We start from the raw sequence: 71,606 nt of genomic DNA on the forward strand, positions 1-71,606 counted from the left end.
TTCATTGCAGCCTTTCAATATATAAAGAGGGCTTAAACAGAAAGAGGGAGATTTAGATTAGATAGAAGGAAGAAATTTCTAATGGTGAGGGTGGTGAGACCCTGGAACAGGTTGCCCAGAGAAGCTGTGGCTCTCCCATCCCTGGAAGTGTTCAAGGTTATGTTGGACAGGGCTTTGAGCAACCTGATCTAGCGAAAGATGTCCCTGCCCATGGCAGGGGGATTGGACTAGATGATCTTTACAGGTCCCTTCCAAACCAAACCATTCTGTGGTTCTATGATTCTACGCAAAACTACTATGTGATACAGTTTTTAAAAGGAGAGGAACAGAAATTTGAGGTGAGACATCCTTTAAGGCAGAAATCGGGTCTCAGGACTTAATCAGTGCATTTTTAACATTCTTACTAAAAAACCAAGCTGCTACTAGATCAAAAAATTAACTTATAGAAACAAGTATTAAAAGAAATACCTGATTTTTTTTTAAAAGTTCACATATTATTACTCATGTCAGTAACTCATATGCTTTTGCCTAAATACCAGGTACAATTACTCACACATGCAAACACTTCTGATTTTGGACTCTAAAGTAAGTCTGATGTTTAAGGTAGAATTGCACTTTATATATTTTTATATAGCCTATAGTAAAAGCCTGGAAGAGTCAAGAAACTTACCATTATGCCACCAACTACACGACACCAGGTGTCAGAATTAGAGTTTTAGCTTACAGTCACATTAAAGGTATATGACATGCAATCAGATTCTAGTTTACCCTCCTCTTTCCAAATAAAACCTAAACGTTCAGCTGCAGTTCTGATTTCTCCCTGCTTTATACTGTATTTTTGCAAATGTTCTTTCGTGCTGAAGGGCCCAACCCCTGGTGCTCAGGGGTTAATTGGAAAGCATTTGACCCCTCAGAGGCATTCAGGCAGATTTCTTGAAAGGAGAATGGCAATCACACGCTGTCAGCTTTGATTTCATTAAATGCAAAACTGACTATGTAAGGATTTACGTTACACAAAAGGTAGATTTCTACCCCCGAAGAGTAATTTTGGTTGCTAGTCAAACTTCTTCCCTGCTTCCCCCTGGGAAGAAAGTCTGTGGAGAAAAGCATTGCACAGATCACAAGAAAGGCAGGAGAGTTCCTGGAAGAACATTTCCCACTAGTGTGGGACGTGTCTGAACCGTTTGTTTAAAAAAAGCATGACCCAGAGGCTTGTAAGCAACATGTGGACAGAATGTAATTAATCAGGAGTGAAAACTAAGGTAGAATTCTTCTGCTCTCTCTCGTCTTCCACCTCAGAACAGCAATGGGAAGAGATCACTGCACTAGATGTCGTCGTGGTACTCCCCGTACTTTGCTGTGACAGGTTCCTCAAGATGAACTGCTGCACCACCCATTAAGGCAAATGCTGGGTACATTATGCCAGAGCAGTCCACCTCGCACTCATAAAGGCATTTCATACGGCCTGCGTCGTAGAACCCCACCTTGCCTTTGTCACAGTCGAGGCAGATGCCCAAGCACGATGGCAGGGGAAGGATTCTGCTCGCTGGATCCTTGGGGGCAGCAGGTGTTGTGGGGATAAAGAACTTCTTCATGCCTAAAGTGACCAGTGTGAAAGGCTGTGGTGAGTCAAAGAAGGCATCTTCACTCCCACTGTCATGACCACTGTCTTGCTCGTACCTAGAACAGAAAAACAACCATTTGCTTTTGTCAAATTCTGAAGGGGGATCAGTGATGTGAACTGGAGAAAACATTTTTGTAAGACAAGAAACACCACATGGTCACCTGCAAAACCTTGTGGGGTAAAAATATACCTAAGCCAGGAGGGAAGACGCATTTAGTAGGTGGAGAACACTCACTTGGGCCACTTCAGACAATAAATAACAGCTAAACACTAACGAGGACAAGACCACAGAAGGCTTTACTAAGGAGCGGATGTATCTAAATGTACTCATGCTAGGTAATCATTAATGAACCTACAGGTAGAGCAAATTAGTTAACTTGAAAAGTAATTTAGCGACTATGACTAATGATTACAGACAAGGTATGTTTAACTTCATTTACATAATGTTAAATGACACGAGTAAATACATTTAACATGACTGTTGTCCTATGAGTTTTCCTCACCACTGCTGTATTACATTGTCTTTAAAATTCACAACACAAAAAGTAGTGGTTTAAGTTTTTGGTTTGGTGGTTTGGTTTTTTTTAAAGTGCTCTGCCTGGAGGTTTCCATGAACCCCTGTTTCCCAGCTGGTTACTGGGGAAAGTTTGTGGCCAGATTTGTTCAGTCTACATGCTTTTGCCCCCTACTTCTGTCACCAGATGAAGACACACTGGAGAAGCACACATTCTTCTGTGCCGACAATCCCTAGCTAGGTTTGCATTTTTGGGATGTCTGGGGGGAGATTGGATTTGTGTCAGCCAAAGTTTTCCAGGTATTTGTGTGGATAAGGAAAAAGAAATCAGGAAATCAGGATCTAATTTCTCACTTTGCAAAAAGCCTCCGTCTGGCTTTAAGCAGCTCAAGACACAGGCGTTCTTACACTTTCAGTATGTTACACAGGAGGAAGCTGATACATTTTTTACATTCCTGAAAAAGTTAAGAGTCCTCAGGAGATAGCTTCCCAGCCTGCAGTTCCTAGACACATCCAGGCTTACTACAACCATACTTCAGAGCTGAAATCTTTTTATTGGTTTGTCCACTGTACTTTGGCTTGGGATCAGTAGCACTCCAGTACCATATGCAAGTGTATAGCCTGGGATAAGCCAGTGACTTGGAATCCACCGTGACGCAAGCTACAGCAAAGATACACAGATACACACAGTGAACATTGTACCTCTGAATGGCTGCCAAACCTAGTATGCTAAGGAAATTAAGGCAGAGTCTTACTATTGACAATTAAACATTGCTTCAATCTTGCAAGTGATGCTTTTTTTTTACCTTCTTGCTTTAACTGGCACATCTTGACATCTATAGGAACCTCCTTTCTTTCCCAAAAAGAATGAAAATAGGACTCTGGATAATTACAACACCTTTCTGCTAATAGCAGGGGATGAACAGGACAACCTGCTTACAGCATATCCTTCAAGCTACTTTCCACTAGTTAGGTTCACCTTGTGTACTAATTGCGACCAGACTCACTCTTAACTTATTTTTTAAAAAGCCATCTCCTTATATAAAACATGTATTGAGCAAGAGTCTGCAATTTACCTTGGGCTGGTCACATCATGGGTATTATGGAACAATTTCTGTATCTGGTTGCTAGAAACAACTCCCACTTTCACCAGGTATGAATAGGCTTCCACACGAAAAGCCCAGACGTGCTTCCCTTTGGCAATCCCGGTGTCGCCAATGATGTAATCCAGGGTTGTGTAGCATCCGACCTGCATGCGCTCAGATCCCAGCAGTAGAGGAAATCCAGCCCTGCTTTCCACAGAGGTTCTTCCTGGGTTCAGCAGGAGATGTTCACTGTTGTACCCACATTTGTCATCAAAAAGAAAACTGAAAACTGAAAAACAGTATCCAAAAAAATTTCCTCTTAGTTAAGTATTTGGCCTTCTGTGCTTATAAACTACATTTTAAGTCATGCTGGCATCAGAATTTCTCACTTTTAAAGGCTAAGGGAACGTCATGCAAGCTAAAACGGTCTCAGCATGCCACCTACTTAACCTGTTTGTTAACAGTGCTTCTAAACATTTACGCAACCGGTAACAGTAGAGTAGAAGTCTGGGAACTACTGGAAACCACCTACAGCTCTTAACACCGACAGACACAGATTCAACACCTTGTGGACAGAAGAAAACCCAATACCTGGAGCTGGAGGCGTACGCAAAATAACTTCTCGGCTCCAAGGGCTACAGATGGACCCTTTATATCCTCGAACTCTAAAGGCATAGGAGCTGTCATCATCAAGATCAGATATTACTTTGCTCTTGCTGCAAACTTTGATCTCCTGCCACGTCGCACTCTCCTCTTCTCCATTAAGCTTACGATACTCAAGAACATAGATATCAGCTGAGTCTGTCTTCCCAGGGCATTCCCAGCTGATCAGAGCTTTGTTGTACATTCTGCTCTGCTCTTCATTGATTTCTGGTATTTCTAGACCTGGAATGCCAGAGATTCAGGAGAAAAAAACCCTCAAATTTAGATATCTGTTGTTTTAGAATTAACCATACAAGCCCTTTGTTGAGTGGCTATAGCACTTGCGGGGGGTGGGGGTGGGGGCAGAAATCTGACTCAATCAGTTAAAGAGTACAGATGAGGATGGTTCCATTCATGCACTTACATAAATCCCTTACTTTCTGTTTTTACTTTGAAAGTTGTATTATTTATTTTTGCTGGCAGCTAAAAAAGCATCTAAAAGCCTATTCTTTTCTGTCATGTTAACAAAAAGCTTCTAGGAAGACCTAGTATTACTTAACTACAATGTTTTGGAAGCCAATGTAAACTGGTACTGAATGCAACGGCATCTTAGCTTCTTTTTCAAAGCTGAAGCTAGCATTGCTGCCAGGTAATGCCTTGTGGATCACAGAGACAGAAGGGACAATGCAAGTCACAAGACTGAGTTCTGCAGCTGCAGCCCTGCATAAGTTTTGCCTCTTTCCAGAGAAGCCCTTCAAGTCGTAACTTGAGAAAGACCTGATGCTCTCGCAATTTACCATTGGAATGGAAGGACAAGTCACCAAGGATCTCTTCTTGCTTAGCTATGTCCACCACAAAGTCTTCAAAAGTAGTTTCAGCTGCTGGCCTGAAGCTCTTCAGAGATTCAGTAGCTTTTTGGATTCTGAAAGCACAGAAGCAAAGGGATGGCAGAACAGAGAAAAGGGAATTCACATGTGTGCATTCCTTAAACTAAAAATGCTAGGTTTTGCTTTATAAAAAGTTCTGTTTTCATGTACTTACTGATGTCTCCCAGAAATTTCTGTCTCTCTAGACAGAATTCAAATGCAAAATTTAAGGTCTTTTGTACATCAGTGTAAAGGTATCAGTGTAAAGATAATGAAGAGGTAATCGTTCAGCTGGTAGAGCATTTTAACAATTGGGGCATTATGTTCAAAGAACAAAATAGATGTGAAGCGCTAATGGAGAACAGCTATTAAGATCAAAGACTTTAAAGCCAGAAGAGACCTGTTAGATTAACTTGCAAATACCCGATACAATCTCTGAGCCAAGGAATGTGTCAGTGAGCTGAATGGGCTACCCTTCCAGTGCAGTCCTACTGAACAAGGCCACGTGTTGTCACAGGACAGAGCCCCTCCTGACTGCTGTTTCTTAACGCACACTGTAATGTAGCAATTTCTACTGAACGGTACTGGGACCATCTCTGAGCCTTTGCAATACAAGGTACTGCATTCAGTACTTTGCTAGCAGGTGTCAAAAGAATATGACTGACCAGACATCCTGGAACAGTATCTGTACTTCAAACAGAAGATAATTAAGATACCTGTCATGAAGCTGTTTTGCTGTTTGAACAAAACAAGATGGATCAGTTTCTTTAAGCACCTCTTGAGCATATCCTACAAGGCCATTATTTTCCAGGAGCCCTTGATATTCCTCTGCTTGCGTTTGCAATTTTTCCAGCCTTAAATTCTTAGAAGTTTCAATTGCCCTAAGAGCTGCGGACTTCTTCTCTTCTAGGACATGAGATAATTTCTCAAAGCTCTGAGATGCTTCTTCTTTAGCTCGTTCACTGTTGCACTAGGAGGGAACAAAAGACATTTTAGACAGATTCCACAGCACTGTGGCTGTCTACAGAAACATACCTCAAGTTGTTCAAGGTATCACAGCAATCTAGTCATCCATTTGACAGACAAGACTAATGAGCTTTGTTATGCCCATCAGCACTGAAAATGTGATCAGCACTGCACCCAAGCTAGTGAGCGTTTACTGGATCAACACAGAGAACGAAGAGCAGGAAAGTATTCCTCTGATTATGTCTTGAGTTACGCATAGCACGTGTCTAAACAGCTCATGGAAAAGCACTGTAAAAACAGGTCAGTTTCTGAAGTCTTCATGCCCAAGAGCTAGGTGCTCCTCCACCTTCCCCAACCACACTGAGATGGGGGTCCAGCCCAGCTTCTCACATATGCCCTCAGAACTGTAGGGTCACCTCTAACTAGTGCCCTGGATAAAAGGAACTACAAAGCACAGAGACAATCTTTATCAAGATACAGGCAGGGCCAGGAGCTCCTGCAATTTCTGCCATTGTGTTTTTCAGCTTGTACGTGAGCTCCCAGCTCTGACTCTTCTGCAGGGAGATTTGACTCTTCATTCTGACTTTATTGCAACATCCTCAAGGCGGCAAACAGCCAGTGTAAATTGTGAAGCACCGTTAATACACAAGAGCTGTAAGTCTAACCCACCTCTCTTTGATTAAGGTATCAAACAAGCTTTCTTTCAATTAAATTTACAGCAGCACCCAAAACTTAACTTCCCTCTGTATGTTGCCCATATTTCCAACACTGTCAGGATTAGGTCTTACCATTTGTGATTCAGGACTAACACAAACTGTTCAGAAATTGTTTTACTGGCTAACTGAAAAAAGCCAAAGGATTTGAAACACTTCAGTGAAAACAGTTTGAGTCTCTGCTGTGTCCCTGCAAGGGCTATCCCCAGACAACACGGAAGACACTCTTACCTCTGTTTCTTTCAGCAGCAGATCCAGCTGTGTGATGTGAGCTTTCACCTGGCTCTCCTTACTGATGAGGTACTCAATATCTTTTGAAAGCTTCTCCTGTGAAAACAAAACAGCGAGCTAGCAGAAGAAGGGTATCCCACCCAAACCGACAACCAGCACAGGCAGGTCATCCAGCTAGCACTCGCTTTATCTAGTTACAAGGACAACAGCCTGCCACCAGTTATGAGCAGCAACCCTGCGGAGAATTGCTCAGTGACCCGCAATGACTGCACAGGGACATCAGGCCACTGATGTGGGCAGGACTGGGGGCACAGCCTCTAAGGACAAGAGGTAACAGCCTCTAAGGACAAGAGGTAACAGCCTCAGCTGGCTCAGTCTTCCCCAGCCACAAGTGCCACCTTCTCTTAGGCTAGGAACATGAGGCTTCAGGACGTTACTAAAACTTACAGAAAAGCCACGTTAGTTATTAACTCATTTGTAGTAAGATTTGCTAGAAGAATGAGTGGTTCAAAGCATGAACTTAGGAGTGTCTCTGCATTTCCTGACTTGCAAGAGTTAACAGCTGTACAGGAAAAGCCTTGCAAACAGGCAAGGAGGCCAAAGAGCACAAGGCAGGCTGGTCTGGTCTTCCCCCCCACCCCCGCCCCCCCTTTTTTTTTTTCTTGTGAGCAAGAGAGGAAGAGAAGGAAGAAGAGGAGGTAGAAGCAATCATTCTTTAACAACAAAGCAATGTTTGCAAGTCTTCCCTGTTGTACTGCGAATTAACAGCTATGCAACTTCAGAAACATACAAGGTCCCAACAGATACTTCCAATGCAAATTTTTCAGGAGTGCTTCTGAAGTATCAGCTAATCCAAGCCACAAGGACACTTACCTGAAAAAAGCTAGATTGTAAAGTATAAACTGCTTAAACCTTTTGCATTGGTCAGTACTGCTATACTTTAGTTGGCTAAAACAAGGTGGAAGGACTTTTAAGAGGTTATGTTTCACGCCTCATAGAAAATACAGTTTCTCAGAAGTGCGCTATGTCACACTAATATCTATATTAACAGATGTTGCACAACAGCATGCCTCATGACTGGTTCAGTGTCCTCTAAACACACATCCTGGCTTCCTGCCACAGGGAGTTTGCCCTTACACCAGAAGCTCAGTACTTTTCCCCTTCTTAAGGCCAGGTCCAACAATATTTACTTTTACCTTAAGGGTTTTGTAGGCAGTTCTCATGGTTGTTACTCTATGGTTTGCATGACATCCACCCAGTTTACAAAGATGACAAACAGGCCTTCTGCAGATTTCACAGTACATGTTTACCCTCTCCATTTCATGTTCTGGACACATCAAAATCTGAAAAAAAAAGAGAGCAGAGAGAATGCAGGTGTACTTCCAAAAACTGAGGTGGCCAACAAACCATCAAAACACTAAATCACCCCACAGCAGCATCTGATTTCATCAGTGGATTCTTTATATTCAGTTTATCTTCCACCTTTTATATTTGTCTATGCCAGTGAAAGCCAGCAGATGAACACACACAGTTTCACGAGGTTCACAGTGAGTAAACCTGTAGCGATGTCTGTGTACACATCATGTAGCCTCCATACTGCAATCAACCATTTTGCTAATCCCTGAAGTTGTTTGTGTGCCTCAAGCTCCCTACACTCCTGTTCAGAGCTGTAAATGCAATATATAACACAGCCACGCTGTCAAATTCAACTGTGTCCATGCCAGCATCTCTTGAAACAACTACGAACTGTCTTAAAGCAGGAGTTGACATAATACTGTAATGATTTAAATTTAAGCTAGACTCTGATCAGCCACATAGCCATTGCTCTTGGAGCAACAGATGAAATGCAGCCACACCCCCAGTCACAGTCGTTTTAAAGATAAAAGGCTCCAGTGTTTCATTTTTTCTGTCTGACTCCAATTACAAGTTGTTCATGCTGAGCGTTAATTCCAGTACCAGCTTAAACAGCATTGCGAAAAAGCTGGTGTTTGCTAAAAGTAATCTTTCAAAAATTGAACACGTTGAAGTAACTGCTCGAAGAGGCAAAAAAAGTGCTGCTCAACTCCAAGCTCAAGCAACAGATAAAACCGTCTAAAAGGGGGTGGGTGGGGGTGGGTGGGTGTGCTTGTGCACATGTGTGCGTGTGTGTTTTAAAAAAAAAGAAATGCTTTGCCTCGTTCCAGAGCACTGAAAGACATTTGGGTCCATCTACTCCATGTTACCAAAGAGAAGCTCTTGAGAAAGCTTTTCAGTGTCATGTCAAGGAGGAGAACACGACATCAGTGCCAACAGTCAAGCTTTAAAAGCATCATCTTTTAACACACGCACACACATACAAGAAAGGACAGGAAAGGGCTCAAAAATAGAAGTGAGTAGCATAAATATGGACACACTAAGCTAAAATTGCAAACCATCTCTGAAACCAACTCTCAAGCCCCAAATGTTATCTTAGTCTATGGTGAAAAGCCCAAAGACACCAGTCTCGCTAGCACCTTGGTACATAAGACTGTCATTCAGCAGAATATGCAATAAGCTATCCCATTGTCATTGACTGCTGGATTCGGGGGGAGGTGCGAGGAGGGAAGGAAACTTTCAGGAAAATCATCTGTGCAGGCAGACATGTTCAAAACTGCAGTCATGCTGTCAGCAAGAACAAAAGCTTATGGTTCACTCAATGAATAACAGCAATAGTCAAAAAAGGAACAACGGTCCCAAAAAGCAACTACCATTGCACAGATATGTCTGAAGCTATATGCAAATGCTGCAACCCAAATTCTGTAAGATACGGGATACTTACCTTGGGTCTGAAGTTGGTGGTTGGTCCTACATGTTTATGTTGGGCTTTCACAGTTCCCCAAGGATGGTGTATTTTGAAACATTCGTTGCAATAGCTTGCCCTGCAGTCCATGCAGCTCTTTGTGGCCTCTTGAGGTGGAGGTTTGCAGAAATCGCACATAATAGCAACGGCTGCCCTGGCTGCCTGTCTGTATCTTTCCACAATGGTTTCCAAAGTAAAGTTGCGAAATAAGCCATTGATGCCACGTTCTCCGAGATCAGTATCCCGCTGGCAACCCGGACAAGGAAACAGACTCGATCTAGGAGTCAGTGAATTACGTTTTCTGCCTGTGTAGACACCAAATCCTGATTTAGGAGGAGTGTAAACAGAAGAGGTTTAGATTTTAAAGGGAGAAGCACAGGAATTTATGAACCAATTTCAAACTATCGTAGCACATCATCCAAACCAGTACAATACCAATTCATATGCACTCTGCCAAGCCAAAGAGAATACATTTGCCATGACAAGGTAGTGTAATGTCTGAGTTCAGGGGGCATTACAAACTACTGCTCTAAAACTTAATTCTATGGTAAGGTTAATTTAGCTATTCCAATCCTATCTTCTTCGTCTAGTTTTGCATGCACTCAAGCCGCAGCCTTTCAAAAGACTAAACACAAAACCTTCCGGAAACCAGTTGGTTTTAGGCTAACTGGCTGCCCACATAGAGAGCAACAGCTTCGTAACACGCTGAAGTGTAAGATGTCTATTCCCAGAGTGAGACTGGTTATTCCCAGACAAATATAGCCAACTTGGAGCTCCCTGAAGTTTGCTTTGGCCGAGTCAAACTTATCTGGCTTACCCCAAGAGGCATCATAAAAATATAAAGAGGAAAACAAGAGAACTAGATATCACCAGTACGAAATCTCAGCCAAATCATTCAGTCCAAATACGTAGAGGCTGACTTGGCCCTTGCTGAACGGCCTTGATAAAGGAGGGCTGCTAAGTAAGCCCCGCACACCAAAGGGGATGCTGAGACGGTTATGTCTGAGAGATTCCTCTACCTTGAACTGGGGAACCACAGATCTGCATGGTTACACAAGGGTACAGCTTATCTCTTTTCATTTCAAAAGGGGACAGTAGAGAAGCTGCCCTCCTACGAAACAGCTATGCACAAATTTCCCCTCTTCTCCAAAATAAAGTGATCCAAGGCTCAAGTCAAGTCGCAAGCCTAGGGATTCTTTGGAGCCTGTTCCAGGGGATGGCTCACACAGACCCAAAAACTATTTACAGGGTAACATTCTTGAGGCTATCAAACAGAGAGTGCATCCCCATGTCTCACTCATGAACCCACAGGGCACAACTATCAAAATTAGTCCTTTATGTATTACTGAAGCAGGTTAAGCCAGTGTTTAGGCTTAACATGTATCCTCTCAGCCTCCCCTTACAAAGAAATAAAAAACCATTCTCTCGAGCTGGAGCATGGTTTTAAGATCCCCTTGAGATGACTGCATGTTGGTATAACTAATTTGTAAATAGAGAGAGGTATGACTTCAAGCTGAATTCTTAGTGTTGAAATTGGTTCTTCTTCAGAAAGTGAAATTTGGTCCCATCTGTATTTAGTGAGGATCTTCCCATCAGAAATGTTGATGCTTCATTTCTTTTTGAAGTGTCCTTTGATGCTATCCAAAAGACACTTGCCTTGTGTCACTCTTCTGTGGGTGCTTCACCCAACAATCCAAAACCTCCCTACCTCTCACGCCCTTTCCAGTCTCTTTAAAAAAACAAACCAACACTCCTGTAAGAAACTAGTTCCTTTAAAAATCTTCAAAATGTACCCCATGGTAGTTATGCATCACTATCAGCTAAGAAGCCACAACCAGAGCATGAATAAATGTCAGTCTCAAACTCGGCTGGTCTCATGCTTTTCTGTAGGTTCTGAGCAGAACAGCTAGACTGCATTAACAGAACAGTATGGGTGACATCTAGTAGCATCTAAATGTCAGGTTCCCAAGGGAGCTCTGCCTCCTCTGTGCACAGCGTGGATGGTGCCACAGCACTGCCTGCGCACCCCATCATGCTAGATCACTGTTTCTACTGCCCGACAGAGAGCAAGCTGGAGGGCAGCTTTCCACGGAAGATTAAGGATTACCTCCTTACTTACACTGCTGAAAGCAGCATGGGGGGCCTGGTCCCCACGCACAGCCTGTCTGATACTCCCACGCTTGGCAAGCCACAGTTCTCACAAGGAGGCCAGGTCACCCACGGTGCGCCCACCACTCCTTAGGCACCCAACCTGGTGCCCTGATGTCCACGTTGTAAAACCACGTAGTGGACAGCTGCAGCGGAAACCGGTGACCGCTTCAGTCCATGCATACAATGCCGTGACAGAACATCATGCTTACTGAGGAAAAAAGGGACTAGACTTGGATTTGGGAGATGGCAGTCACCAGTGGGCTCTCTTCGTTCAAACTTCACATAACGCTGCAGGTAGAGAGAGCTGAGAAAGCAGCTGAAATGTATGCAGAGCTAAACAGTGATTGTGGGGCTGTGCACCCCATATCCAGAAAACAGGACTGTAATGAAGACAACTAGCTATTTCGTTTGGGGATTCCCTCAAATGATGCAAGCCTCAACCTGCCAAGCTACAGCAAACACAGCATTTGCTTATCAAACTGATCCTGAAAGAGTACCAGTACTAACAACTCAAGAGTTGTTTAAAAGAAGTGGGTGAAATAAAATATTTGAGCTTTGAAAACTGGGAAGGGGATGATGAACGTTAGTAACATACGAAATACAAGACACAGCTTTAGGGTTTGTCTTGTGGGCGACTCTTCCAGATCACTGCGGACTGCGGTTTTAAAGTGGACAGTTACGTCAGAAGGAAGCCTAAAAGCCAAGATGAGGTTTCTTTCAAGAAGTACTTTCGATGTATCTGTGTAAAAGAACAACTCATCTGTGGATTACACAACAGCTGTAAGAATCTTTCTAGTGTGACATCACAAAGAGCATGAGGAGTGCTCCTTAAAGCTTCCAGAGCAGACCACACTGGAAGAGGCGGTTAGCGCAGTCTTCTTACAGTCATCTGTCTCCCAATTCTGCAACCGTGCAATAACCATCGTCTATGGAAAATGATTTATTGTAAGCGTAATGAATTGGGTAGGACAAAACCATCATTTGCAAAGTCTGCAGAGGCTCAGAAGGAAGTCGAACTACTCAATTTAGGCTGGCCGAAACCTGAGAGAACCACCTCAACAGTACCACTGACAGGCAATAAAACTGCTGAAATCTACACCTCAACATCGACGCTATTGAACATGATGCTACTGCGTCTCAATGTAACTGAAATACAGGAATAAACAAATACAATGGTTACAAAGATTTACAGGACGCCACAAAGACTGATCTATTATATATGAAATAGAGTGCACTGTCCTTAAAAATATTCCCATTGTTCTTGCCACAGAATGAACAAGACTCGCACTATCCCTAAGTCATCTCTTTAACTGCATCAGGAGTACCGGGAAGACATTTTACCAATGCAGACGCAATTCGGCTCAAGTCAGTCGAACACATAAAATAAGGAAAACACGCAAAAATTCCGATACGTACCTGATCTACTAATCCTGTCCATGCTGGAAGAAGAGCTTTTAATTCGAGGGCTACTCTGATTAGAGGATTCAGAGCCTCCATCAGCAAAAGAGTCTTCAAATGCAGAGAGTATTTCTTTCACACATTTGTGACAGACATTGTGCTGGCAAGGAAGGATCAGTGGATGGGTAAATAATTCCTTGCATGCTGGGCAGATGAGCTCTCTTTCGATACCCTTAATGGTAACCTTCATGACAGAAAGAGGGAAAAACAAGTGTAAGTGCAGAAAACGTGAGCCAGCAAGACTTACTGCACAGCTGTATGTCTGTATGTCACAAAAGCCCAGCTCTCTAGAATAATCGTTCTATTCTAGAATCGCACATTCTAGCTGGTTTGAGGCATTCCGCTGGTTAACGCTGCAAACAAATCTCAATTAACATTTATGAAAGCACTGACAACATTCCTTTCAACTGAAATGAACACCGCCACTAGGCAAACTCGGTTCATCTTTAGGTCATGTCTGCCTTGCAGGGGAGGAAAGGAGAGGAGGGGAGTAGTCTTAATTCCACTCAAGGACCTAGTGAAACGAAAGCAACCATACTTCTTAACAATAGGAATCCATATGTTTAACTCAGCTCGCTCGCTCGCTTTTCAAGAAGGGGGGGTGGGGGAGGGAGAAAAAAGAAATTAAGTGTCAGACTGGTTAAACAACAGGCTTTCCCGCCGTGTAATCCACATTTAAGCACTGGAACTGCCTTGACTTCGTTAGGCTAATAGTTCCAGTCCGGAACATTATCTGTTTGTTTATTTATTTCCTGCACAAAGAGGCGCCCGTGGATCTGTGCAGCTCTTCAGTAATTTAATGACCCCACAGCCATCTGGCACTGCGCTCCGAGGCCGGAGTATCTGCCGGGAGAGCCAACGGCAACCGAAACCCAGCGAAGCATCAAGTGGTGGGCGCGGACACCGGCTGCCCAGCGCCCGCTCGTCCCCTCTCGGGTGGGTTTTCACCGTCCAGCCCGCCGCCAGACCAGACCGACTTTATTTATGCGGTTCCCCCGCCAGCACCGAGCCCCGTCTGAAGATCTAGGGGCCAGCCCTGCCCGCCGCCCCAGCACCTCGGGCTGCCGCCGGTGCCGCTCCCAGCCGGGCAGGGACGAGGCTGCCGGCGCACACCGCGGGGGGCAAACATCCCCCAATCCACCGCCCCCCCCGCCCCCCCGCAGCACAGGGCGCAACAGCGGAGGGGACGACAAACCCCGACCCGGCGGCCGCGTCCCCAGGCTCCCCCCGGGCACCAGGGGCGTGGCGCCGGGGCGGCCACGCCCGCAGCGGCAGCGGCCACGCCCGTGATGTTTCTGCACGCCTGGTGTTACAAAGAACTAGAGAACACATGTAAAGATGTTATTTCACATCTACTTTAGAAACCACCTTCATAAAAATACAAAACACTGTGCTTGAAATGATTCTGATAATGCCAGTAATGCACAGTCTGTATATTCAAACTGAAACATGTTACTTAACCGAGGCGGGGGGAGAACGGACTGGTAAGGACGTGAGTTGTCAGCCTTCCAACTATGTTTTGAGTAATAATTTGCAAGCTTGTGAATAACTCTATTACCCCTTAACCACCTCCGCCATCCCCAAACTTCCCGATGTTACAGGCAGGCTTTAAAGGATGGAGCTCTTCCTAAGCCCTTGTCTACATTGGCACACTACCCATCGCTGACATCGGATGTGGTTTATTTGGGACCAAAATAAACTAGCAGCCGCAGACCAGAACAAAGCCCCTTTGGCTCTGCTGCCACCTTTGAAACAGTGTGAAGAAATTGGTCTTTGGTGGCACAGCAAGGCAAACCATTCTGCACTTCATGCCAGAGGTGTAGATGCCAGCAGAGGTGGGTGTTGCTAGCGTGGACAAACCTAGAGCACACATTTTCCTCCTGTTGTCCCACAGCCTAAATAGCTGTTTTGGAAACTGCCTGTTAGTTACTAGAATGTGATTGAGGAGAACTTCATGGATACATTACGTAACTTTTTACACACACACGCGCACACATGCACGCATGTGTCTATATCCACATCTGTAAGTGTATATGCTGTGAGGTTACAGGTTGAGAGCTTTAGGAAAAAGAGTAGTAAACTGCTGCGTACAGAAGAATGTTTGATTTGGGGCGAGAATTTTATCTAAAAATGTCTTTTACCCTTTAGGATGGTGCCAGAAGTTGCTGCAGTAGGAAGAAAAGGTGGCTATAACCACCTCTGTGATCTGTGGGCATCTGGAATAACTGCTATAGAGCTTGCTGAGCTTCAGTCTCCATCCAATGTTTGACCTACATCCAGTGAGGTTAGCAAGGGGTTAAAGCGCGGTGTGTAAGTACAGCTCCCCAAATCATCCACCTGGAGTAGTGGCTACATGGGTGCTTGTGGTGTTTGGGGGTACTGCAAGGGTAGTGGGTTGTAAGTGTTCTGGATGTACGTGATAGAAATTGTGACAACTCCTTTTGCTGCATAAATGCATCATGTTGTCCTGGTAGCATCTCTTAAATGGATGGACTTCTTCCTGCCAACTAAACAATGTCTTCAAAATTCATGTCAGATATGTACTGCCATGTAACCCACAGAAATACTGTTGGATTTTTTAGAGCGCTTCTGCTAATGATGGAAAGCAACTTCCAGCCTCCTGAATTAAAGGACAAAATGAAATGGCAAGTACTTTTCTGTTTCAGTAGATAATGATCATGTAGTTCACTGGGCAATTGATTCTCACGACTACCACTTCCTTTTACAGGTCCAATAGTTTCCATCATTCTGTGAAAATGGTACTTAGGAAAAAATCCTAAAAAAGGACCGACAGCTGAAAAGTTACTACAGGTATAAATTTATGTATGGGATTTTTTTTAAGTTCTAAAATTAAAATATGCTTAATATGAGTGGTTGGAATTTTAATCTGTGTTTTTCCTTCTGTCTTTCAGCATCCTTTTTGTTACCCAGCCATTAAATCCAAGTCTTGCTATTGAACTTTTGGATAAAATGAATAATTCTGAGCATTCCACTTACCGTGATTTTGATGACGATGATCCTGAGGTGGGAATACATTTTAATCACAGACTCAGATTAAGTTTTCGTTTGCCGACAAAACTAAATGCTTATGATTTCTTGAGCCACAGAATGTTTTGTGATCTGGGAACAGGCTCAAGGGTTGCTTTTACTTTTGGTTGTGCTGCTCTGTCACACGTACAGGCCCTTAGCAAAACTCATTATATTTGGGGGAGAGACACTCAAAGAGAAAGAGATGAAAACACTTTAAAATTTTGTTTGCGGTTGTCCTTCAACAATTTTGCAGCAGTTTGTGTGGACTGCTTCTCCAGTCCCGAGTTCTGGCGTGCATTGTGCTTTCTGTTTCTTTGTGGAATTATGTTTCCATTCATCTGCAAAGCAAGCATTCATAAAAATCGTGTTCTACCTCTGCAGAACTTGTTCTTTTGTTCCTCATTTGCTTTCTTATGAGAAGGAGAGAACGATCCTGTAGTTGTTTTTGTCAAGCAGTTTGGTATGTGTTTCTTGCAGATTCTATTTTCTCTCTTGGAATACTCTGAAACTCCATTTCACCTACGGTTTTGTCAAAGACAAAGTTTCTGACTTTCTGCTTTAACAGCTGGGAAGAAACAGCACGCTTATGGAAGGTGATAAGCGGTGCAGGACTGAAGTGTTTCATAAACAAGAGAAAACAGATATTCTGTTACTGCATCCTGTCTTCATACTTAACTGTATGTTAGTGAAGACTTTCCAACTATCAATACCGTTAAACTGAGAGGCCAAAAAGGAAATGTTATCTGAGCAAAGACAAATGCCGGCCAGCATTGTCTTTACTTGCTCAAATCCAGTGTTTTAAAAACCCTTGTCTTGAAGTTAAAGACACTCTACAGATAAAATGTCTCCAAATAATTCTAACTTTCATGTACTAAAAAGTACATGCAATCTTTATTTTTAGCTTCCGCTTGATTTCTGTCTGTCTTTGTTGCTATTATGCTAAAGAAACCTGCTAAAAACCAGGTACACAATACTGGCTTTAAAGTGAATATATTTTGGAATTGAAGTATTTTATTGTTCACTTCTAGCCTCTGGTAGTGCCTCATAGGATTCATTTGACAATTAGAAATGGGAGAGGAGAAAAGACACGCTCTGAAATAAACTGTAGGCATGTGTACTATGACAACATTAACTATTCTTAAAATAATCATTGATATTAACTTATTTCAACTCGTATTCTGCATAGCTGACGTATATAGAAACAGTTTTAGTGATATTCAGGAAAAGAAAAACTTACGCTGTTTCACTTACGGATATAGTTTCTAGATGACTATGCAAAAGAAACATTAGTGTAAAACATTTGAATGCCCCTTTTTGTCAGCACTTCAGCAAATCTCACTATTGCTTCATCTTAACTGAACAGGACGCAACCTGAGCTCTTCTGAGAGCTGTTTGGTATCGCTTCATACGCCACTGCAGCAGGGATATTCGGAGTGATGCCAGATTGTGCTAGGTAGCAGAATGGCAGAGGAAGATTTTTCTGCCTTAAATTAGTCTCTTGTTGTGGTTTTTGCTTTTGAACTGAAACAGTCCTTTAGAAACCAGGAAAGGAGGTGGTTGATCGCTGGCCATTAAAAGCAGACTCCATCCCCCAAACTGTGGTCATTCTTTTGCTTGAATTAAATCAGAGCAATCCTTGGAGCTTTAGTTGTCTTTTCTGAAGCTAAAATTGTGGGAAGGAGTGTTAAAGAGCGTCTGCCAAAGAGCTTTCCTAGAAGATGCGATAAGCTCTCTCCAAACTTCATTCACGGCTCTTTAGTGCTATTGAATCGCCCCAAAGAACGTGTTTTCTCTAAATTACATCTGTATTGGTGCTCTAAAGAGGGCACTTGACGGCCTTGTTTGCTGAATGGTTTTCCTCATCCTTCCTAATGAGCGGGTGGGGCAAGTGGCGATCGTGCTGCCTTTGTGACAGAAGAGTACTTTCTGTGCCCCTTAGTTTCCAGCAGGCACAAGTTGGGGGTGTGCCTGTGTCAGAAGTTTCCATCAGTGGGGCTGTGATGCACTCATTAAACTGGATTTGCCTTTTTGGTTAGCCTTTGGAGCTGAATTGGGTCTAATTACAGTCCAACTTCGATTCTTGTTTTCCTTTTCTCCTCTGTAGTTGGTCAAGTAAAATTTGGTCCACCCTTGAGGGAAGAGACGGAGCCACATCGTGAGTTCGTGAGTTGCAAGCAGCGTGGGCTATGCTCTGCACATTATTCCCTGCAAATGTCTGTGGAGGAGGAGAAATCCAAGATGTGTAGCATACCTCCTTAGTGCTACTGAAGTTGGTAGTGATTTTTCTGACAAGTAACATATTGGTCCTGGATCTTTTGGTGCCATTGCACTATATGCAGCAAGACCCCTTATTTGTGGGCTCTGCCAGGTGTGATGTATGTGCTAAGCAACAGCCCTTGGTCTTGTGGGTTTCCCCTATGCTTTTTACCTCATTGCCAAGTATATCATTCCCTTTAATTATAGAGTTATTTTTTTAATTGTAGAATGCATGTGCATATTCAAATGTTTCTCTCCCTTGTGCTTGTATTGACACTTGAGCCACGCCGAGTCTGGCAGTTGATGTATTCTGTGAAGGTGTGTTGCCAATGTTTTCATCCTACGGACCTGTCAGTACAAGGGGTGTGAGAACTCAAGCAGTGAGGGAAAAGGTGTCTGTGCTGCCTCACGCACACGATTGCAGCAGCTTCCTCTCTTCTGTGGAGACTGTTGCTTTCCACACTTGTGCACTTGGGCAGTTTCTTCACATTCCTGGATAAAAAAGACACTCCTTTGCTTCCTTACTGCAGACTTCTGTGTTCTCTTTGTTTTTCTAAGGCAGGTGTTGAGGTGAAAAAGTTGGCTTAGTGCATAGGTGGGAGGGACATTGGCTTTGCTCTGAGTTGGTTTTGGGAAGGGTGTGTAGCTGGGAATGTAATTCCTCTTCTGAAGGCTACAAACTACATGTGAGTGGGATTTCTGGTGTAGGTTTCCTTGTACTGCTCTGTCGTTGTACTAAAATCTCCTTCCCGGTGCCTTGTCCTTTGGTAGTGGGTCAGCTGGCTCTGGGTGTATGAGTTTGTATGTGATCTTGCTCTTCCTCAGCAATGGCTGGACAGGTAGTCTGCAGGTTCTAGTGCCCGTTGGAGACAGAGGAGAATAGCTTACCACATCTCACGTAGGACTTATGCAATTGTTTCAGATACGTTATTTAGACCTTGACATGACTGCATACCAACATCATTTCGGAGCCCTGGTTATACAAGTGTTTCTTAAACATGGTAATGAAGTCAGTGTTTCACCATAAACTCATCAGTTAACTCCAAAAGATTTTTGAACTGATTCCAAGTTATCCTGGCTTTGCTCCCCTGTTGCATTGTCTGGATTATAAAGAAAATACAATTAGTAGCATCGTGTAGTTCAAATTATAATGCTTGGCTCCTTAAGAATGTCATTTATTTCTACAGACACAGAATCATAATTGCAAAGAGATGTTAAGGAAGAAGCTGAAGTTTTAAAAATACTTTTTCTGTTTCTTTCTTGCTTTATCAGTTACTGACCAAACCAAACCAGTTAGCGGACAGCTTCATGGGGCAGAGACGTGTTTTCCTTGCACCTTAGGAACCTGAGTTGCTAAACCGGGGAGAGGGATTTTCTGCAGGGACTAAAGCACCACTTTGGAGAGCACTTCTTTGTCCGGTGTTGTTGGGAGGGAGGAGCAGAGCCTTTTCCTACCTTGTGGGTTAGCAATCAGGGCCTTTGCACTTTGGAATGGCAGAAGCCCTTGCTGCTCCAAGAAGGGACTTGAAGGATCCAGATTAATTCTGCTGATAAGGAAATCTCTTAGTATGGTCTGCTCCTGTTGGAGTTTGGGTATTTGAAACCTGTCCAAAGAACTTGCCTCATCTCCCTGCCTGTAGGGAAGATCCCTGATTGCTTGTTTGGATCTTTCTGAAGAGGGCAATTAACTGGTCCACTGCTCCTATCAGAATGAAGCATGCAGTCCTGATCTGTCCTTTCCAGATAAAACAGAGCAATGATTTTGAAAATGATGATGTTGGGTCTAGAGACCAAAGAAAAACTGTATTTTGTCATTAGATATAGAACCGATGGACAATTTAAAGTGGCATGTCAAATGCGAACTAGAGCTCTGTTCACAGAATGGCTGCTCCAGCAAAGAGCCTTAGCACAAAGCAGGCTGAGGGAGAAGTTTGTAACAACCTACACGCTCTTTTAAATGCAAGCGGGAGCAAGAGGTGCCTGTCTGTTCCTCCAGCACTAACAGTGTGGATCCCTTTTCCTTACAGCAGTTCTTCTGACCCTTTTGCTTCTGTCTCCCTAAAGCATGCTTAAATTTGATGTTTATAAGCCAAAGGAGTGGACCGCTGCAGCATGAGGAGTTACTGGTGGTGGTGCCTGGAGATGTGGAACTGGCACATACTTGCCTCTAACTGAGGCAGTTTGTCGCTCATTGCCACAGCTCAGGTGGTGAACAATAATCCATTCTTTTGGTGTGACTCGGTAGTGTCTGGTAATGTGACCGTACCCTTCGCTGTGTTTTACCTCCATCCCCAGAACTGGCTTAACATGGTTTGAGTTTCAACTAACAACTTTTGTTTTAGCAAGAAACTTTCCCTTTGTGTCTACGTGGCTTTCAGTCACAATGTAAATAACTTGAGTGTCTTGATCTCTGTCTAACAAACAGCCTGGCAGGAGTGATTTTTGGACAATTCAGAAGAAAAATACTACACTGCAAGATCTAACCTGGTATTTTTCATCTTATACCTTTCTTTGTCAGTGTTAGTTTTGTCTTTGTTTTCCTTTTTCAAAGCTCATGTTGTGCCCTGTTGTTGTACTGGTGTTTTCATCTGTGTAAAAGCCATTCAGTATAAGGATGAGTCTAGATGTGTGTTTCTGTAATGTAGGAAGGAATTCTTAGTATGTGCAGTACTGAAAGCATTTCACCCGTACTCATGTTTAGTTGAATCATTTGTATAGAAGGGGCTCAGTATTAGGCACTCATTCTAATTTCTTTATTTAACTGCCTTGCAAAGCATAACTTGTTAATTTTTTTGAAAGTGATTAAAAATAGAAGAGACAGTCTCTTTGTATTTTTGTCTGGTGGTTCCTTTAAATAGTCGCATGAAAGACTATGAAATTATATAAATGTAAGTCTCTGAATTCTCCAGATGGTAATTATGTGACAGAATGAATATACACTGAATAGCAATAACAGAAAGTGGTGTCCTAAGTGTTTTCAGTGGCATTTGGCAACGTTTACAGTCTGATACATTCTCGACATTTACTGCACTGCTAAAAAAATTGGTTCCTAGCTTTGCAGCGTAGAAATTACTCTAGAAAGAGAGTTTTCTTATTTCTGTGCTCTTTAGGCACTGTGTAGTTCAAAATGTAATGCTTTTAAGTCTTGGACATCTTCATATACTGTTAAAAAAGTTAAAGAAATATTCTGTACTAGATGAAGAGCATTATTCTGCTAACTTTCTTTGATTTGTGAGATGTTTCATAGAAGTGCAGTGAGGGGAACATGGAAGACTGGGGTGCTTGGGAATGTCTTGGTTTGTTTTCCATGTGGTGTTTTTTGTTTTGGATTTGTTTGTTTGTTTTGGCATGAGTTGGCTTGGTGGGACGTGAATCTGCCAATACCATAGTTACTGAGAGCTTAGACTGTCTTCCCCGTTCGTGGAAGGAATTTCCTGTATTGCTTGATTATGAGAATGTTTCATAAATTGTGTTGAGATGAGTAGCTTAGATTTCTCTGTATGCGGTGGGAGCACCTCCATCGTGTGCAATTGCTCTGGTTTGGGGAGTGTGGTTTTGGTTTTTCGGTTTGGTTTTCTTTTGGTTTCATCTTTTCAGTTTAACGCTTTTTAAAACCTGCCTTTTTCAGGATACTTTCAGTGTTTGTCGCATGTCTTGCTAGCCTCGTATCTATCTGGGGGTCTGAGAGACAGCTGAGAACATGTCTCCTAACTGGACTGTCCTTTCCCATCCTTCTTTTGCCCCATGCTGTTCAGTACCCTCTTCAAAAATTATTACTATGACCAAGCTTATAAAGTACTATTATTGTCCCATTCGTGGGAGGGTTTTTAAAGTCAATCGACAGCACTTTCTGTGTTTCACTGCTTTCTTCACAACCTCCTGTGCTCATTGTGAATCAAAGAGGAGAATTCTGGTTTGGTGGCAATGCTTCACCCATTTGTGAGGTTTTTCCAGTAAGACCTAATCCTTCTTGAAACTAGGAGAACTATTGAGTAGTTGGTTCCTTCTTCTGTTGTGGACCAGCACACACTGATCAGACTTTCTGTCTCTGTCCTTCCCCCACTCCCCGCTCCTGCTCTGACAGTATTGGCTTCGGCTACGTTCAGTGAGAAAAGTGATATGTGGATTTTTCAAACATCATCAAGAGGAAAAAACTACTTTTTCAGAAGCATAATATATCACCTACTACTGTTGGGGTCTTTCCCATGCTATTCTACTGGGTTTATAAAATACCTTATGAGCAGCAACTCTTTTGCTCAGCAACGTGTCTCTAAGATCCTGCCCCCAAAAAATCATCAGAAATTGAGACATATTTGGGGCATCATGAGTCATAAAAGGTATACAGTCAAGGTTGGTCAAGGTTGGCAGCAAATCTGGGGAGTGCGTGAGAGTTTTTTTACCTATTACCTCGCATTTGGCACAGCTGGATGGATCATATGGCAGTTTATGCAGTCACCATGCACATTACCTTTTAAAAACTTGACAGCTACGATGTGGTTACCCTTAAAAAGCATTCCTCTCCTTTTCCTCTTCCCCCTCCCTCTGCCGCTGTGCTCCTGAAACAGCTACCTGGATCTGCCAGAAGGACGGAGAAATTCAGTCAAGGTCTTGTTTGCAGGGAAAATTCCGTGTCCAAACCCCAGTATCCCTTCATGCAAATGGCAAACAGACAAGAACAAGATAGTACTCCTCTTTGATCTTCTACAAATATACCCCTTTGATTCATATCTCTACATATCTCTTTCTCAGGATAGATCTTTTTTAGTTTTTCTGCACCTAGACAACAAGTTTCTGAGGAACTTACTAACTTGGGCACCTTCCGCCGTTTGAGATTGTCTTGCACATTCTGCTTCCTGTCATTTTGAGTTCCTCCTGTTCCTATTCCGGTCATTGCACTGTGTTTTGGCAGCTGTTTTCTGACAATCTCCTTTGCCTCAGGAGCAGCAGAGGTATGCCGGTCTTTAAAAAAAAAAAACAAAAACAGTCTTACCTTCCTTGCACATTAGACTTCACGTAGGGTAGACCTCAAACAAATGCTTCTCCCATATTTTTCCCTATCTTTCTGTGTACTTTAAAAGCATTTGTTTGGATACAGACTCAAATAAGTGGGAGCGCTGAGCATTGCATTTGCAGTGAGCTCAGTAAATGGTTTAGATCAAAGTAATCTTCTCAAAAAATATGTGCACCTTTGCTCTGGAACAATTTTTGAGTTTTATGCTGTTGATCCTGGGAGAAGCACCTGAAAATCCAATGGCTAACGACATGTATGAGTGTTCATCTTGTATTGCGGCAGCCATCACGATGACAGTCTCGGGAACCTACCTGAGCTGGTGTGGTAGGACCCAATTTCTGTCAGTTGAAAGGTTTTTGCTGTAATTAAGCCTATGTTCAGAAGCAGTCTCAAGTACGTGACATGCTGAGGAAGAACGTGCAGCTTCTTTCAGGTTCTTGTTTCCACCAGGTCGGTTCCCCGTTCGGGTTCCCTGTGTGGCGTTGCAATGGCTGTGTCAGTGTGGTGGAGGGAGGTGCGTGGGGTAGAGAGAAGGCGGGAGTAAGGGCTCTTAAACCCAGCTTCTGCAGAGCTGTTGCTGTATGTGTAAGTGCATCCACCTCCCAGAGGTGACGTGTTGTACTCAGCAGTGGTGGGGTCAGCCCAGGGGAATCTGTACGAGAATTTGGCTTCTAGCCCCAGAAGCCCTATTTCTGAGCAACAGAGCTTATTGTTGTTCTGATTCAAAACAAAAGGTCATGTTGAGCAAATAAAAATATTTTCATTCAGGTTATCCTTATCTGCAAGGAAGTATTGTGGCAAAAAATCTTTCCTCCCTTTCATAGTGAGCTGAAAAATAATACCAGTTTGTTACAAATCTGCAATATAAAAACTCATGTATACACTGCATGTAGGTGAGCAGGCACTTCTTTATTGCAGCGCTGGACGCACAGGGGATCACTCCACCACGTGTGCGTGCCTAGTTTCTCTGCTACAAAAGTTATACACAATCAAAGTATACATATTCATCATATTTCCAGGAAACAATTAACATATTCATACGATTTCCGAGAACTCGTTAATATATGTAAAAGCTCGTGAGGCATGGGCCTTCAGGTACACAGGTGGTCGTCTAAGGTCCTCTGGTGGTCGTCCATAGTCTTCCTCATGGTGTCCTTTAGTTGAACGCCATCTTTGCTCAGGTTGGTTGCAAAATTCCATTCTTGGAATCTTCTTAAGTTTTCCTCGGTTTCCTGACCAGGTCTACAACTTATCATTCTCTTGACAAGCAAATCCTGCCTATTCACAGTGCTACATTGTTCAGCAGTTAGTTTATGATGAAATCACAGATAAGTCATACCTCGTTACCTTCATACAGAATATATAAAATTTAATTTTTATTAATCGCTCTCTGGATTATACTATTCTATCAATATCCATCCTTAAAATAATCAATGGTTACTTCTATTAATATCTGTTGATTGGCATTCTTGATATTTGAATCAAGATGGGAAAGGTAAGGAATTTTCCAAGCAGCATCATTGGTGCATATCAGGTCACATTGTCACGGGACTCAAACCAGACTTTTCTATTCAGTTCTTCATCGTTCCATCTCATTACTGTTAGTTCCTTAGTATGGAACAGCGACTCCCTGGTGAGGTTCCTATGGTTATTGTTTCTAACGGAACAATCCTAACATATGCATTTGTATTTTATTATTTTATTGATTAATCAAATTTAACCTTTCTATATGATTAATTCTTGATTATTTTTTTTAAAAATCAGAGTATTTACAAAAGTTCCCCCCTGTGAAAGTTTTGAAAATTATTTCAATACGTTCATTTTAATCAGTTAAGCAGATTATGTGCATCAAGTATAGATGCCAAACGAGTTAATCGAGTCATCATCCTCCAATTTATGATATGTAGTATTACTGAGAAAACAAGACTGATCAAAATCAGTATCAGGAGAATAACGATGGGGTGGCATAACTCATTTAGGATGCCTGTAGCAGTAGGTGACCATCCGAAAAGAGTGTCCCACCATTTATGTTCTGCACCTTTTCCACCCTCTCTAAAACACAGTGTATTTCTTCCACATTGTGATGAACAGTTATTAAAGTTCTGTGTCTGTTTCCCTTGACCTTTTTCAAAATTTTGATTAAATCCTGGTTGTTGTAGCAATTGTTTCACTAAAGTGAGATTCATTCCAATGGGTGCAGGCAACAGTTCCTGAGTTCATGTATAATTCGATTGCAAGAGCTGGTGAGATGTGACTGGAGCCAAGTAAGAAAAATCACATCCCGTGATTTCAGTGAAATTGCAAACACAAAAATTGGAGTGATTCCTAGTATGTATAACTACATCATCTACGGATATAAAATCACAAGCTGTTCTCAAACATACACAGCCGTTACCCATACATCTATATAAGCAGTGTTTCAGGGTTTTCGTCAGGGCGAGTTTCAAAATGACTCAAAATGATTTTGTTCAGTATCTAAACAGATATCCTGACCTCTGATTGCATTACCTTCACAGATGAACCCTTGTTGTTCTCGTACAATACAAGAATCCAAATCCACAGTTTGCCATTTCTGTCCCACTTCTTGGGCCCATACTCTATGCTCAAATGGATAGAGTATGGTTCCATTGTGATTCAATCCTAATGCAATAACAGGGTAGATGGAATATATTGAAGCATTATGTCTAGTTAATACAAAAGTTGTGGCTGTACTTGTGATGGGATCGTGGGTAAAGTTTACCAAATTCCACCAGGACTGGAGTTTTTTCTCTAAATCAGTGGCACTATCTCAAATTATTTTCCGAATCTCGGTGGGGAGATTGCCTTCTTCACCCTCTCTTATGATTGAAGCGGCCACTGATTGCGCCCACAGTTGAGCCTGGATACAACTGAGAACCAAAGACAGGTTATCTTGGGCCACACCGAGTGCATCTACAACGAAATTCATGGTCTTCCACATTGACCTTTTCCCATTTTGGTAATATGTTTGACAACAGCCACTGGTTAGTTTCTAAAGCCAATAGGGAAGATTGCAAAGGCCGTTGTAATTTAGCCAATTCACTAGATGGAGTAGCCAATTTGTCTCCTGACATATTTTCCTAATTTGCCTTTTTAATGTCAGAATGTGTTTAAACAAGGCCTTTTTGTTCAAGCTTTAGACATCTAAAAAGTGTCTACATGATTCACACCTGCATGAAGCTTTGCAAATCACACAGTAGTCACCAAACAGCTATATTGCACAAAGATCCACACAATACCACACCATTCTTAGCTTAGTCTACATTGTAAAGTGCTGTTTCGTAGGAAGAAACTTGTTCTGGAAAAATAAGTATCTGGACAGGCAAGTACTGTTGAACTGTATTTCTGAAAGGTGACACTTCCATCGTAGCGGAAAAAATCTGACAGTGTGTTGTCAGTGCCTCTGACAGTGTGTGTTTTTATTTAATAAGCTGGACTAAGCACCATAGAGTACTGTAATGAATGCATCCTAAGTATTCAGGTGACACCAAAAGCCAAATCAATTTTTAAACTCAGAATGAGATAGATACAAACAGACATATCAAAAGGTAGGTAAATGTTTAAAGTGGCGTCAGTCTCTGTCCAGGAGAATAAGTAATTGCATAGCAGAGCACATCTTAAAGTAATGTAAGATAAAGCTATAGCAGAAAAAAAACCCTCAATCTTTAATTTTTTACTTCTATATTGTCAAACCAGTAAAATTTAATCTTTTTAAAATAAATGAGTCTGAGAGACTGTCGTCATAGCTAAGATAGTGTTCAGTTTATGAGTATTTCCATGAAAGAATGAAAGGCCAAAGCCTGGTGGTATTGGTCCAGATGCTTATAAAGAATCCAAATGTGGAACTGTGGCATGCTAACCATGACATAAACCCTTAATTTAGACCGGTTTCTGAAGCTGAGGAATCAAAAATTATATATTTGTCTGTGGAAAGAGATTTGGTCTGGGAACAACAAATGAGAAAGTTCAACCCTATCATCTATAGCTTTAAGCCAATACTAAGTTTGGTAGATGAACAGACAAATGGTGATTATACAATGGGAGAAGTCACAGCTACTGCAGAGAGAATCCTGCCTCCTGGGTCTATGTGACTACTGGGCTCACACACACAAGAACATGACTCATCTACTCAACAGAGTGTACTAACATGTAGAAGTTCTCAGTGCTTGACTTGCTAGTCATGGTTTAATAAATGACTGAGGGGAAAAAAAGTGGAAGAAACGATAAATTTTAACAGCAGAAAGAGATTTGCTGCATCTGACTACAACTGAAGTTGCTCCAAGATCTGGAAAAGCAAGCCAACAAAAGAATGATCACGTTTGTGTTACCTATGAAGCTACTCAGGAACATTCAAGTCTAGAAGTGACTGAAGAGCTGCAGGAGGCCCTCAGGACTAAGTGACCAGGTAAACGAGCAGATGAAACTCAGTATTAACAAATGCAAAATAACACACCAGGTGGGGAAACCCTGTATGTGCACAGCTTGTTTACAACTCACCATCAGGATTGTGTGGAAAACACTGCAGAAGAAACTTGGTAAATGTCAGCTTAATACTCGGTATTGACCAAAAAGGCAAATACGGTTTCAGGACTATGGAAAGAAGGAAAACCCAGCATTTTGTCATCCTTCACAACAACAGAGTGTCTGTATGGAGGGCTCCTTCAGTCAGTCTCAGAAGGCAAGAGGAGAGAGAGGGGCAGCAGGATGCTCGCCAGTACAGAATGGCTTCCATCCAGCAAGAGGAAACATGAAGGGGAGGGCATAATAGGAAAGAAAGGCTATGACAACCATCTATTACAAAAAGAAATTACCTAAATGGTAACTAGCGAGGGACAATTTGCCATTTCTCCTGCAACAGGAAGTTCCAGAAGATATCCACTGCTTCACAGCTGCTGCCTGGGTCATCAAAGTGTTTCTTGTGGGAAAACAAGATGCAAGCCCCTGGGGTAGTTCTGTGCAGCTGATGGATCAGAGCTTGTTCTGAGAGAGACAAAGACGGGCTTGCTCAGCGTAACAGGGAGTGGAAAATTACAAACGAAGCAATAAATAAGGGCTACGTGACAAGGACTGGGCGTCCTTGAGAAGTGAGGATGTAGATAACAAGAAGTTATGATCAAAGTAGAAGGGAGTTATACAGCTGCTCAAACTGCAAGTAGAAGAACATAAACACAAGTAACTTTTAGGCTCAGCCAATTAGGATCTGACAAGTAGGCGCGTATTAGGTCTAACTGTATAAATATGTGTTGCTTGAATAATAAAGACGAACTATGCTTTATCACTCATATTGAGTCGGACGCATCTGTTCCTTCAGCCGCGAGCCGCCGGTTAACTCTTGGCTTCGGGAAACTCCCGACAGTTTCTCACACAAGTGCATAATGAAGCTGTGGAATGTACTTCCACGCAGCCTTACTAAGGCAGAAACATTTGCGGGTGAGACCCAGACAAGAAGTTGCTCTTGCCGGGCCTTTCTAGCCCCAAAAGGGCTGTCAGGCGCACTCTGTCGCAGATGGAACTTCTGCCAATTACCATTTCTGCCAATTTCTTCTGACAGTGGCCACTGGACAGGGGCTTAAGAGAGAGGACACTGGAGGGGTGTACTCCAGGTCAGATCAGTACAACAGTTCAGACAGCAAAGCACACAAAGGTTTTGCATTATGACCTACATTCATTTAAGTGTATTGTGATTTTCAGGGCCCATTTCATAGCTCTACAGCTGTATACACGTACTTAGTAAGCATACTTCACACACATTCCTCAAGATGCAACACTATCCCCAAATTAGAAAGCATATCCCCAAATTAGAAAGCACCTAGTATGTATAAGAAACATCCTTCACTTTATAGCCTTATTTTTCCACAACACAAGTGAACAGTGCAAGTACCCAAATGTTTTTTTACGTAGATTTCTATAAACAGATGCAGTCCACCTCCATGCCCAGTAAGATCACCTAACAGATGCTCCTGGAAGATACGTCAAGACATATGGAAGACAGGCAGGTGATTAGAAACAGCCAACATGGGTTCACCAAGGGCAAATCATGCCTGACTCATCTAGTGACCTTCTGTGATGGAGTGACTGCACGAGTGGACAAGGGAAGAGCTACAGATGTCATATACCTGGACTTGTGTAAGGCCTTTGATACGATCCTCCACAACATTCTTATCTCTAAATTTGAGAGAGATGGGCTTGATGTATGGACTGTTCAATGGATAAGGAATTGGCTGGATGGCCACGTCCAAAGAGTTATAGTCAATAGCTCAATGTCCAAGTGGAAACCAGTAACGAGTGGGGTCCCTCAAGGGTCTGTGCTGGCACCAATATTATTTAGTATCTTCATTAACAACACAGACAGTGGGATTGAGTGCACCCTCAGCAAGTTTGCAGATGACACCAAGCTGAGCAGTTCATTCGCTAGAGGGAAGGGATGCCATTCAGAGGGACCTTGACAGGCCTGAGGAGCAGGCCCATGTGAACCTCATGAGTGGGCACGGTGGTGTTGGTTGATGGTTGGACTTGATGATCTTACAGGTCTTTTCCAACCTTAGTGATTCTGTGATTCTGTGAGATTCGCCAAGACCAAGTGCAAGGTCCTGCACTCGGGTCCAGGCAATCCCCAGTATCAGTACAGACTGGGGGATGTAAAATGGGCCACAAAAATGGTCAGAGTGCTGGAACACCTTCCCTGTGAAGAAAGGCTGAGAGAGTTGGGGTTGCTCAGCCTGGAGAAGGCTCCAGGGAAGACTTCATTGCAGCCTTTCAATATATAAAGAGGGCTTAAACAGAAAGAGGGAGATTTAGATTAGATAGAAGGAAGAAATTTCTAATGGTGAGGGTGGTGAGACCCTGGAACAGGTTGCCCAGAGAAGCTGTGGCTGTCCCATCCCTGGAAGTGTTCAAGGTTATGTTGGACAGGGCTTTGAGCAACCTGATCTAGCGAAAGATGTCCCTGCCCACGGCAGGGGGATTGGACTAGATGATCTTTACAGGTCCCTTCCAAACCAAACCATTCTGTGGTTCTATGATTCTACGCAAAACTACTATGTGATACAGTTTTTAAAAGGAGAGGAACAGAAATTTGAGGTGAGACATCCTTTAAGGCAGAAATCGGGTCTCAAAACTTAATCAGTGCATTTTTAACATTCTTACTAAAAAACCAAGCTGCTACTAGATCCAAAAATTAACTTATAGAAACAAGTATTAAAAGAAATACCTGATTTTTTTTTAAAAGTTCACATATTATTACTCATGTCAGTAACTCTCATGCTTTTGCCTAAATACCAGGTACAATTACTCACACATGCAAACACTTCTGATTTTGGACTCTAAAGTGAGTCTGATGTTTAAGGTAGAATTGCACTTTATATATTTTTATATAGCCTATAGTAAAAGCCTGGAAGAGTCAAGAAACTTACCATTATGCCACCAACTACACGACACCAGGTGTCAGAGTTTTAGCTTACAGTCACATTAAAGGTATATGACATGCAATCAGATTCTAGTTCACCCTCCTCTTTCCAAATAAAACCTAAACGTTCAGCTGCAGTTCTGATTTCTCCCTGCTTTATACTGTATTTTTGCAAATGTTATTTCGTGCTGAAGGGCCCAACCCCTGGTGCTCAGGGGTTAATTGGAAAGCATTTGACCCCTCAGAGGCATTCAGGCAGATTTCTTGAAAGGAGAATGGCAATCACACGCTGTCAGCTTTGATTTCATTAAATGCAAAACTGACTATGTAAGGATTTACGTTACACAAAAGGTAGATTTCTACCCCCGAAGAGTAATTTTGGTTGCTAGTCAAACTTCTTCCCTGCTTCCCCCTGGGAAGAAAGTCTGTGGAGAAAAGCATTGCACAGATCACAAGAAAGGCAGGAGAGTTCCTGGAAGAACATTTCCCACTAGTGTGGGACGTGTCTGAACCGTTTGTTTAAAAAAAGCATGACCCAGAGGCTTGTAAGCAACATGTGGACAGAATGTAATTAATCAGGAGTGAAAACTAAGGTAGAATTCTTCTGCTCTCTCTCGTCTTCCACCTCAGAACAGCAATGGGAAGAGATCACTGCACTAGATGTCGTCGTGGTACTCCCCGTACTTTGCTGTGACAGGTTCCTCAAGATGAACTGCTGCACCACCCATTAAGGCAAATGCTGGGTACATTATGCCAGAGCAGTCCACCTCGCACTCATAAAGGCATTTCATACGGCCTGCGTCGTAGAACCCCACCTTGCCTTTGTCACAGTCGAGGCAGATGCCCAAGCACGATGGCAGGGGAAGGATTCTGCTCGCTGGATCCTTGGGGGCAGCAGGTGTTGTGGGGATAAAGAACTTCTTCATGCCTAAAGTGACCAGTGTGAAAGGCTGTGGTGAGTCAAAGAAGGCATCTTCACTCCCACTGTCACGACCACTGTCTTGCTCGTATCTAGAACAGAAAAACAACCATTTGCTTTTGTCAAATTCTGAAGGGGGATCAGTGATGTGAACTGGAGAAAACATTTTTGTAAGACAAGAAACACCACATGGTCACCTGCAAAACCTTGTGGGGTAAAAATATACCTAAGCCAGGAGGGAAGACGCATTTAGTAGGTGGAGAACACTCACTTGGGCCACTTCAGACAATAAATAACAGCTAAACACTAACGAGGACAAGACCACAGAAGGCTTTACTAAGGAGCGGATGTATCTAAATGTACTCATGCTAGGTAATCATTAATGAACCTACAGGTATAGCAAATTAGTTAACTTGAAAAGTAATTTAGCGACTATGACTAATGATTACAGACAAGGTATGTTTAACTTCATTTACATAATGTTAAATGACACGAGTAAATACATTTAACATTACTGTTGTCCTATGAGTTTTCCTCACCACTGCTGTATTACATTGTCTTTAAAATTCACAACACAAAAAGTAGTGGTTTAAGTTTTTGGTTTGGTGGTTTGGTTTTTTTTTAAAGTGCTCTGCCTGGAGGTTTCCATGAACCCCTGTTTCCCAGCTGGTTACTGGGGAAAGTTTGTGGCCAGATTTGTTCAGTCTACATGCTTTTGCCCCCTACTTCTGTCACCAGATGAAGACACACTGGAGAAGCACACATTCTTCTGTGCCGACAATCCCTAGCTAGGTTTGCATTTTTGGGATGTCTGGGGGGAGATTGGATTTGTGTCAGCCAAAGTTTTCCAGGTATTTGTGTGGATAAGGAAAAAGAAATCAGGAAATCAGGATCTAATTTCTCACTTTGCAAAAAGCCTCCGTCTGGCTTTAAGCAGCTCAAGACACAGGCGTTCTTACACTTTCAGTATGTTACACAGGAGGAAGCTGATACATTTTTTACATTCCTGAAAAAGTTAAGAGTCCTCAGGAGATAGCTTCCCAGCCTGCAGTTCCTAGACACATCCAGGCTTACTACAACCATACTTCAGAGCTGAAATCTTTTTATTGGTTTGTCCACTGTACTTTGGCTTGTGATCAGTAGCACTCCAGTACCATATGCAAGTGTATAGCCTGGGATAAGCCAGTGACTTGGAATCCACCGTGACGCAAGCTACAGCAAAGATACACAGATACACACAGTGAACATTGTACCTCTGAATGGCTGCCAAACCTAGTATGCTAAGGAAATTAAGGCAGAGTCTTACTATTGACAATTAAACATTGCTTCAATCTTGCAAGTGATGCTTTTTTTTTACCTTCTTGCTTTAACTGGCACATCTTGACATCTATAGGAACCTCATTTCTTTCCCAAAAAGAATGAAAATAGGACTCTGGATAATTACAACACCTTTCTGCTAATAGCAGGGGATGAACAGGACAACCTGCTTACAGCATATCCTTCAAGCTACTTTCCACTAGTTAGGTTCACCTTGTGTACTAATTGCGACCAGACTCACTCTTAACTTATTTTTTAAAAAGCCATCTCCTTATATAAAACATGTATTGAGCAAGAGTCTGCAATTTACCTCGGGCTGGTCACATCATGGGTATTATGGAACAATTTCTGTATCTGGTTGCTAGAAACAACTCCCACTTTCACCAGGTATGAATAGGCTTCCACACGAAAAGCCCAGACGTGCTTCCCTTTGGCAATCCCGGTGTCGCCAATGATGTAATCCAGGGTTGTGTAGCATCCGACCTGCATGCGCTCAGATCCCAGCAGTAGAGGAAATCCAGCCCTGCTTTCCACAGAGGTTCTTCCTGGGTTCAGCAGGAGATGTTCACTGTTGTACCCACATTTGTCATCAAAAAGAAAACTGAAAACTGAAAAACAGTATCCAAAAAAATTTCCTCTTAGTTAAGTATTTGGCCTTCTGTGCTTATAAACTACATATTCAGTCATGCTGGCATCAGAATTTCTCACTTTTAAAGGCTACCGGGAACGTCATGCAAGCTAAAACGGTCTCAGCATGCCACCTACTTAACCTGTTTGTTAACAGTGCTTCTAAACATTTACGCAACCGGTAACAGTAGAGTAGAAGTCTGGGAACTACTGGAAACCACCTACAGCTCTTAACACCGACAGACACAGATTCAACACCTTGTGGACATAAGAAAACCCAATACCTGGAGCTGGAGGCGTACGCAAAATAACTTCTCGGCTCCAAGGGCTACAGATGGACCCTTTATATCCTCGAACTCTAAAGGCATAGGAGCTGTCATCATCAAGATCAGATATTACTTTGCTCTTGCTGCAAACTTTGATCTCCTGCCACGTCGCACTCTCCTCTTCTCCATTAAGCTTACGATACTCAAGAACATAGATATCAGCTGAGTCTGTCTTCCCAGGGCATTCCCAGCTGATCAGAGCTTTGTTGTACATTCTGCTCTGCTCTTCATTGATTTCTGGTATTTCTAGACCTGGAATGCCAGAGATTCAGGAGAAAAAAACCCTCAAATTTAGATATCTGTTGTTTTAGAATTAACCATACAAGCCCTTTGTTGAGTGGCTATAGCACTTGCGGGGGGTGGGGGTGGGGGCAGAAATCTGACTCAATCCGTTAAAGAGTACAGATGAGGATGGTTCCATTCATGTACTTACATAAATCCCTTACTTTCTGTTTTTACTTCGAAAGTTGTATTATTTATTTTTGCTGGCAGCTAAAAAAGCATCTAAAAGCCTATTCTTTTCTGTCATGTTAACAAAAAGCTTCTAAGAAGACCTAGTATTACTTAACTACAATGTTTTGGAAGCCAATGTAAACTGGTACTGAATGCAACGGCATCTTAGCTTCTTTTTCAAAGCTGAAGCTAGCATTGCTGCCAGGTAATGCCTTGTGGATCACAGAGACAGAAGGGACAATGCAAGTCACAAGACTGAGTTCTGCAGCTGCAGCCCTGCATAAGTTTTGCCTCTTTCCAGAGAAGCCCTTCAAGTCGTAACTTGAGAAAGACCTGATGCTCTCGCAATTTACCATTGGAATGGAAGGACAAGTCACCAAGGATCTCTTCTTGCTTAGCTATGTCCACCACAAAGTCTTCAAAAGTAGTTTCAGCTGCTGGCCTGAAGCTCTTCAGAGATTCAGTAGCTTTTTGGATTCTGAAAGCACAGAAGCAAAGGGATGGCAGAACAGAGAAAAGGGAATTCACATGTGTGCATTCCTTAAACTAAAAATGCTAGGTTTTGCTTTATAAAAAGTGCTGTTTTCATGTACTTACTGATGTCTCCCAGAAACTTCTGTCTCTCTAGACAGAATTCAAATGCAAAATTTAAGGTCTTTTGTACATCAGTGTAAAGGTATCAGTGTAAAGATAATGAAGAGGTAATCGTTCAGCTGGTAGAGCATTTTAACAATTTGGGGCATTATGTTCAAAGAACAAAACAGATGTGAAGCGCTAATGGAGAACAGCTATTAAGATCAAAGACTTTAAAGCCAGAAGAGACCTGTTAGATTAACTTGCAAATACCCGATACAATCTCTGAGCAAAGGAATGTGTCAGTGAGCTGAATGGGCTACCCTTCCAGTGCAGTCCTACTGAACAAGGCCACGTGTTGTCACAGGACAGAGCCCCTCCTGACTGCTGTTTCTTAACGCACACTGTAATGTAGCAATTTCTACTGAACGGTACTGGGACCATCTCTGAGCCTTTGCAATACAAGGTACTGCATTCAGTACTTTGCTAGCAGGTGTCAAAAGAATATGACTGACCAGACATCCTGGAACAGTATCTGTACTTCAAACAGAAGATAATTAAGATACCTGTCATGAAGCTGTTTTGCTGTTTGAACAAAACAAGATGGATCAGTTTCTTTAAGCACCTCTTGAGCATATCCTACAAGGCCATTATTTTCCAGGAGCCCTTGATATTCCTCTGCTTGCGTTTGCAATTTTTCCAGCCTTAAATTCTTAGAAGTTTCAATTGCCCTAAGAGCTGCGGACTTCTTCTCTTCTAGGACATGAGATAATTTCTCAAAGCTCTGAGATGCTTCTTCTTTAGCTCGTTCACTGTTGCACTAGGAGGGAACAAAAGACATTTTAGACAGATTCCACAGCACTGTGGCTGTGTACAGAAACATACCTCAAGTTGTTCAAGGTATCACAGCAATCTAGTCATCCATTTGACAGACAAGACTAATGAGCTTTGTTATGCCCATCAGCACTGAAAATGTGATCAGCACTGCACCCAAGCTAGTGAGCGTTTACTGGATCAACACAGAGAACGAAGAGCAGGAAAGTATTCCTCTGATTATGTCTTGAGTTACGCATAGCACGTGTCTAAACAGCTCATGGAAAAGCACTGTAGAAACAGGTCAGTTTCTGAAGTCTTCATGCCCAAGAGCTAGGTGCTCCTCCACCTTCCCCAACCACACTGAGATGGGGGTCCAGCCCAGCTTCTCACATATGCCCTCAGAACTGTAGGGTCACCTCTAACTAGTGCCCTGGATAAAAGGAACTACAAAGCACAGAGACAATCTTTATCAAGATACAGGCAGGGCCAGGAGCTCCTGCAATTTCTGCCATTGTGTTTTTCAGCTTGTACGTGAGCTCCCAGCTCTGACTCTTCTGCAGGGAGATTTGACTCTTCATTCTGACTTTATTGCAACATCCTCAAGGCGGCAAACAGCCAGTGTAAATTGTGAAGCACCGTTAATACACAAGAGCTGTAAGTCTAACCCACCTCTCTTTGATTAAGGTATCAAACAAGCTTTCTTTCAATTAAATTTACAGCAGCACCCAAAACTTAACTTCCCTCTGTATGTTGCCCATATTTCCAACACTGTCAGGATTAGGTCTTACATTTGTGATTCAGGACTAACACAAACTGTTCAGAAATTGTTTTACTGGCTAACTGAAAAAAGCCAAAGGATTTGAAACACTTCAGTGAAAACAGTTTGAGTCTCTGCTGTGTCCCTGCAAGGGCTATCCCCAGCCAACACGGAAGACACTCTTACCTCTGTTTCTTTCAGCAGCAGATCCAGCTGTGTGATGTGAGCTTTCACCTGGCTCTCCTTACTGATGAGGTACTCAATATCTTTTGAAAGCTTCTCCTGTTAAAACAAAACAGCGAGCTAGCAGAAGAAGGGTATCCCACCCAAACCGACAACCAGCACAGGCAGGTCATCCAGCTAGCACTCGCTTTATCTAGTTACAAGGACAACAGCCTGCCACCAGTTATGAGCAGCACCCCTGCGGAGAATTGCTCAGTGACCCGCAATGACTGCACAGGGACATCAGGCCACTGATGTGGGCAGGACTGGGGGCACAGCCTCTAAGGACAAGAGGTAACAGCCTCTAAGGACAAGAGGTAACAGCCTCAGCTGGCTCAGTCTTCCCCAGCCACAAGTGCCACCTTCTCTTAGGCTAGGAACATGAGGCTTCAGGACGTTATTAAAACTTACAGAAAAGCCACGTTAGTTATTAACTCATTTGTAGTAAGATTTGCTAGAAGAATGAGTGGTTCAAAGCATGAACTTATGAGTGTCTCTGCATTTCCTGACTTGCAAGAGTTAACAGCTGTACAGGAAAAGCCTTGCAAACAGGCAAGGAGGCCAAAGAGCACAAGGCAGGCTGGTCTGGTCTTCCCCCACCCCCCGCCCCCCCTTTTTTTTTTTCTTGTGAGCAAGAGAGGAAGAGAAGGAAGAAGAGGAGGTAGAAGCAATCATTCTTTAACAACAAAGCAATGTTTGCAAGTCTTCCCTGTTGTACTGCGAATTAACAGCTATGCAACTTCAGAAACATACAAGGTCCCAACAGATACTTCCAATGCAAATTTTTCAGGAGTGCTTCTGAAGTATCAGCTAATCCAAGCCACAAGGACACTTACCTTAAAAAAGCTAGATTGTAAAGTATAAACTGCTTAAACCTTTTGCATTGGTCAGTACTGCTATACTTTAGTTGGCTAAAACAAGGTGGAAGGACTTTTAAGAGGTTATGTTTCACGCCTCATAGAAAATACAGTTTCTCAGAAGTGCGCTATGTCACACTAATATAGATATTAACAGATGTTGCACAACAGCATGCCTCATGACTGGTTCAGTGTCCTCTAAACACACATCCTGGCTTCCTGCCACAGGGAGTTTGCCCTTACACCAGAAGCTCAGTACTTTTCCCCTTCTTAAGGCCAGGTCCAACAATATTTACTTTTACCTTAAGGGTTTTGTAGGCAGTTCTCATGGTTGTTACTCTATGGTTTGCATGACATCCACCCAGTTTACAAAGATGACAAACAGGCCTTCTGCAGATTTCACAGTACATGTTTACCCTCTCCATTTCATGTTCTGGACACATCAAAATCTGAAAAAAAAAGAGAGCAGAGAGAATGCAGGTGTACTTCCAAAAACTGAGGTGGCCAACAAACCATCAAAACACTAAATCACCCCACAGCAGCATCTGATTTCATCAGTGGATTTTTTATATTCAGTTTATCTTCCACCTTTTATATTTGTCTATGCCAGTGAAAGCCAGCAGATGAACACACACAGTTTCACGAGGTTCACAGTGAGTAAACCTGTAGCGATGTCTGTGTACACATCATGTAGCCTCCATACTGCAATCAACCATTTTGCTAATCCCTGAAGTTGTTTGCGTGCCTCAAGCTCCCTACACTCCTGTTCAGAGCTGTGAATGCAATATATAACACAGCCACGCTGTCAAATTTAACTGTGTCCATGCCAGCATCTCTTGAAACAACTACGAACTGTCTTAAGGCAGGAGTTGACATAATACTGTAATGATTTAAATTTAAGCTAGACTCTGATCAGCCACATAGCCATTGCTCTTGGAGCAACAGATGAAATGCAGCCACACCACCAGTCACAGTCATTTGAAAGATAAAAGGCTCCAGTGTTTCATTTTTTCTGTCTGACTCCAATTACAAGTTGTTCATGCTGAGCGTTAATTCCAGTAGCAGCTTAAACAGCATTGCGAAAAAGCTGGTGTTTGCTAAAAGTAATCTTTCAAAAATTGAACACGTTGAAGTAACTGCTCGAAGAGGCAAAAAAAGTGCTGCTCAACTCCAAGCTCAAGCAACAGATAAAACCGTCTAAAAGGGGGTGGGTGGGTGTGGGTGGGTGTGCTTGTGCACATGTGTGCATGTGTGTTTTAAAAAAAAAGAAATGCTTTGCCTCATTCCAGAGCACTGAAAGACATTTGGGTCCATCTACTCCATGTTACCAAAGAGAAGCTCTTGAGAAAGCTTTTCAGTGTCATGTCAAGGAGGAGAACACGACATCAGTGCCAACAGTCGAGCTTTAAAAGCATCATCTTTTAACACACGCACACACATACAAGAAAGGACAGGAAAGGGCTCAAAAATAGAAGTGAGTAGCATAAATATGGACACACTAAGCTAAAATTGCAAACCATCTCTGAAACCAACTCTCAAGCCCCAAATGTTATCTTAGTCTATGGTGAAAAGCCCAAAGACACCAGTCTCGCTAGCACCTTGGTACATAAGACTGTCATTCAGCAGAATATGCAATAAGCTATCCCATTGTCATTGACTGCTGGATTCGGGGGGAGGTGCGAGGAGAGAAGGAAACTTTCAGGAGAATCGTCTGTGCAGGCAGACATGTTCAAAACTGCAGTCATGCTGTCAGCAAGAACAAAAGCTTATGGTTCACTCAATGAATAACAGCAATAGTCAAAAAAGGAACAACGGTCCCAAAAAGCAACTACCATTGCACAGATATGTCTGAAGCTATATGCAAATGCTGCAACCCAAATTCTGTAAGATACGGGATACTTACCTTGGGTCTGAAGTTGGTGGTTGGTCCTACATGTTTATGTTGGGCTTTCACAGTTCCCCAAGGATGGTGTATTTTGAAACATTCGTTGCAATAGCTTGCCCTGCAGTCCATGCAGCTCTTTGTGGACTCTTGAGGTGGAGGTTTGCAGAAATCGCACATAATAGCAACGGCTGCCCTGGCTGCCTGTCTGTATCTTTCCACAATGGTTTCCAAAGTAAAGTTGCGAAATAAGCCATTGATGCCACGTTCTCCGAGATCAGTATCCCGCTGGCAACCCGGACAAGGAAACAGACTCGATCTAGGAGTCAGTGAATTACGTTTTCTGCCTGTGTAGACACCAAATCCTGATTTAGGAGGAGTGTAAACAGAAGAGGTTTAGATTTTAAAGGGAGAAGCACAGGAATTTATGAACCAATTTCAAACTATCCTAGCACATCATCCAAACCAGTACAATACCAATTCATATGCACTCTGCCAAGCCAAAGAGAATACATTTGCCATGACAAGGTAGTGTAATGTCTGAGTTCAGGGGGCATTACAAACTACTACTCTAAAACTTAATTCTATGGTAAGGTTAATTTAGCTATTCCAATCCTATCTTCTTCGTCTAGTTTTGCATGCACTCAAGCCGCAGCCTTTCAAAAGACTAAACACAAAACCTTCCGGAAACCAGTTGGTTTTAGGCTAACTGGCTGCCCACATAGAGAGCAACAGCTTCGTAACACGCTGAAGTGTAAGATGTCTATTCCCAGAGTGAGACTGGTTATTCCCAGACAAATATAGCCAACTTGGAGCTCCCTGAAGTTTGCTTTGGCCGAGTCAAACTTATCTGGCTTACCCCAAGAGGCATCATAAAAATATAAAGAGGAAAACAAGAGAACTAGATATCACCAGTACGAAATCTCAGCCAAATCATTCAGTCAAAATACGTAGAGGCTGACTTGGCCCTTGCTGAACGGCCTTGATAAAGGAGGGCTGCTAAGTAAGCCCCGCACACCAAAGGGGATGCTGAGACGGTTATGTCTGAGAGATTCCTCTACCTTGAACTGGGGAACCACAGATCTGCATGGTTACACAAGGGTACAGCTTATCTCTTTTCATTTCAAAAGGGGACAGTAGAGAAGCTGCACTCCTACGAAACAGCTATGCACAAATTTCCCCTCTTCTCCAAAATAAAGTGATCCAAGGCTCAAGTCAAGTCGCAAGCCTAGGGATTCTTTGGAGCCTGTTCCAGGGGATGGCTCACACAGACCCAAAAACTATTTACAGGGTAACATTCTTGAGGCTATCAAACAGAGAGTGCATCCCCATGTCTCACTCATGAACCCACAGGGCACAACTATCAAAATTAGTCCTTTATGTATTACTGAAGCAGGTTAAGCCAGTGTTTAGGCTTAACATGTATCCTCTCAGCCTCCCCTTACAAAGAAATAAAAAACCATTCTCTCGAGCTGGAGCATGGTTTTAAGATCCCCTTGAGATGACTGCATGTTGGTATAACTAATTTGTAAATAGAGGTATGACTTCAAGCTGAATTCTTAGTGTTGAAATTGGTTCTTCTTCAGAAAGTGAAATTTGGTCCCATCTGTATTTAGTGAGGATCTTCCCATCAGAAATGTTGATGCTTCATTTCTTTTTGAAGTGTCCTTTGATGCTATCCAAAAGACACTTGCCTTGTGTCACTCTTCTGTGGGTGCTTCACCCAACAATCCAAAACCTCCCTACCTCTCACGCCCTTTCCAGTCTCTTTAAAAAAACAAACCAACACTCCTGTAAGAAACTAGTTCCTTTAAAAATCTTCAAAATGTACCCCATGGTAGTTATGCATCACTATCAGCTAAGAAGCCACAACCAGAGCATGAATAAATGTCAGTCTCAAACTCGGCTGGTCTCATGCTTTTCTGTAGGTTCTGAGCAGAACAGCTAGACTGCATTAACAGAACAGTATGGGTGACATAAGGCACCGGTATACAATTTTCTGGCTAAGGGAAGCAGAGATTTTTTTTTTTCTTTTTTTTTTTTTTAGTACTTACTTGAAGTGAATTAATTACCCAAACTGCACATCCTGCAGTACCTGTAACTTGGCATACACAGCAACACACACATGCAATGCACAGCAACAGCAGTGAAATGCAATCTGTATTTCCAATGTATGCTCCGTGCTAGCACTGCGCACAGGAACACAAAGAGATCTTCTACACAGACTTCTACAATGGCCTAAACAAAAAGATGATTTTGCATGCAGTGCCATGCAGTCAACAGAAAGGGATCTGGAGTACTTACATTTGCTAAAACTAAGAAAATAATGATACCGTGTCGTATGTACAGGGACTGCCTACAAGCAGTACGCTATAGCAGAGAGCAAGCAATGACAAAGCAAGATAACAAGAAAGAAAAACATAGTGCAGTGGTCAAGTTTAAAAATACAATCTGAAATTCGTATCCAGTCGCATGCTTTTGAAGTCTGGCCCAAGCGGCTCAAATGTGAAAGGGGTGTTTCTTTAACTCAAAGGTGAGTTCAGCTGCATCCCAATGGAGGCCTTTCATTCTGCCCACGGTGGACCAAAACAAGACCGTCATCATGAGCCATGCTCTGCGAAGACTGGTGACACTCTGCTTACGGAAAGCAATCCAGCGTCAAGGAAGTCCTGCGCACCTTCAGATGTCTCATCCCTTTTCACTGACAGAACTCTAAGAGCCCAGGATTGGTTTTTCCCCCCTGTTTTAAACCCTGGAAGTTTACTTGCTAAGCTTCTTGGCATGCTCTGCCGCTTTAATACTTCAAGTATGGGAACACTTTTTGCCTAGCAAGTGTTACAACACTAACATGCAGTAAGAATTAGCCTGCTTTCTGCTTATAGGATTTCTACACTCGTATTTTAAATAGAAAGCACTGATGAAGTGGTAAATTATTTCGAGCACTATCTTTCCTATCTGTCTTGTGTCCAGTTTGCTAAACCTGAATTCTGCTTACACACAAAAAAAAAACCCCCAAAAAAACCAAAAAAACCAAACTCCACAAAAAACCAGCAGCAAAACCCACAGATTTTCTAGTCATAGTAAATGTGCAGCTCAGAGAAACTTAGGTCCTCCCCGTATGCTCTTTTACTCTTTGCCAATCCAGTTTACAACAAACAAGTATGTATTTTGTGAAATATTAGGAATCATCACAAGACATTTTCCACTGTGGTTTGTAAACAGACTGTTCCACTTGCAATGAATAGCTCAATCAGTAACTAAAAAATTAGTGCAACGTATGCTCATGCTCACACTCCAAACTCACAAATATTACGATACAGATTGCAAAGAAGCAAGTCAAGGAGCAGTCTTAAGTATGACTTTTAAAGACAATGTTGAAATGCCCTCTTCCCAAGGAGAGGTACCAACACTTAAAATGCTGAAAAACCCAACCTGCAGCTGATGGTGTACAAAGGGATAAGACATCTTAAAGATAAAATCGTGTTTTCCAAGTAAACAGTATCACCAGAATTCTATGGTTATGGAAGACATGGAAGTTAAATGTGTGAGAGTTTAAAAAAAAAAATATTTTAAAAGTCACCTGGATTCTCATAAAAGTTTTTCAAAAAATATAAATGTATACTGCCACCCCCCCAAACTCAGTTAATGCTTTTGGACAGATTTTTAGGAAGAAAGGAAAGAAAAAAAAATGTGAGAGGAGTCAGTAGCTGCAAAATGTCATTTTCAGATACTTTAATCTTCCCCAAATCAAGGGTGCTTTCTGCAAGAAGGGCAGGTAAGGACAGCTTTCCAAGAGCTCTGACGGTGTCCTACCGTATCTTTGTTTTACGACACTTTCAGTCTTCAACTGAGGCAATTTAAACTTCCCCTTCTGATTAGCTGCTTTGTCCTCCACTGAGTGTGAAATTCAGAATTGTGTTTAGCTCAGTTCATGTCTTTCTTGAGGGACACAATATTCCTACGGATTGCTCATGTGCCTGCCAATATTATGGCAACATGGAGCTTTGGGGGTTTTTTTCCCCATTTTTGACAGAACATCTCATCAAAAAAAGAAATATTTATGTTATCAAGCCCACGCAGTGGCTGAGATGCTCAGATTAGCTCAGTTTTGGAAATTAGATGTACTTAAAACAAAGAGACACTGGCTATCCTTCAACGTGACTGCGTCACTAAGCACGCCAAACATTACAAGTGTATCAATTTAAAATACTTAGTTTTCCTCATATATTCATGTGCTGTGCTAAATTGCCAGATCCAGATCTACCTACTCAGATTAACATGGTGTAAATTTCAATCATCTGCTTCGTTATCAAATTAGGTGAGCTCAGATACAATGAAGAACCGGTATTACCTCCATTTAAAAGTGATGGCCAACCATGACCTCTCAACGTTACAAAGATCAATCTAGTCATTACACTTCACTACGAGTGAGAGAGCAGTTTTACTGAAACTTGAGCATGTAAACTCTTGAAAATTAAAAAGCATGGGGCAGGAGGGTGACTGTTGGGTTTGCCCTTTAAAGGGAAGAGAGAACGTGCGTTTTTGCACCCATCAATGTATGTTCAGTCATGCATACACACAAGAAAAAAATATAATCCAACCCTTAACTGAATTCCAGTCCAGTTGACCTTTTAAGTCAGTGTTAAACAGAATGAAAAGCTTTCCTTATAGAAGTTCTTTGCTGTACCTTTGCTCACTGCAAAAGCCATTTTGTGGACTTGAGCACTGACAAAAAGCTATATGCTAACCAACAATATTTAACTCGAGATCTAAATGCTAGACTATCTCTAGCCAATACAAGAAGTGAAGCATTTCTACCTCTCCACCCAAAAGACCTCCTCTGTGAGGCTGCGAACAATGAACAGAAAGCCGTTTAGAAATCGAAAAATGAGATATACCATTGGTTTACAATGGTTCAAATGAAAAGCATCAACTGTTTTCTGTCCTGTGGCTGTTAAACTGCTGCAGGGCTGAAAAGCAAGAATGTTGAATTTCCTAGCACAGGAAACAACTGTAGTATTTAAGCCGAACAGAAAAAGGGAGAAAGAAGAGATTTGGAGGGGGCACAGGGAGAAATACTTCAAATATTCAGTTTCTGCATCATCTGTCAGTGGTGCGCAAGTGTCAACATAACCACATTACATGCTTTACTCTAATTACACCAACACTGTAATTTCACTAACATTACAGAAAATGGATTAGCAATAATAAATATCCTTCATTTTAATTTTATATGCAACATTTTTTTAATAAAAAAATATTTTATATACAACATGAACAGTGGGACTTTTTTAAGCCAACACATTAGATCTTAAGAAGCACACGCACTCCATTTCAACTGAAAAATAAAGAGATAAATTGTAAGATAAATTGTATTTGTAAGCTCTATGTGCACAACAAATACAGAACATGGACCAGTTCCTTCTAGCATCTCAAGAATTTAAATGCCAAAATCATTTTAAATAGATGATACTCCTCATGAAGATAGCAGGCGTTCCTTAAGTGAAAGAAAGATAAAGAAAAAACCCGCAGTGGGAGGAAGGAGTCTTACATACTTTCAAATACAACAGTAATGTCTTGACAGTGACATGCCCTGCACAAGGCTACCAGAAATTCCAGTGTTTTTTTGTTATACATGTAAGGCCCCACTTTGGATGTTTTCTTGTATGTTTGTTTCTCCTATGGAGCTGTTCTTTTACAAATTCCTGTAAGGATCACCAAACTACTAAGGCAAGGCAATGCACAGTATGGGTACTTCAGATGCAAGACGAGAATTGTACAAATGTAGCTTGCAAGCTGGTTGAACATTACCGGTACCAGAAGGCTGAGAGCAAATCTCACACCCCACATAGCAGTGGAGCTATAATACCTGTAACATTAGAAGCAAAGACAGTATAACCTGAATGTCCAAATGTATTCTTTAAAGCTCCCATTTCCATGTGCTTTTCGTTTTGCAAATTTGAACTGTCTGAGATGCTGATTTGCCTGTGATGTGCATCTGCCCAGTGCTCTCTGGGGGGAAGCCCATTATTTCCAAGTCTCAACACTATCTTGCTACTCATCAAACACGTGTGAAGTCTGTAGGAAAGCATTCATCTCCCTCTACTAGCAGGTCAGATGAGGAGATAACACACATAACTTCCCATCAGTTTGCTGGGATGCTGGCAGACTATTGTGGATTTAAAGATTATAACCCCTGCAACAACTTGTGTGCATGTATCTCAGGGGGGCAGGAGCACCAAGAACGGGTCTTTCTTGCCCTGTCGTCAAGGACATAACGAAGCAGCAATGCTAAACCTTGCAAGCAGGGCAGCCAACAACTGTGGCAGCACTGCGAACCGAACTCTGCAGATCTAGTAGCATCTAAATGTCAGGTTCCCAAGGGAGCTCTGCCTCCTCTGTGCACAGCGTGGACGGTGCCACAGCACTGCCTGCGCACCCCATCATGCTAGATCACTATTTCTACTGCCCGACAGAGAGCAAGCTGGAGGGCAGCTTTCCACAGAAGATTAAGGATTACCTCCTTACTTACACTGCTGAAAGCAGCATGGGGGGCCTGGTCCCCATGCACAGCCTGTCTGATACTCCCACACTTGGCAAGCCACAGTTCTCACAAGGAGGTCAGGTCACCCACGGTGCGCCCACCACTCCTTAGGCACCCAACCTGGTGCCCTGATGTCCACGTTGTAAAACCACGTAGTGGACAGCTGCAGCGGAAACCGGTGACCGCTTCAGTCCATGCATACAATGCCGTGACAGAACATCATGCTTACTGAGGAAAAAAGGGACTAGACTTGGATTTGGGAGATGGCAGTCACCAGTGGGCTCTCTTCGTTCAAACTTCACATAACGCTGCAGGTAGAGAGAGCTGAGAAAGCAGCTGAAATGTATGCAGAGCTAAACAGTGATTGTGGGGCTGTGCACCCCATATCCAGAAAACAGGACTGTAATGAAGACAACTAGTTATTTCGTTTGGGGATTCCCTCAAATGATGCAAGCCTCAACCTGCCAAGCTACAGCAAACACAGCATTTGCTTATCAAACCGATCCTGAAAGAGTACCAGTACTAACAACTCAAGAGTTGTTTAAAAGAAGTGGGTGAAATAAAATATTTGAGCTTTGAAAACTGGGAAGGGGATGATGAACGTTAGTAACATACGAAATACAAGACACAGCTTTAGGGTTTGTCTTGTGGGCGACTCTTCCAGATCACTGCGGACTGCGGTTTTAAAGTGGACAGTTACGTCAGAAGGAAGCCTAAAAGCCAAGATGAGGTTTCTTTCAAGAAGTACTTTCGATGTATCTGTGTAAAAGAACAACTCATCTGTGGATTACACAACAGCTGTAAGAATCTTTCTAGTGTGACATCACAAAGAGCATGAGGAGTGCTCCTTAAAGCTTCCAGAGCAGACCACACTGGAAGAGGCGGTTAGCGCAGTCTTCTTACAGTCATCTGTCTCCCAATTCTGCAACCGTGCAATAACCATCATCTATGGAAAATGATTTATTGTAAGCGTAATGAATTGGGTAGGACAAAACCATCATTTGCAAAGTCTGCAGAGACTCAAAAGGAAGTCGAACTACTCAATTTAGGCTGGCCGAAACCTGAGAGAACCACCTCAACAGTACCACTGACAGGCAATAAAACTGCTGAAATCTACACCTCAACATCGACGCTATTGAACATGATGCTACTGCATCTCAATGTAACTGAAATACAGGAATAAACAAATAGAATGGTTACAAAGATTTACAGGACGCCACAAAGACTGATCTATTATATATGAAATAGAGTGCACTGTCCTTAAAAATATTCCCATTGTTCTTGCCACAGAATGAACAAGACTCGCACTATCCCTAAGTCATCTCTTTAACTGCATCAGGAGTACCGGGAAGACATTTTACCAATGCAGACGCAATTCGGCTCAAGTCAGTCGAACACATAAAATAAGGAAAACACGCAAAAATTCCGATACGTACCTGATCTACTAATCCTGTCCATGCTGGAAGAAGAGCTTTGAATTTGAGGGCTACTCTGATTAGAGGATTCAGAGCCTCCATCAGCAAAAGAGTCTTCAAATGCAGAGAGTATTTCTTTCACACATTTGTGACAGACATTGTGCTGGCAAGGAAGGATCAGTGGATGGGTAAATAATTCCTTGCATGCTGGGCAGATGAGCTCTCTTTCGATACCCTTAATGGTAACCTTCATGACAGAAAGAGGGAAAAACAAGTGTAAGTGCAGAAAACGTGAGCCAGCAAGACTTACTGCACAGCTGTATGTCTGTATGTCACAAAAGCCCAGCTCTCTAGAATAATCGTTCTATTCTAGAATCGCACATTCTAGCTGGTTTGAGGCATTCCGCTGGTTAACGCTGCAAACAAATCTCAATTAACATTTATGAAAGCACTGACAACATTCCTTTCAACTGAAATGAACACCGCCACTAGGCAAACTCGGTTCATCTTTAGGTCATGTCTGCCTTGCAGGGGAGGAAAGGAGAGGAGGGGAGTAGTCTTAATTCCACTCAAGGACCTAGTGAAACGAAAGCAACCATACTTCTTAACAATAGGAATCCATATGTTTAACTCAGCTCGCTCGCTCGCTTTTCAAGAAGGGGGGGTGGGGGAGGGAGAAAAAAGAAATTAAGTGTCAGACTGGTTAAACAACAGGCTTTCCCGCGGTGTAATCCACATTTAAGCACTGGAACTGCCTTGACTTCGTTAGGCTAATAGTTCCAGTCCGGAACATTATCTGTTTGTTTATTTATTTCCTGCACAAAGAGCCGCCCGTGGATCTGCGCAGCTCTTCAGTAATTTAAGGACCCCACAGCCATCTGGCACTGCGCTCCGAGGCCGGAGTATCTGCCGGGAGAGCCAACGGCAACCGAAACCCAGCGAAGCATCAAGTGGCGGGCGCGGACACCGGCTGCCCAGCGCCCGCTCGTCCCCTCTCGGGTGGGTTTTCACCGTCCAGCCCGCCGCCAGACCAGACCGACTTTATTTATGCGCCTCCAGGAGCGGTTCCCCCGCCAGCACCGAGCCCCGTCTGAAGATCTAGGGGCCAGCCCTGCCCGCCGCCCCAGCACCTCGGGCTGCCGCCGGTGCCGCTCCCAGCCGGGCAGGGACGAGGCTGCCGGCGCACACTGCGGGGGGCAAACACCCCCCAATCCACCGCCCCCCCCGCCCCCCCCGCAGCACAGGGCGCAACAGCGGAGGGGACGACAAACCCCGACCCGGCGGCCGCGTCCCCAGGCTCCCCCCGCGCTCACCGGGCTCTCCGGCCGATCGCCCTCCATCCCCGCGCCTCCTCCGCCCGCCGGCTCAGCAGCAGCGGCTGCCAGCCCGGCAGGGCGCCGTCAGGCCGGTCGGGAGGCGGCCGAGGGGCCGGGGGGGGAGCGCCGTCCGCTGGGCAGGGCCAACGGCGGCGCCCAGCGCACAATGGCGAGTGGGCGCGGCACCGGGCACCAGGTCCCCACCGTCCCCACCGCCCCCCGCGGCTCTCCGGTCCCGGCAGGAAACCGGCGTCTTTTCTTATTATGCTTTTTTTTTCTGTCGCCAAGTGGCACCGGAGGCGTCGCCCACGCCAGCGGCGGGGAGTATTGAGTACCTTCGCGCTCAAACCCCTGCCATTAATAACCTCCCGTGGTAGCAGATGTCACCCAGGTGTGTGTCGGTCCCTGGGGACAGTAACATCACGACACACTGGGCATGGGAAAGCGAGCTGGACCGGGGCATGTTAGGGGCGTAGTAGGCACGCACCGGGCGGCTTTCGCGGCAGCCAGGACGGAATAAGAGGGGAGGAAGCAGTTATGCTCCTCTGCACCCCCTACCCTCCCCTTACAGAGTGTTCCCATTGGAAAAGGTGCAGCCAACACCCTTTTCACTGCCAGCCACAACAAACGAAATACTTTCACATCTCCAGCTTCTTCAGGTTTTGGCAAGGGTGCAGATGCAACTGTTGCAGACACAGTGGTGTCTGTAGTTAACGTAGCACTAGGCTACCTTGGGTCTGAAGTTGGTGGTTGGTCCTACATGTTTATGTTGGGCTTTCACAGTTCCCCAAGGATGGTGTATTTTGAAACATTCGTTGCAATAGCTTGCCCTGCAGTCCATGCAGCTCTTTGTGGACTCTTGAGGTGGAGGTTTGCAGAAATCGCACATAATAGCAATGGCTGCCCTGGCTGCCTGTCTGTATCTTTCCACAATGGTTTCCAAAGTAAAGTTGCGAAATAAGCCATTGATGCCACGTTCTCCGAGATCAGTATCCCGCTGGCAACCCGGACAAGGAAACAGACTTGATCTAGGAGTCAGTGAATTACGTTTTCTGCCTGCGTAGACACCAAATCCTGATTTAGGAGGAGTGTAAACAGAAGAGGTTTAGATTTTAAAGGGAGAAGCACAGGAATTTATGAACCAATTTCAAACTATCGTAGCACATCATCCAAACCAGTACAATACCAATTCATATGCACTCTGCCAAGCCAAAGAGAATACATTTGCCATGACAAGGTAGTGTAATGTCTGAGTTCAGGGGGCATTACAAACTACTACTCTCAAACTTAATTCTATGGTAAGGTTAATTTAGCTATTCCAATCCTATCTTCTTCGTCTAGTTTTGCATGCACTCAAGCCGCAGCCTTTCAAAAGACTAAACACAAAACCTTCCGGAAACCAGTTGGTTTTAGGCTAACTGGCTGCCCACATAGAGAGCAACAGCTTCGTAACACGCTGAAGTGTAAGATGTCTATTCCCAGAGTGAGACTGGTTATTCCCAGACAAATATAGCCAACTTGGAGCTCCCTGAAGTTTGCTTTGGCCGAGTCAAACTTATCTGGCTTACCCCAAGAGGCATCATACAAATCTAAAGAGGAAAACAAGAGAACTAGATATCACCAGTACGAAATCTCAGCCAAATCATTCAGTCAAAATACGTAGAGGCTGACTTGGCCCTTGCTGAACGGCCTTGATAAAGGAGGGCTGCTAAGTAAGCCCCGCACACCAAAGGGGATGCTGAGACGGTTATGTCTGAGAGATTCCTCTACCTTGAACTGGGGAACCACAGATCTGCATGGTTACACAAGGGTACAGCTTATCTCTTTTCATTTCAAAAGGGGACAGTAGAGAAGCTGCACTCCTACGAAACAGCTATGCACAAATTTCCCCTCTTCTCCAAAATAAAGTGATATCCAAGGCTCAAGTAAAGTCGCAAGCCTAGGGATTCTTTGGAGCCTGTTCCAGGGGATGGCTCACACAGACCCAAAAACTATTTACAGGGTAACATTCTTGAGGCTATCAAACAGAGAGTGCATCCCCATGTCTCACTCATGAACCCACAGGGCACAACTGTCAAAATTAGTCCTTTATGTATTACTGAAGCAGGTTAAGCCAGTGTTTAGGCTTAACATGTATCCTCTCAGCCTCCCCTTACAAAGAAATAAAAAACCATTCTCTCGAGCTGGAGCATGGTTTTAAGATCCCCTTGAGATGACTGCATGTTGGTATAACTAATTTGTAAATAGAGGTATGACTTCAAGCTGAATTCTTAGTGTTGAAATTGGTTCTTCTTCAGAAAGTGAAATTTGGTCCCATCTGTATTTAGTGAGGATCTTCCCATCAGAAATGTTGATGCTTCATTTCTTTTTGAAGTGTCCTTTGATGCTATCCAAAAGACACTTGCCTTGTGTCACTCTTCTGTGGGTGCTTCACCCAACAATCCAAAACCTCCCTACCTCTCACGCCCTTTCCAGTCTCTTTAAAAAAACAAACCAACACTCCTGTAAGAAACTAGTTCCTTTAAAAATCTTCAAAATGTACCCCATGGTAGTTATGCATCACTATCAGCTAAGAAGCCACAACCAGAGCATGAATAAATGTCAGTCTCAAACTCGGCTGGTCTCATGCTTTTCTGTAGGTTCTGAGCAGAACAGCTAGACTGCATTAACAGAACAGTATGGGTGACATAAGGCACCGGTATACAATTTTCTGGCTAAGGGAAGCAGAGATTTTTTTTTTTCTTTTTTTTTTTTTTAGTACTTACTTGAAGTGAATTAATTACCCAAACTGCACATCCTGCAGTACCTGCAACTTGGCATACACAGCAACACACACATGCAATGCACAGCAACAGCAGTGAAATGCAATCTGTATTTCCAATGTATGCTCCGAGCTAGCACTGCGCACAGGAACACAAAGAGATCTTCTACACAGACTTCTACAATGGCCTAAACAAAAAGATGATTTTGCATGCAGTGCCATGCAGTCAACAGAAAGGGATCTGGAGTACTTACATTTGCTAAAACTAAGAAAATAATGATACAGTGTCGTATGTACAGGGACTGCCTACAAGCAGTATGCTATAGCAGAGAGCAAGCAATGACAAAGCAAGATAACAAGAAAGAAAAACATAGTGCAGTGGTCAAGTTTAAAAATACAATCTGAAATTCGTATCCAGTCGCATGCTTTTGAAGTCTGGCCCAAGCGGCTCAAATGTGAAAGGGGTGTTTGTTTAACTCAAAGGTGAGTTCAGCTACATCCCAATGGAGGCCTTTCAACAACCAACTTTATTTACGCGGTTCCCCCGCAGCACCGAGCCCCGTCTGAAGATCTAGGGGCCAGCCCTGCCCGCTGCCCCAGCACCTCGGGCTGCCGCCGGTGCCGCTCCCAGCCGGGCAGGGACGAGGCTGCCGGCGCACACCGCGCGGGGCAAACACCCCCCAATCCACCGCCCCCCCCCGCCCCCCCGCAGCACAGGGCGCAACAGCGGAGGGGACGACAAACCCCGACCCGGCGGCCGCGTCCCCAGGCTCCCCCCGCGCTCACCGGGCTCTCCGGCCGATCGCCCTCCATCCCCGCGCCTCCTCCGCCCGCCGGCTCAGCGGCAGCGGCTGCCAGCCCGGCAGGGCGCCATCAGGCCGGTCGGGAGGCGGCCGAGGGGCCGGCGGGGGGGGGGGGGAGCGCCATCCGCTGGATGCCCAGTGGAATGAGCTCATTTTCCTGCTCTCTCCAACCCACAAACCCTTTAAAAGCCTCACTGCCAGCCTGTCGTTTCTCCCCCCTTGACACAAGAAAAGGCCATATGGCAACCCGTTTCTAAATGGGGAATCCCTTTCTCTGTCACTGAGTCCCAGGCACCCAACCAGCCAGGCTCTGATGACCCCGTCTCAGAGACTTAACAGGAGGACAAACAGGAGGAGGAGAAAAAGAAGGAAGACAAACAGGATCAACTGGTGGATGGCAGGAGGCGGAGGAAGGGGAGGAAGAGGACGAGGAACATAGAAAAAGAATGAGAACAAGGAGAAGGAGAGAAAGAGAAGAAGGAAGAGGAAGAACATGAGGAGGAGCAAGAGGAGGAGGAAGAAGAGGTGGAGGAGGAATGCAAGGAACAGTCAGAAGAGGAACAGGTGGCACAGGACTAGGAGCAGGAGGAAAACCAGGAAGAGAAGAAGGATGAGCCAGAGGAGGCACAGAAGATAGAGGAACAAGATACAGAACAGGAGGAGGAAGACAAGCACCTCTTTCCAGCAATGAAAGCTGTTGCTGGCCCTCACCTTCCCTTGGCAGCCCTTTCAAAGCCCCATCAACGCTGGGGCTTTTCATTTTCCTGGCCACTTCATGGTCCCAACACAATGTCCCCCTCTGGCCAGAGCCCAGCTCCAAAAGGACACCACAGCACTGGCTTGGTTGATGCAGCTTTAATTTTCCATTTTCCCAAGGAGAGCTTCACCTCTCCCTGGCTTTGCAGGGCCAACAGCACAGCGCCCTGGTCCATCCCGATGCCGGTCGCTTCCTTAGAGAACTGACGATCAGCACAGTCTGAGCTCCCAGCGAAGAGACCAAGGGCTCGACGTCTTCCTCCAAGGGATTGAGGGCTGCGACAGAAAGACATGGAGCAGAGATGAAACGCCCGTGTCTGCAGAGACGAAACGCCCGTGTCTGCAGAGACGAAACCCCTGTGCCTGCAGAGACCCCCAGGCATCCCCTCCAGAGCACGCCAGCCCACTCGTCTCTTTCCCTGGCCAGGAGGAGCAGGTGAGACCAACAGATCAGCTGGAACCTGCTGCTCCAAATGCCTCTGAGATGTTCCTCTGCCCATGAGACGTTTCCCTGGAGCAGGGCCAGGCATGGCAGGACCCTGCCAGGCTCTGTCCCCTGCCCCACCACCCCTGGCTGCTGACCGGTCACGCACCAGCTCCAAGTGCTGGCCCCCATCCCCCAGCACAATAACGTTGGCTGCTCATCTCATCTGACCTGGAAGATCCCACGCTCATTTGTCAGTCATCCCCCTCTGCCTTTCTCGAGGGGCAGCGTTAGGGGACGGGACTGGGGGGTTGTCTTCTCCCCCGGGGTTGGCAGCAACTTCCCCAGACCTGCCTCCCTTCGGCTGGCCTGGGCCGGCTGCCCAGCACCTTGGCCACATGCTTCAGGCCTTGCTGGCCCCAGGAGGCTGCTGCTCAGTGCCACTCCACAGCAGCGCTTTCTCCCGATGCGATGTTCACACGCACCCCCTGAGCCCCGTCTGCACCCGCGGTCTCTGCCCCTTCCCCACTACCCTGCAACAGCTCTTCCCCTCCTCCGGGCGCAGCTCCGCCATCCCCCCGGGCACTCCCTGCCCCGGGGAGGACAGCCTTGCCCAGGATGCCCTGACTGGGCCCCAGCGCCCTGGCAAGTCCCAGGGAGTGGTGGTAGCGCAGCTGGGCTGGTGGTGAGGCTGCTGTTGGACGTTGGCCACCCCGGGCTCCCTGCTGCAGGCGCCATTCCCTGTCCTGGACAAGTTGGGGGGGCCCAGCCCGGGGGCTGCCCCTGCTGCCATGGCGTGGCCTCAGCCCACCAGGCTCAAGCGGCTGCGCCCCGCTGGGGCTGGGCAGTACTGCCAGTTTTGGAGGGAGCTGCCTGATCTGCGGAAAGGTGCCCGGTTTGGGGCTGTTTCTGCATTTGGCAGCTCTTTCTGGACTTGGGGGACCATTCACAGGTTTAAGGTGTGCTCCTGGGCTCGGGGGTGTTTGTGAGTTTGGAGGTTGCAAACAGCTTTTGGGGTGTGCGTCTGCGTCTGGTGCGTTCTGCCAATTTGAGGGGAAGCCTCAGGGTTTGGGGGTGTTGCTCTGTCAGGTGCGTGCTGCCAGGTTTCGGGGGTGCTGCCGGGTGTGGGGTGCACCTGGCTTTAGGGTTTCTTCCTGGATTTGGGCAATGCTACCAGGTCTAAGGGTTATTTCGGGTTTGGGGGTGCCACTGGGTGGAAAGCTGTTGAAAGCAGCACCTGCTCTGCTGGAAACAAGCCCTGTCCCTGCAGCAGTGCCAGCAGTGCATCTCAAAAAGTGCTTGACACCGGTGTGGTCACACTGCGCTCCCTGGTTGCTTCTGTCAGCAGCTCGGGCACCCGGCTGGCCACCCTTGAGAGGAGCTGCGGTGCCACCCTCAGATGTTTTTAACTTGCCCCATTTGAGGTGAAATCGTGTCTGAGTACTTCATGATCGTACACACCGTGCTGTCTGCTCTGCCTCGCTAGTAAATGATGTGTTTCTGTTTGGAGTTCAATTGCCTTAGTCCTTCTTTTGAACCTCTGATGCAGATCACTCAGGGCCATTGATCGAGGCTGATGTTTGCATTGTGCTGCTGTTTTGCTCGGCTGTGCTGCAGGAGAGAGGCCGGGCAGCACTGCTCCACTGCTAGCTGCTGGGGTAGCTGTGGAGGAAAGAGGATTTAAAAAATCCCTTCCCAAGTCCAGCTGAAGCTCAGGAGGTTTTCTGCCACGGGAGCTGCCGTGGCACTTACATCACTTGGCAAGGTCTCTAAATTTTCTTGGGTTGACCTTAGTGTCTGCTCTCTAGGAGATTGTTGGCAAACACTGAATTTGCGCAGCCTGTGCTCCTGTTGAATTGTCTTGTTGCTTTTTGTCACAAAGCGGTTTGTCAGACAACTGCCTTGTGAACGAAGCTTCCAGTGGTGGTTCGCTGTCTGGATATTCCGAAACAGGAGAAGGACATAAGTTGACATTTTTAAGCTGGATGGAAACAGCAACTTGACTTTATTAAATGTCTTGGCACATCTCCGATCAGCCTCTGACCTTAGCTCTGACAGCAGCCTCTGCCTTCTAGTGATACTGGCTAAGATCACGAATCGTTAGTCTCCTGCTAGGTTTTCACCTGCAAACACTTCTGTGTACTTCTTCCTGCACCTGCTTTTGTCCCTGTAAAACCACCAGCTGGTCTCTGGGTCTTTTGCTTTGTAGTCAATGATCTTCTTCTGCAGTTCAGTTCATCTGCATTTCTCTCTTATCTCTCACTCCCTCTCTCTTTTGGATAGCTGAATAATCTAATAACCTGTTAAAGAGAAGATTAACCAGGTGCCTCTTCCTGTATTAAAGAACACAGTGTAGGAGGGAAAGGCAGAGGTGTCTCATGAGGAGACATGCAAAACCGCAAGGTGACGGGCAGTTTCAGCCGTGCTTGGCGGCAGTGGTTGCTGTAGCCCTGCGCTAGCTCCGTGCTTCTAGCTCAAACTGGGTGCAAAGGCTGCCTGTGAGTTTCTGGCTTGGTTCTGCCCGTGCCTTTGGTTGGTGTGGGGTCTGTGGGGCTGCCTGGAGTGTGGCTTCATGCCCTGCCTGCTAGGCTGATTTGTCTGCTTTGGGAAGATTTTGAGCTGTTGGATAGGCGGGACTGAGAGCAGGGAAGGCATCTGGCTTTGGGCTCTTGTGTGATTTCGTTAGTGCAAGGACGCTGACTACTTTTTGGGTTATCCCTGTGGTTCAGTCCAGGTACATCAGCTTCCGAGAAAGGAGAAGTCTAACGGCAGCATCCTCCCCAGCAAGTTTTGGTCTAGGCATCTGTCTGTCTGATGTCCACTGAAAATAGCTCTTGGCCCTCTCTGCTCTTGGCGAGCTAGGGTTGTGGTGGGGGCAGGCAAAGTGGGGCACGTTACTTTGCCATGAGCTCTCCTGTCAGCGTGCCTGGCGTTTTGGTTTTCAGTATTTCTAATTTCTTTGCCTGGTGATTAATGACTGGAAAGCATGGAAGTTTGCTGGAATGGTCTCCCTCTCCTTCCTCCCGTCCACCCTTCTCCCTGGACTCAGCTCTTTGGTACAGAGCCCCGTAGCAGTCAAACAGGCCTTGAAAACAACATTTGCCATATGAGAGCAACTTTTAAGGTACGGTATCTGGTCTTTCGAGGCCCAAGTTCCTCCCAGGGGAGCCCGCTGCAGACATCTCTCTCTCTCGATCATGCTCTCGGCAGCAGGACGGAGCAGTGACTTTCCCCCCTTTGCTCCCCTGGGGCAGCTGTCCCAAGCGCCTGACAGGCAAACTGCCCAGCCTGTGAGCAGCAGCGGCGTGTCGAGCAGCGCCGGGCCGAGGGGCAGCCGAGGCGGGAGAGCGACCCTGCGCTCAGCAGGATCAGGCCGCTCTCTCCTCTGCCGCCATGAGCAGCGCTGGCAGGACGAGCCTCCCCTGCCCGGCCTCTGGCTCGGCTGCACCCGGCAGCCAGGAAGGCTGGGAAGAGGGAAATGGGTTTGAGCTGCCCTTACCACGGGTGTCCTCAACCAGTGCCACACCGGTGGGAACTGGTTTAGGCTGGGGAGCGGGGCCCCCCCGCTGCCCCCGGCCCGTCCCTCACACCTTTCTCCTCAGGCTGCTCAGCCTCTGCCCCCTCCAGCCCCACCCCAGGTGGCTGTGACTGACAGGCCACCTCGGCTCTGCTGATTGGCTCAGCCGTGGCCAATGGCGTGGCTGTTGCCGGGCGGGCAGGGGCAGCCTGGGCCTCTCCTCACAGAGCCGCCCTGTGCCCCCTCACAGGCGAGGGGGCCTGACCTGGGCAAGGTTGATGTCATTTGTTGCCAAGTAAAAAGGGAGCAGGAGAGCAGCAACAAAAGCAAAGGAAACCAGCTTCCCCCAGCCCCGCTCTGCCCAGGCTCAGCCTCACTCCTCCCTTCCCGACTCCTCGGCCCCTTCTCCCCGCCGAGCGACGCAGGGCGACGGGGAAGGGGGCTGCGGGTGGCCCACAGCCCCTCATCTCTGCTGCCCCTTCCTCCTCGCGCTCCTCCCCGGCCCCCTCCGGGCCCCACGGGCCACAGCTCCGCCCAGAGAACCTGCTGCCTCCTGGGCTCCTCTGCGGGGGCCGCAGCTCCTGCCAGGAGCCTGCTCCGGCCTGGGCTCTCCATGGGCTGCATCATTCCCAGTCCACACTGGATCCCCTGGCCCCCTCCCAGGACAGACTGGGCCCTGTCCCAGTCCAAACTGGATCCCCTGGCCCCCTCCCAGGACAGACTGGGCCCTGTCCCAGTCCAAACTGGATCCCCGGGCCCCCTCCCAGGACAGACTGACACGCGGAAACGAACTTCACAACTCACACACAGTTATAAAGCAGGCATGTTTATTGCAGCGCCGGGTGCAAGGGGATTTCTCCTCAAAGCTTGCACACCGGGTTAAAATCATGACAGGTATTTAAAACAGTTAACGAAGTTAGTTACGCCTACTGGTGCTACTCCTTAATAACTATTGGTTAATACTTTTCTTACTTCATCTGAAAGTTGCAGTTCTCTTTTAATTCACCACGCATGCTCAGAGAGTAGGGGGCTAAATTGGGTTGGGGCTTCTCTAGCTAGGAGGTGTGTTTTTTAGTATTAAAATGAGATTATAATGAGACAAGCTAACTCTAGGACACTATTTTGGCAGTCTTTTCTATTTTTCTACGATTCGTCCTTGCGCTAATCATTATTGTTAGTTAGCAGAGAGTCAGTGAAGACAATCTTTATCACAGAGAGTCAGTGGAGACAGTCTTTATGTCTAATATGTCTAAGTACCCGGTGCAGTTCTTACAAAGTGTCTTCTCTACATTTTTCTTTCTTACTTTTAACCCTTGTTTCTCAAGATGCCCTGTAACAGACGGGGATCATTCCCAGTCCAAACTGCATCCCCTGGCCCCCTCCCAGGACAGACTGGGATCATTCCCAGTCCAAACTGCATCTCCTGGCCCCCTCCCAGGACAGTCTGGGATCATTCCCAGTCCAAACTGGATCCCCTGGCCCCCTCCCAGGACAGACTGGGATCATTCCAGTCCCAACTGGATCCCCTGGCCCCCTCCCAGGACAGACTGGGATCATTCCCAGTCCACACTGGATCCCATGGCCCCCTCCCAAGACAGACTGGGATCATTCCCAGTCCACACTGGATCCCATGGCCCCCTTCCAGGACAGACTTGGCCCTGTCCCAGTCCAAACTGGATCCCCTGGCCCCCTCCCAGTACAGGCTGCTCCCTATCCCAGTCCAAACTGGATCCCCTAGCCCCCTCCGAGTACAGACCGGGATCATTCCCAGTCCAAACTTGACCTCCTGGCCCCCTCCCAGGAAAGACTGGGATCATTCCCAGTCCAAACTGGATCCCCTGGCCCCCTCCCAGGACAGACTGGGATCATTCCCAGTCCAAACTGGATCCCCTGGCCCCCTCCCAGGACAGACTGGGATCATTCCCAGTCCAAACTGGATCCCCTGGCCCCCTCCCAGGACAGACTGGGATCATTCCCAGTCCACACTGGATCCCATGGCCCCCTCCCAAGACAGACTGGGCCCTGTCCCAGTCCAAACTGGATCCCCCGGCCCCCTCCCAAGACAGACAGGGCCCTGTCCCTTTCCAGACTGGATCCCCTGGTTCTCTACCAGTACAGACAGGGAGCATTCCCAGTCCAAACTGGATCCCCTGGCCGCCTCCCACGACAGACTGGGATCATTCCCATTCAAAGTGGGTCCCCTGGCCCCCTCCCAGTACAGACTTGGCCCTGTCCCAGCCCAAACTGGATCCCCTGGCCCCCTCCCAGGACAGACTGGGATCATTCCCAGTCCAAACTGGATCCCCTGGCCCCCTCCCAGGACAGACTGGGATCATTCCCAGTCTGAACTGGATCCCCTGGCCCCCTCCCAGGACAGACTGGGATCATTCCCAGTCCAAACTGGATCCCCTGGCCCCCTCCCAGTACAGAGTGGGCCCTGTCCCAGTACACACTTGTCGTGGTTTAAGCCCAGCCGGACTAATCACCACACAGCCGCTCACTCACTCCCCCCAGGTGGGGTGGAGGAGAGAACCAGAAGAGTAAAAGTGAGAAAACTCGTGGGCTGAGATAAAAACAGTTTAATAGGTAGAGCAAAGAACACCGCGCGGAGAAGCAAAGCGAAAGAAGGAATTAATTCACCACTTCCCGTCGGCAGGCAGGTGTTCAGCTATCTGCAGGGAAGCAGGGCTCTATCACGCGTAGCGGTTGCTCGGGAAGACAGACGCCATTACTCCGAATGTCCCCCCCTTCCTTCTTCCTCCCCCGGCTTTATATACTGAGCATGATGTCATATGGTATGGAATATCCCTTTGGTCAGTTGGGGTCAGCTGTCCCGGCTGTGTTCCCTCCCAACTTCCCGTGCACCCCCAGCCCACTCGCTGGTGGGGTGGGGTGAGGAGCAGAAAAGGCCTTGGTGCTGTGTGAGCCCTGCTCAGCAGTAACTAAAACATTCCTGCTTTATCAACATTGTTTCCAGCCCAAATCCAAAACACAGCCCCATACAATCCAAAACACAGCCCCATGCTAGCTGCTATGAAGAAAGTTAACCCCATCCCAGCCAAAACCAGCACAACACTGGATCCCCTGGCCCCCTCCCAGGACAGACTGGGATCATTCCCAGTCCAAAATGGATCCCCTGGCCCCCTCCCAGGACAGACTGGGCCCTGTCCCAGTACACACTGGATCCCCTGGCCCCCTCCTAGGACAGACTGGGATGATTCCAATGTTTGACCTACGTCCAGTGAGGTTAGCAAGGGGTTAAAGCGCGGTGTGTAAGTACAGCTCCCCAATTCATCCATCTGGAGTAGTGGCTACATGTGTGCTTGTGGTGTTTGGGGGTACTGCAAGGGTAGTGGGTTGTAAGTGTTCTGGATGTACGTGATGATAGAAATTGTGACAACTCCTTTTGCTGCATAAATGCATCATGTTGTCCTGGTAGCATCTCTTAAACGGATGGACTTCTTCCTGCCAACTAAACAATGTATTCAAAATTCATGTCAGATATGTACTGCCATGTAACCCACAGAAATACTGTTGGATTTTTTAGAGCGCTTCTGCTAATGATGAAAAGCAACTGCCAGCCTCCTGAATTAAAGGACAAAATGAAATGGCAAGTACTTTTCTGTTTCAGTAGATAATGATCATGTAGTTCACTGGGCAATTGATTCTCACATTTACCACTTCCTTTTACAGGTCCAATAGTTTCCATCATTCTGTGAAAATGGTACTTAGAAAAAAATCCTAAAAAAGGACCGACAGCTGAAAAGTTACTACAGGTATAAATTTATGTATGGGATTTTTTTTAAGTTCTAAAATTAAAATATGCTTAATATGAGTGGTTGGAATTTTAATCTGTGTTTTTCCTTCTGTCTTTCAGCATCCTTTTTGTTACCCAGCCATTAAATCCAAGTCTTGCTATTGAACTTTTGGATAAAATGAATAATTCTGAGCATTCCACTTACCGTGATTTTGATGACGATGATCCTGAGGTGGGAATACATTTTAATCACAGGCTCAGATTAAGTTTTCGTTTGCCGACAAAACTAAATGCTTATGATTTCTTGAGCCACAGAATGTTTTGTGATCTGGGAACAGGCTCAAGGGTTGCTTTTACTTTTGGTTGTGCTGCTCTGTCACACGTCCAGGCCCTTAGCAAAACTCATTATATTTGGGGGAGAGACACTCAAAGAGAAAGAGATGAAAACACTTTAAAATTTTGTTTGCGGTTGTCCTTCAACAATTTTGCAGCAGTATGTGTGGACTGCTTCTCCAGTCCCGAGTTCTGGCGTGCATTCTGCTTTCTGTTTCTTTGTGGAATTATGTTTCCATTCATCTGCAAAGCAAGCATTCATAAAAATCGTGTTCTACCTCTGCAGAACTTGTTCTTTTGTTCCTCATTTGCTTTCTTATGAGAAGGAGAGAACGATCCTGTAGTTGTTTTTGTCAAGCAGTTTGGTATGTGTTTCTTGCAGATTCTATTTTCTCTCTTGGAATACTCTGAAACTCCATTTCACCTACGGTTTTGTCAGAGACAAAGTTTCTGACTTTCTGCTTTAACAGCTGGGAAGAAACAGCACGCTTATGGAAGGTGATAAGCGGTGCAGGACTGAAGTGTTTCATAAACAAGAGAAAACAGATATTCTGTTACTGCATCCTGTCTTCATACTTAACTGTATGTTAGTGAAGACTTTCCAACTATCAATACCGTTAAACTGAGAGGCCAAAAAGGGAATGTTATCTGAGCAAAGACAAATGCCGGCCAGCATTGTCTTTACTTGCTCAAATCCAGTGTTTTAAAAACCCTTGTCTTGAAGTTAAAGACACTCTACAGATAAAATGTCTCCAAATAATTCTAACTTTCATGTACTAAAAAGTACATGCAATCTTTATTTTTAGCTTCCGCTTGATTTCTGTCTGTCTTTGTTGCTATTATGCTAAAGAAACCTGCTAAAAACCAGGTACACAATACTGGCTTTAAAGTGAATATATTTTGGAATTGAAGTATTTTATTGTTCACTTCTAGCCTCTGCTAGTGCCTCATAGGATTCATTTGACAAGTAGAAATGGGAGAGGAGAAAAGACACGCTCTGAAATAAACTGTAAGCATGTGTACTATGACAACATTAACTATTCTTAAAATAATCATTGATATTCACTTATTTCAACTCGTATTCTGCATAGCTGACGTATATAGAAACAGTTTTAGTGATATTCAGGAAAAGAAAAACTTACGCTGTTTCACTTACGGATATAGTTTCTAGATGACTATGCAAAAGAAACATTAGTGTAAAACATTTGAATGCCCCTTTTGTCAGCACTTCAGCAAATGTCACTATTGCTTCATCTTAACGGAACGGGACGCAACCTGAGCTTTTCTGAGAGCTGGTTGGTATCGCTTCATACGCCACTGCAGCAGGGATATTCGGAGTGATGCCAGATTGTGCTAGGTAGCAGAATGGCAGAGGAAGATTTTTCTGCCTTAATTTAGTCTCTTGTTGTGGTTTTTGCTTTTGAACTGAAACAGTCCTGTAGAAATCAGGAAAGGAGGTGGTTGATCGCTGGCCATTAAAAGCAGACTCCATCCCCCAAACTGTGGTCATTCTTTTGCTTGAATTAAATCAGAGCAGTACTTGGAGCTTTAGTTGTCTTTTCTGAAGCTAAAATTGTGGGAAGCAGTGTTAAAGAGCGTCTGCCAAAGAGCTTTCCTAGAAGATGCGATAAGCTCTCTCCAAACTTCATTCACGGCTCTTTAGTGCTATTGAATCGCCCCAAAGAACGTGTTTTCTCTAAATTACATCTGTATTGGTGCTCTAAAGAGGGCACTTGACAGCCTTGTTGGCTGAATGGTTTTCCTCATCCTTCCTAATGAGCGGGTGGGGCAAGTGGCGATCCTGCTGCCTTTGTGACAGAAGAGTACTTTCTGTGCCCCTTAGTTTCCAGCAGGCACAAGTTGGGGGTGTGCCTGTGTCAGAAGTTTCCATCAGTGGGGCTGTGATGCACTCATTAAACGGGATTTGCCTTTTTGGTTAGCCTTTGGAGCTGAATTGGGTCTAATTACAGTCCAACTTCGATTCTTGTTTTCCTTTTCTCCTCTGTAGTTGGTCAAGTAAAATTTGGTCCACCCTTGAGGGAAGAGACGGAGCCACATCGTGAGTTTGTGAGTTACAAGCAGCGTGGGCTATGCTCTGCACATTATTCCCTGCAAATGTCTGTGGAGGAGGAGAAATCCAAGATGTGTAGCATACCTCCTTAGTGCTACTGAAGTTGGTAGTGATTTTTCTGACAAGTAACATATTGGTCCTGGATCTTTTGGTGCCATTGCACTATATGCAGCAAGACCCCTTATTTGTGGGCTCTGCCAGGTGTGATGTATGTGCTAAGCAACAGCCCTTGGTCTTGTGGGTTTCCCCTATGCTTTATACCTCATTGCCAAGTATATCATTCCCTTTAATTATAGAGTTATTTTTTTAATTGTAGAATGCATGTGCATATTCGAATGTTTCTCTCCCTTGTGCTTGTATCGACACTTGAGCCACGCCGAGTCTGGCAGTTGATGTATTCTGTGAAGGTGTGTTGCCAATGTTTTCATCGTACGGACCTGTCAGTACAAGGGGTGTGAGAACTCAAGCAGTGAGGGAAAAGGTGTCTGTGCTGCCTCACGCACGCGATTGCAGCAGCTTCCTCTCTTCTGTGGAGACTGTTGCTTTCCACACTTGTGCACTTGGGCAGTTTCTTCACATTCCTGGATAAAAAAGACACTCCTTTGCTTCCTTACTGCAGACTTCTGTGTTCTCTTTGTTTTTCTAAGGCAGGTGTTGAGGTGAAAAAGCTGGCTTAGTGCATAGGTGGGAGGGACATTGGCTTTGCTCTGAGTTGGTTTTGGGAAGGGTGCGTAGCTGGGAATGTAATTCCTCTTCTGAAGGCTACAAACTACATGTGAGTGGGATTTCTGGCATAGGTTTCCTTGTACTGCTCTGTCGTTGTACTAAAATCTCCTTCCCGGTGCCTTGTCCTTTGGTAGTGGGTCAGCTGGCTCTGGGTGTATGAGTTTGTACGTGATCTTGCTCTTCCTCAGCAATGGCTGGACAGGTAGTCTGCAGGTTCTAGTGCCCGTTGGAGACAGAGGAGAATAGCTTACCACATCTCACGTAGGACTTAGGCAATTGTTTCAGATACGTTATTTAGACCTTGACATGACTGCATACCAACATCATTTCAGAGCCCTGGTTATACAAGTGTTTCTTAAACATGGTAATGAAGTCAGTGTTTCACTGTAAACTCATCACCGTAAACTCCAAAAGATTTTTGAACTGATTCCAAGTTATCCTGGCTTTGCTCCCCTGTTGCATTGTCTGGATTATAAAGAAAATACAATTGGTAGCATCGTGTAGTTCAAATTATAATGCTTGGCTCCTTAAGAATGTCATTTATTTCTACAGACACAGAATCATAATTGCAAAGAGATGTTAAGGAAGAAGCTGAAGTTTTAAAAATACTTTTTCTGTTTCTTTCTTGCTTTATCAGTTACTGACCAAACCAAACCAGTTAGCGGACAGCTTCATGGGGCAGAGACGTGTTTTCCTTGCACCTTAGGAACCTGAGTTGCTAAACCGGGGAGAGGGATTTTCTGCAGGGACTAAAGCACCACTTTGGAGAGCACTTCTTTGTCCGGTGTTGTTGGGAGGGAGGAGCAGAGCCTTTTCCTACCTTGTGGGTTAGCAATCAGGGCCTTTGCACTTTGGAATGGCAGAAGCCCTTGCTGCTCCAAGAAGGGACTTGAAGGATGCAGATTAATTCTGCTGATAAGGAAATCTCTTAGTATGGTCTGCTCCTGTTGGAGTTTGGGTATTTGAAACCTGTCCAAAGAACTTGCCTCATCTCCCTGCCTGTAGGGAAGATCCCTGATTGCTTGTTTGGATCTTTCTGAAGAGGGCAATTAACTGGTCCACTGCTCCTATCAGAATGAAGCATGCAGTCCTGATCTGTCCTTTCCAGATAAAACGGAGCAATGATTTTGAAAATGATGATGTTGGGTCTAGAGACCAAAGAAAATCTGTATTTTGTCGTTAGATATAGAACCGATGGACAATTTAAAGTGCCATGTCAAATGCGAACTAGAGCTCTGTTCACAGAATGGCTGCTCCAGCAAAGAGCCTTAGCACAAAGCAGGCTGAGGGAGAAGTTTGTAACAACCTACACGCTCTTTTAAATGCAAGCGGGAGCAAGAGGTGCCTGTCTGTTCCTCCAGCACTAACAGTGTGGATCCCTTTTCCTTACAGCAGTTCTTCTGACCCTTTTGCTTCTGTCTCACTAAAGCATGCTTAAATTTGATGTTTATAAGCCAAAGGACTGGACCGCTGCAGCATGAGGAGTTACTGGTGGTGGTGGTGCCTGGAGATGTGGAACTGGCACATACTTGCCTCTAACTGAGGCAGTTTGTCGCTCATTGCCACAGCTCAGGTGGTGAACAATAATCCATTCTTTTGGTGTGACTCGGTAGTGTCTGGTAATGTGACCGTACCCTTCGCTGTGTTTTACCTCCATCCCCAAAACTGGCTTAACATGGTTTGAGTTTCAACTAACAACTTTTGTTTTAGCAAGAAACTTTCCCTTTGTGTCTACCTGGCTTTCAGTCACAATGTAAATAACTTGAGTGTCTTGATCTCTGTCTAACAAACAGCCTGGCAGGAGTGATTTGTGGACAATTCAGAAGAAAAATACTACACTGCAAGATCTAACCTGGTATTTTTCATCTTATACCTTTCTTTGTCAGTGTTAGTTTTGTCTTTGTTTTCCTTTTTCAAAGCTCATGTTTTGCCCTGTTGTTGTACTGGTGTTTTCATCTGTGTAAAAGCCATTCAGTATAAGGATGAGTCTAGATGTGTGTTTCTGTACTGTAGGAAGGAATTCTTAGTATGTGCAGTACTGAAAGCATTTCACCCGTATTCATGTTTAGTTGAATCATTTGTATAGAAGGGGCTCAGTATTAGGCACTCATTCTAATTTCTTTATTTAACTGCCTTGCAAAGCATAACTTGTTAATTTTTTTGAAAGTGATTAAAAATAGAAGAGACAGTCTCTTTGTATTTTTGTCTGGTGGTTGATGATTAGCTGTTGCTGATTAACTCAGCCTTAGCCAGTGGCAGATACGTCTTGGAGTCGGCTGGCATTGACTCTATCAGACATAGGAGAAGCTTCTAGCAGCTTCTCGCAGAAGCCACCCCTGTAGCCCCCCCTGCTACCAAAGCACTGCCACGCAAACCCAATACAGCTACTAAGCATATCAGGACTTCAATGTCTCACCGGGGAAAAATGTTTTACCTTTCCCCCAGCAGAAGGCAGAAGGAACTCCACCACCACCAGCAGTTTGAAAGGACAACAGGACCTAGTCACTGAGGCATTCAGATAAGCTGGAGGCGAGCCTGTCACAAGCACGCACCCTCTTCAAATGCCACATCAAACAGCAAGGAAAAGGCTACCTTTCGATGGGAGGTTTCACTCATGTCTAGAAGCTGGATAATCCGGGGCCGCCTCATCTCCCCAGTGCTGGCCAGCCTCTGCTCCGTGGTGAGAGACATCTCCTTCAGGAAGGCCGAGGGAGTCAGCTGAAATGCAAAACACCAGCAAGAGCTACACAAATGCCTTTCTTCAGAAAGGCTTTTCTTGGTCAAGTGCCACTGATGAATAATTTGTGATCACAGCCACCTGGATAGTCCTGGAAGTCCCCAAGTTTCTGCTGAAATATTTAACACCAGGAAATTAATGATATAGAGCGGAATACACCCGCTCTAACCAAGTGGCTCTGCCCCACTAGCTTCTCCTTCATGATTCGATGTGACATGTTTTGGGGATTACTTCTCTTTGGGCATTTGTTTTCTCATTAGTTTTGCTGGATTGAGCCAGATTGAGCCTTTGAAGAGAGTGGGGAGGAGTTATCAGAAATCCCCAAACTCCATCCTTGCACAACGCTCACAACCAACACGTGTGTGGAGATGTCACACAGTCATGCCAGGACCTGGAAAATTCAGAAGGCTCAGCAGCACAAATACAAGCACAGAGGGGCCCTTCAGGGCCCGTGAGCTTGGCAAAAGCTGCACTCAGGAAAAAGTTAAGGTGAGCACTTTGCTATGGCCCTTAAGCATCCAGATCCCTTTGTGTATGTGTCCAACAGCTTCCCTCATCACAATAAAACTAAACTGCTCTCTGATGATGCAGTGCTGAAAAAGACAGGAAATTAAGAATAAACAGCCAATTTCTTGATGGGCGGTAAGAAAAAAAACGGGAAGTTTCACCTAAAGGCACAGCTTCATGTCTATACAGATCCTGTGGCTGGCACTATGCCACGTGCCAGTGCTCTTACTTCAAGGGACCCCACATCACTTGTGCTGAAGCAGCAGCACCAACCTCTGAGCTGGTCCGACACCAACCCATCGCCCTCCAAACTTAAAGGGTGGGGATACTCTGCAGATACTCTGCACTACAACACACCATACCCAGCTTTTCATCCTGCCATTTATTACAAAAGCTCTACCACAGCCGAGATAGTTAATAGGAGCCTAGTGTTATACCTTCCTCTTCTTTCTTTTAATAAACTTTCAACCCTCAGCTGTCAGTGAGGTGGACCAAGCTCCCTTCCAAGGGTCTGCTGGAGATTCCACAGCTCCACATGCTATAATTCACAACTGTGGCTCCTGCCTTAAGTATTTACAGTACTGTTTTCCCTTTCCCAACTGCCTCTCCCAGCACCTGATCTCTGCTATCCTGGCTTTGCTACTTGCATCAGCTCTCTCTTTTTATTTACTCTTTTCCTGGCAGCTCGACCACATTTCATTCTGGTTCGCAATGCATCGCATCTTCCATGCAGGCAGCAACTTTGGAGTGGAAAAGCAGAAACCAAAGGACTACGAATCGGTCTGCAGGTCAGGAGCAAGCGGCCATAGGCAGGGTCAGAGCTGATGATGTTCACATCCTGACCAGCTGCCTTCCCCAGCCAGGACCCTGAGAGGTCAGGCATCAGCCGAGTTCTCTGACAAGCCCCTGTGAACCTCAAGCCAAGCCAAGCTCTTTTAATCTCAATTTTCAAAACCTTCCGAGTGAAATATTTATGCGTATTCATGCCCAGATCTCAAAGGAGTTTCAAGCTCTGGAAAAACATCAACATTAATTGAATTCAAAGGTGCTAAACAGCAGACAGGTAAGCAGAGGCAGGACTACCACCCCACGGCCTCACTTTGGCTGGCTCCAGCCTCGTACCCAATGATCCAGCACACATACGTTACTGGCCACCAGAACAGCAAATATTCCCTGTTGACTGGATTACTCCTCCTGTAACACTACAGCACTGGCTGTAACCCCGAGGTGCTACAGAGCAGACTTTGGCTTCACCAAGTTATTTCCCACCCTTCAGTCAGGGGCAAGGCTGCACAACCTGTTAGGAGCAAGCTGCAACCTCCTGGAGTAGTCTAGCCTTTGGATTTTCCCTCGACGTAGGCAGGAATTGCTTCTCAGGAAATCACCTATGGATTTAGAAGGCAAGGAAAGGATAGTTAGGGTGAGTTGGCTGGGCAGTCGCTTCGAGCTAGGCCATTTGATGCATTTTGCATCATAAGCCTTCACGGCATTTTATAGACAGAGCAAGAATAAAGCATCTTGTCCCTCATTTACAGACTGGGCCACACAAAGATTTAAGGCCAAAACATCCAAAAGCCCACGTGCGAGACGAGGGGGGCAAGACCAGCAGCGGCGAGGCAGGCAGCCTCCATCCCCCTCCACATTTAACCCGCAGCCCCGGTGCAGTCACATCGGCATCCCATGGGGAAAAGCAAGCAAGCTAGCACGCAGCACTGATCATGAAAAGAGCCACACGTCACCTGGACAGAGTCCGTGTGTCAACAGAGCCTAAAAATCAACTCACACACACCCCACGGAGGTGACAGCTCTGCCCTCAAAAGGGACTATCTGCTCTTCTCCTGCTCTCTGGGTGATAACTCGCACCCCAGTCCAACCGGCTCACCTGCTCGGCTGCCACCTCGCGCCTCCCAGTCTGCCTGTGGCACGGCGCTCGGCACAGGTGACACCGATGCACAAACCGGCACAGCCAACCTTGTCATTTCTCAGGGAAGCGCTGTAATAGGTACACCCCGACAAGCACAGCCCAACAGACACAGCTCTACACTCTTCCCTGAAGCCAGGCTCCCCCTCACTCCCTCACTGAGGAGCTCCAGATGGGCTCTGAGCTCCATCACGGGGCACACTGCTGGTCCACTCAAACGGATGCATTTCACCCCAGTGCCTCTGCCCAGCACTCTTGTGCAGGGTCTGACACAGGGCTAAAGGGAGCTCAGGGCTTGCAGAGTTCTCCTCAAATCCCTCATGCCCATTTCAAGGCCAGAGATGCTTCTGCGACTAGGAAAACAGAACCGGCTGTTTCCATCATGGTGGAAAACTCAAGTTGCCTACGATGGCAAACAAGAGCACTTCCAAAGCAGGTATCTGGAGGTTAATTCCTGCTTCACAGTCAGCATCACTGGTATTTCATTAAGAAGCCATCCAGGACACTTCAAACTCTGAGCCTTGGGCAAATGCCACAGGACTGCAAAGTGTGAAATCATTATCTAAAAAAACAGGTCCCCTATTCCTCTTCCCCACACTTCCTCTCCAACAAAAAGGCTCCTGCCTAGGTAACTAGACCTGAGAAGACCCACAGCCATCAACGCCCTTCACCTGGGGGCACGTGCATCATGCTCCTGGGTAACAGCAAGCCTTCAGGCAGGGCTCACCCAGTGCCACAGGACAGGCACGTAGCGGAACGTCTGCCTCTCAGTGTTGTAAATACTCTGATTTTCTAAAATAATCAAAATATGATCATATAGAAAGGTTAAAATTGATTAATAAATAAAATAATAAAATACAAATGCATATGTTAGGATTTTTCAGTTAGAAACAATAACCATAGGAACCTCACCAGGGAGTCGCTGTTCCATACTAAGGAACTAACAGTAATGAGATGGAACGATGAAGAACTGAATAGAAAAGTCTGGTTTGAGTCCTGTGACAATGTGACCTGATATGCACCAATGATGCTGCTTGGAAAATTCCTTACCCTTTCCATCTTCATTCAAATATCAAGAATGCCAATCAATAGATATTAATAGAAGTAACCATTGATTATTTTAAGTATTGCTATTGATAAAAAAGTATAATCTAGAGAGCGATTAATAAAGATTAAATTTTATATATATATTCTGTACAAGGGTAACTAGGTATGATCTATCTGTGATTTAATCATACACTAACTGCGAACAATGTAGCATTGTGAACAGGTAGGATTTGCTTGTCAAGTGAAGGATAAGTTGTAGGCCTGGTCAGGAAACCGAGGAAAACTTAAGAAGATTCCAAGAATGGGATTTTGCAACCAACCTGAGCAAAGATGGCGTTCAACTAAAGGACACCATGAGGAAGACTATGGACGACCACCAGAGGACCTTAGACGACCACCTGTGTACCTGAAGGCCCATGCCTCACGAGCTTTTACATATATTAATGAGTTCTCGGAAATTGTATGAATATGTTAATTGTTTCCTGGAAATATGATGAATATGATTGTATATAACTTTTGTAGTGGAGAAACTAAGCACGCACACATGGTGGAGTGATCCCCTGTGCGTCCAGCGCTGCAATAAAGAAGTGCCTGCTCACCTACATACATTGTGTAGGTGAGTTTTTATAGTACAGATTTGTAACAGTTTTGGCGACCCAGATGGGACCTTGCGAGTGAGACTGGAAGGGATCGAGCGTAGATCAGACTCCAGCCGGTACCGAGGGATTCTCGGAGGAGGACTGTCTTCCTCGACCCATAAAAGCTCCTCGCAACATTCCCTGGAGAAATAAAAAGGTAAGGCACTTTTGGTTTTTTTGGAACTTTTGGATTCCGGAATTTTAGAATTGGTGTGTTGCATTTGCAACATTTGGTAGCCTTCCCGTAAGGCGCGGCGAAAGCTTTGCAGGTTGGGGCTTGGAGGGTACCCGTTTGTGTAGTGGAAGCCTAGGCATCTGCCCGTAAGTCATAAGCGAAAGCTATTGCTGGGTTGGACATTTGTGTATTTTGACAATTGTCTTTTGGTATTTATTTGGTATTTGATATTCTACACCTCTTTGGTATTTTTATTAGAATTCAAATATTTGTACTGGTAAAGATATTGTTTATATTTGTTATTAATATATAATTATAATATTTGTATTTATTTAATAATAATAATAATATTTGTTATTTTTATATATATATAAATATATATATAGAAAGGCGCTAACAAAATTGTTTAAGAGTGCGGGGAATTTAACTATTGATGAGAAAACACCAGAAACGTCACCTTTGGGATGTTTGTTAGCACATTGGAATAAGCTGCATGAGGGACAATTGTCTTTTGCATTAATTTCGTATTTGATATTCTATACCTATTTGGCATTGGTATTAAAATTCAAATATTTGCATTGGTTAAGATATTGTTTATATTTGTTATTTAAATATATATAT

The 71,606-nt window shown here is 44.8% G+C and overlaps 2 protein-coding genes across 2 annotated transcripts; both read right to left on the reverse strand.

Moving 5' to 3' along the window:
* Positions 1 to 1,325: 1,325 nt before the first annotated feature.
* LOC132320870 (E3 ubiquitin-protein ligase TRIM36-like) lies at positions 1,326 to 14,646 on the reverse strand. Its single transcript, XM_059834495.1, has 11 exons — positions 14,638 to 14,646; positions 13,027 to 13,240; positions 12,742 to 12,756; positions 9,439 to 9,782; positions 7,838 to 7,984; positions 6,642 to 6,737; positions 5,448 to 5,701; positions 4,663 to 4,787; positions 3,815 to 4,108; positions 3,215 to 3,512; positions 1,326 to 1,680 (listed from the first exon to the last, which is right to left on the reverse strand). Exons 1-11 carry the CDS (start codon positions 14,644 to 14,646, stop codon positions 1,326 to 1,328), a joined length of 2,151 nt encoding a protein of 716 aa, XP_059690478.1.
* Positions 14,647 to 31,444: 16,798 nt separating this feature from the next.
* Positions 31,445 to 48,836, reverse strand: LOC132320897 (E3 ubiquitin-protein ligase TRIM36-like). The gene is made up of 10 exons (XM_059834531.1): positions 48,810 to 48,836; positions 47,514 to 47,743; positions 39,559 to 39,880; positions 37,958 to 38,104; positions 36,763 to 36,858; positions 35,570 to 35,823; positions 34,784 to 34,908; positions 33,936 to 34,229; positions 33,335 to 33,632; positions 31,445 to 31,799 (listed from the first exon to the last, which is right to left on the reverse strand). The coding sequence occupies exons 1-10, from the start codon at positions 48,834 to 48,836 to the stop codon at positions 31,445 to 31,447; spliced, it is 2,148 nt and encodes a 715-aa protein (XP_059690514.1).
* Between the last annotated feature and the right edge of the window lie 22,770 nt (positions 48,837 to 71,606).

Source organism: Gavia stellata, unplaced genomic scaffold (genome assembly GCF_030936135.1).
Source record: "Gavia stellata isolate bGavSte3 unplaced genomic scaffold, bGavSte3.hap2 HAP2_SCAFFOLD_34, whole genome shotgun sequence".
In the NCBI taxonomy this organism is placed as follows: domain Eukaryota; kingdom Metazoa; phylum Chordata; class Aves; order Gaviiformes; family Gaviidae; genus Gavia; species Gavia stellata.

Coding starts and splice junctions, on each gene's coding strand:
- LOC132320897 (XM_059834531.1), bottom strand. CDS start 48,836: ATGGAGGGCGATCGGCCGGAGAGCCCG. Junction 35,824..36,762: donor TGCTGCTGAAAGAAACAGAG/GTAAGAGTGTCT, acceptor GTTCCCTCCTAG/TGCAACAGTGAACGAGCTAA. Junction 31,800..33,334: donor CATGATGTGACCAGCCCGAG/GTAAATTGCAGA, acceptor TTTCTGTTCTAG/ATACGAGCAAGACAGTGGTC.
- LOC132320870 (XM_059834495.1), bottom strand. Junction 7,985..9,438: donor CCACCAACTTCAGACCCAAG/GTAAGTATCCCG, acceptor TTTTTTTTTCAG/ATTTTGATGTGTCCAGAACA. Junction 4,109..4,662: donor CTTGTCCTTCCATTCCAATG/GTAAATTGCGAG, acceptor CTGGCATTCCAG/GTCTAGAAATACCAGAAATC.